Source organism: Phoca vitulina, unplaced genomic scaffold (genome assembly GCF_004348235.1).
Source record: "Phoca vitulina isolate PV1807 unplaced genomic scaffold, GSC_HSeal_1.0 scaffold16, whole genome shotgun sequence".
NCBI lineage: Eukaryota > Metazoa > Chordata > Mammalia > Carnivora > Phocidae > Phoca > Phoca vitulina.
In genome coordinates this window covers 4,540,434-4,612,522 of record NW_022589719.1, presented here as the reverse complement: position 1 = coordinate 4,612,522, position 72,089 = coordinate 4,540,434, and the positions used below count along the sequence as shown (strand labels likewise).

The window sequence follows — 72,089 nt, the reverse complement described above, 5'->3', positions numbered from 1 at the left end:
GCCCATCATGCAGTTACCCCATCCCTGTACCCATCTCCCCTCCAGCAACTCTCAGTTTGTTTCCTATAGTTGAGAGTCTCTTATGGTTTGTCTCCCTCTTTGTTTTCGTCTTACTTTTCCTTTCCTTCCCCTATATTCATCTATTTTGTTTCTTAAATTCCACAGATGAGTGAAATTATATGATATTTGTCTTTCTCTGACTTACTTTGCTTAGCATAATACCCTCTAGTTCTATCCACGTCGTTGCAAATGGCAAGATTTCATTCTTTTTGATGGCTTAGTAATATTCTGTTGTATACATATATATATATATATACCACCTCTTCTTTATCCATTCATCTGTTGGTGGACATCTGGGCTCTTCCCATAGTTTGGTTATTGTGGACCTTGCTGCTATAAACATTGGAATGTACATGCCGCTTCGAATTACTGTTTATATCCTTTGGGGTAAATACCTAGTAGGGCAATTGCTGGGTCATAGGGTAGCTCTATTTTTAACTTTCTGAGGAATCTCCATACTGTTTTCCAGAGTGGCTGCACCAGCTTTCATTCCCACCAACAGTGTAAGAGGGTTCTCCTTTCTCCGCATCCCCACCAACATCTGTTGTTTTTGAAACTATTTCTAAAATGAAGGATGGCCTGTAGGGCAAAACCTAGAGTCTAGAAGATAAGGCTAAGAGCTATGGAAAACAATTCATTGGGAGCTGGAGTAAGCTCTAATAAGGGAATTGGCAATATATGTACATTTGGAATATAGAAATGGTATGGATCAGTTTCTCCTATGCTTTCTTATTTTTCTCTTCTTTGGAGATATCTGTTGAGATTTTCTAATGTCTGCCCCACTGCCATGTGCTTTGAGAGATCGTTAGTATATTTTGCATGTGGAATGAGTATAATTTGTTAAGGCCAGAGAATGGGCTGTGACAGCTTACATATTCCAACAATATCATCTGCCCCACATACTTTTCTAGAACTTTGCTACTAAATTGAGAAATGAGATCTATGCCCTTACCCTTGCATATGGTTGACTTTAAGGCTTGTTTGTAATCAGTTGAATGCAATAGATGTGACCTTGTGTGACTTCTGAGTCTACGTCAGAAAAAGAGAGTCAGATTTGTATACTGGTGCCCAGTCTAAGCATATGATTAGATTAAGGTTATATTCCCAAGAATATCTGCTTCCAGAATCGAAAGTAAATCATCTCTAAAGAAAGAGAGCATCATTCAAAGTTACATTTTATCCTTTTTTTTAACGTATAAATGATATGTTACCCAATATAAATAACAAGATAATACACAGAGGTAAGGTAAGACAACAACCAAAAAAAAAAAAGAAAGAAAGAAAACAGACAATAAAACCAGACACACAAAAGATCTAGGCAATGCAATTTATCAGACATCAAAATATATTTGATAGATGACTCATATCTAGACTATATAGGGAACTCTTAGACAAAAATAAAAAAGGCAAATAACCAGTTAAAAATGTGGACAGAGGACATGAATAAACACTTTACAAAAAGTGCATAAGAATTTACTTAAGTTAATCAATAAAATGTAAATTAAAATCACAATAAAATAACATTTCACATGCTCTAGAATAGCTAAATTTTAAAAGATTGGGAATATCAAATGTCAGCATACATCAGAAACAACTGGACTCTCTCAGTGTGTTGCTCAATATGTAAAATGGCATAAATACATCGAAAATGTCTTGGGAGTCTCTTATAAAGTTAAATATACACCTATCTCCTGTCCATGCCTAGGTATTTACTGAAATTAAAAGTAAATATATCTGTAAAATACTTGTATAAGGATGCTCATAGCATCTTAATTCATAATAGCCAAAAGGTGAAAACCATCCGAATGTCCAGCAACAGAAGAATGGATAAACGTATTATATAGTAGATAGAGTGGAATGCTCTTCTGCAATAAAATGTTCCAACAGCTGATGCATGCAACAGCATGGATCAAACTCATATATAGCGTGTTGTGCAAAAGAAGCTAGACATAAAAGAGTCCATGCAGGAAGATTCCACATGTAGGAATCTCAAAAAACAGTGATAGACATCAAAATGCTGGTTATCTCACTGGTGGGAAATTTACTAGATAAATGCATAAAAGAATCATCAAGAAGGTGAAAGTGTTTCCTATATTAATATGGTGGTGGGCAAAACGTGCTAAACTGATTGAATTCTGTACTTAATATCTTAGCATTTCACTTCATGCAATTTAAAATTCAGGAGATTTAGGGGCACCTGGCTCGCTCAGTTGTTAGAGCATGTGATCCTTGATCTTGGGGTTGTGAGTTCAAGCCCCATGTTAGGCATACAGATTACTTAAAAATAAAATCTTTATAAAAAATTTAAAAAAATAAACTAATGATGTACTATATGTTAGCTAACTGAACATAATAAAAATAAATAAGTAAATAAGTAAGTAAATAAGTAAATAAATAAATCTCAAGTGATATTTAAAAGATTAACCAAACAATTTTGAAGAAGAAAATAAAATTTAGAGTATTTAATCTATAGGCTATCAATACTTACTTTAAAGCCAAAGCAATTTACTACTGTGGTGAAGTTGCAAGGATAGACAAATAGAATAAAGGACCCAAACTATAAAGCTCTAGATATTTTATGTGCCTTTCTGATCCCTTTGAGTGGGGAAATAGAATTTACATGATATGCACAAAATTGGAGTTTTTCAAGATCCCAAGATTACTTGAAAACTTTTTTGGGGTTTTATACCAGGTTGTGTGCTCTCCGTGCAATATCATATAACAAATTCATATAACAAAAAATATACCCTTTTTACAGTAAAAAGGCTTTTGATATATTCACTTAAATAAGGGTGACATTAGTAAAAATATGTTGTGCTGTTTTATTAAATAAAATGGTTAGCGAGAAGCGTACCAGGTTTTTTACTTATATTATCTCATTTAATGCTCACAACAAGCCTGGAATAGGTATTAGGTGGAAAAACTGAAACTCATAGAAGCTAGGTAATATTACCTAGTACATATGGATAGAACCAGGATTTAAATCCAAACAAATCTATCTGCAAATCTCTGCTACTTACTATCTTTGAGAAGTATTTTTGGGAAAGATTTCTTTGAGAAACTTTTCTTTAAAAGAAGTTTTTTTGGGAAAAGTACATATAAACAACAAATTATCTATCTCTAGATTAGAAGCACATTTCAAGAAACTAGAAGCACATTTTAAAAAATTAGTTTAAAAATTTTTGAAATAAAAAAATAACTAGCAATAAACCAGTAATCTTTCTCACAGAAGAACCGACACATTTCTAGTTGTTTCTGTTTTTTGTTTGTTTTAGTGAAAGAATGCTGGGTTTGTAGTTTATCATTGTTACAACTGTGCTTTTTCCAACCATCAGTAACATGAGGAGAATCACCCTTGGGCAACATGTAACTCTGGAAATAACTTCAAGAAGGAGCCTTAGGTAGGAAACAGACATTTCTCTAGGGCCATCTTTACAGCTAGGATGTTACCTTTTCAGATCTTGGATTCCCTCATCACTTCAGTTTTCTTATGTTTTATCAATATTGACATTCTAGTCATATATTTCTGCTAACATTATTAAAGCTCGATTTTGAAAAGAAAAAAACAGGGCACATCAGTTAAGCTGATTGGTTAAATGTCTAGATCTCCAAAATTAGAGAATGAACTAACCATTGATATGGATTTAGGTTATAATATTTTCCATAAAATAATAAAAAGGATCTCTGCAAGATATTGCCTTTCAGAAAGCATTGAAAGATAACAAATTTACATCAAAATATGATGTAAAATTATGTTACCTTCAACTGACACATTTTAATACATGCTGAGGTTTAGATTACTAAAGTAAGGAAACTAGCTTAATTGTTCAAATCCCATTATTAGGGATGAGTTACTAAGTATTTTATAATAAATGCTGTGATAAATATTTGAATGTTGTGAAAGAAGATATCCCTGTCCTCAAGGGTCTCAGATACCCTATGAGGAAATGAGGTTGGATTATGTGAATAATATTGAATGCAAAAGGGCCAAAAAGTATCTGTGAGAGAACTAAGAACTCAAACATGGACATTAGGAATGTAGGCTAGAGAGCTCTTAGGCTTCTCTAGAGAAGCAAATCTTGATTTTCTTTTTAAAAGATCACTAGAGTTGTAATGAAATACTTATTGACATAATTTCATGACCTGATCCAGGCTTCACGTTGAGATAATATTTTCTCTTACTATGGATCTTACTTTCCCGCCAATCTAACTTTCTTCAGTGTTACTCATCCAATCTGGGCATTCCTGCCTATGTGCCTTAATGCATGTTTTTTTCCTTTCCATGGAATGTCTTTCCCTCCATTTCCTTATGTCCTTCATCAAAAACTCACCAAAGTTTAGTTCAAACATCACTGAATCCTTCTATGATCCCAACACTTAGTGGAAGAGACCGTCCCTTTGTGATATTTTCATACCATTTTAATATTTTGATTTATATTTCCATTTCTACACTTTTTTTCTGGTCAGCTGTGAACTCTTTGGGGTTAGGCTGTGAGGTTATTCATTTCTAGCACCTAAATAACATAGTTCTTGGCACCTAGTCATGTTGAATAAATAGACAAAATATTCAGAGAGTTGAAATAATTAATTTAGAAATTATTCTTAGGAGTATCAAAAGCATGTGCACTACCTATTTTCTCTGATGTATTCTCAACCTTTGTAATATGCCAGGAAGTCCTGTCTTTAACACTACTCCCAGCTGTTCAACTAGGCTGTGTTAAAATACCAAGAAACATCACATGGAAAGATCATTATATGTTTTTCCATTCTGTGTTAAAAAATTCGGTTGGTTGACGTCAAAATGAAAAAAGGAAAAGTGCCAAGTGACATTTAAAAAATAAAATAAATAAAATAAAATAAAAAATTGCAACCTTAGTCTTAACCAGCTGAGGCTGAAAAAGGACAATGTATAAAGAAAGCCAAATGAGGCCTGGTTGTGCCAGAATGTTCAACAATCTTCTAACCTCCAGGTAAAATTAAGCCTTACAGCCCAGCCAATATCAGCTTCAAAATGATAGAAAATTGTGTCTAAGCCCCTGTATTTCCCCCAGCAATTATGCTATACTGTGTGAGCAAGTTTTCTCATTAAGTTATGAATTAAAAGTAACACATGGTTGTAAACTCACAAACTGGGCCATCATATTCAGCCATATAGAGAACTTTATTACTGCTATTCTGTGCTCATGGGATTTTCCATAGACTTTTAAGGAAATTTATAATCTCCCTGAGAAATAGAAATTCCCATTCCTTGATGCTTCAAAGGATTAGCAATAGAATATGTGAATCAAAAAAATGAGATTCTACTGAGTACCTGTAGAAATTTTTCTTAGTGCATTTTATATTATATTATAGATACTATATTATATTATATTACATTATATTATATATTTTAGTTTGTTTATTATTCTCCTTAGGTGTCTCTATTTCTTAACCCTGATGTTTTTCTTAATTTTATCTCCATTTCTTTCAGTTCCTGTGAGAATGTTTTATAACAAGTTTTTAGAGAATGAACATATCTTTCTGACAAAACCAAATATGTAAAAAAAAGAAAAACCTGTAAATATAGGAAAGTTGGAGTTTGTTTCAAACTATGTTTTATTTCCATCATCATGTTTATTTCATTGAAATATATTTTGATTGTGTAATTATGCAGAAATTTTAAGAAATACTCTTCGTATTACTCCCCAACCCCATTGTTTAAAGACAAATCAGGACTGTTCAGTCTCCCATTCAAGATTTTGTATAACCCAAGCACAGTATACATTTTATTCTCTGCATCTATTATTTTTTCTTTTGTTTCTTGAGGTTCCAATCAAGCATATCTACAATTTACTACCAGGATATACATTTGACTTGTTTTAAGTCACAGAATGGAATTCCAGAAACTCACTGTTGGAGTGAGTTAATCTAGTACCAAATTTTCTACTGCAATCCCCTGTGCTTTCCATTTTTAAAAAATTTTGGCCACTAGAAAATCTTTTTTATTAACTGTATGGCAATTATTTTTTTGCTTTGTTTTTAAGATTTTACTTCCTAATCATTTTATTACCTCAGAAAGCTAAACTCCTGTACCCCTGAAACAAATAATACATTATGTTAATTAAAAAAAAAAAGAAAGAAAGCTAAACATAAGGAGGCTGAGTCATTTTCCAAAGTTTGCATATTTTTATCTTTGGTTTCCTGAATTTTGTCTTCACTCCTGCAAAATGATTTTGATTCCTTCTATCCTATTGGTCTCTCTTTTATGAAATCTTCCTTTTTTCTATGTTTCTTTAAAATCTGAATTCAGAACTTCACATTCTAAGGATGGTTTGATCGGTAGAGAACTGAAGTTAATGATAGACCAGGGATTATCAAATAAGGGAGAAAAGTCCTCCTCTGGCAGCCTGTCAAAATGACTGTTAGTATTTTATTTTTTAAAATTGTACAGTATCCATCTTAGCACCTTATCTCTGTCTTAAGACTTCTAAACAGAATTGAAAAATAATCACTTGGACTATTTTTATTAATAGAAGTGCATTTACACTTATAAACAGAAGTTTAGAATCATTAACTTACTTAATAATATCCTTCTATCAAGCCCCACCCACACAACAAAACAGAATTAAAATTTGTGCAAATCTGTGTTAGTTAAAACAAGTTTTCTTATGAGTTTTATCATTGATTATGTGACCTGAAAACAGAATCTTGAGTTAATTACTTTTAAAAATTAAAATAGAATCTTTGGGAAGAGTGGCAGTATAAGAATGAGCTTACAAACTCTTCTCAGAAAGATACAGAAATAACCAAAACAGCACATTTTAAATCAGGGCATTGTCTTAGTTTCCTAGGAATACCAGGACAACTTATCACAAACTTGTTGACTGAAAACAACAGACATTTATTCTCTCCTAGCTCTAGAGGCCGGAAGTCCAAAAAATCAGGGTATCAATAGAGTCACACTCCCTCAGAAGGCTCAAGAAGAGAATCCTTCCTTGCCTTTTTAAGCTTCTGATATTTGGTGTTTCTTGCCTTGGGCTCCAATCCTTGCCTCAGTCTTCATAGAGATTTTCACATGGCCTTCTCCCCTATTTGTGTGTCCTTTACCGTCTCTCATCAGGACATTCTCATTGAATTTAAAGTCCATCCTAATTCAGTATGATCCCATATGGATTTTTACCTTAATTATATCAACAAAGACCCTATTTCCAAAGAAGGTCACATTCTGAGGTTCCAGGTAGACATTATTTTGGGGGAGGGAGGGGACACTATTTAGCCTACTGCAGGCATGGTAACAATCATATCTCATAAGCTTCATGAGATACCTGATAGAGACAGTTGGGGAATACCAGAAGTTTACTTACATATTCTTTTTTATTTAGAATAGTAGTTAGCAAGTGAGGAAACATTTTGAAAACCCTACTATTTCTATTTTTGGGAAACAAAAGCTAGAGACATTGGCACTTTGTGTGGTTGATGTGGACCACTATATGTAGAACACTTTTCTGCTACAAATAAATACCATTAAAAGCCTGAATTTACTGGGTAAGAAAGAAAATTACATTATCATTCAATATCATTTTTAAATCCCATTTTATAATTGCTGTTATACCATTCTAATATAGAACTACTCCTCCTAATTGGGACTTTTGTGTTAAGTATTGAAAGGTAGGGAAACTAGTACATGAGTCGAGAGCTCACCTCTTGATCTTATTACAAAACATCATGAAAAACTTGAAAGAAATTGCACTTGGTTTGACAAATATTAAAAAAAAAAACCCTTTATGTGGGCTGTGGGTCCTTAATTTCTTTCCACTAGGTCTGTCTTATTAGTAATCTGATGAGCAGTTAGTTTAACATGGGTAAACCCCAATTAACTCAATTCACTCCTTAAATTCAACAGAGCTAGATGGACCTCAGGTTACTGTTATAAGACAATTAAAGAGGACAAGACAGACATGAAGCGAACATACTAGAGACCAAGTTTTCTGACTATATAAATTCTGAGAACCCCAACAGTCTTCCTGATATCTCATAAGACTGCTACTGTTGAAAAAATTGAAAAAAGAAAAGGATGGATATCCATTTATCAATCATTATCTCAATTTAAATTCTGACAGGAGAATTTTGCATGCATAAATAAGAAGTGGTAAAATACTCATGTAATTTTTTCAAACCCACAAAAGGTTTGGGTAGGTATACCACCTATAAGAATGTGAAAACATGAAGACAAAATATTTTTTTAAAAATTCTGTAACAAAACAAAAATGTAAATAGTAAACACAAAGCTTTGTATGTGAAATTTTATATATATATCCTCCCCAAGGGAACATCAATTGTTTTGATATTCTCAAATTATTTTAGTGTTTGACCAGGTGCATTATGAAACAAAAGATGATTGATAAAATTACAATCTGAGAGCAAAGGAAATTGGAAGAAATACAGAAATATGATAGAGAGAAAAAAATTCTGTCATTGCAGAATTTAAAATGCCATTAGAAGCCAAAAAGTGTAGGAAGAAAACTAGAGAAAATGAAGCTGATGATGTCAACAGCAGATTTGAGAAATCAACCCAAATTCAAAATGAGACCAAACAAAAATGTTTTTAGAGGAGGATGAGATATATATAAATGATTGGAAGTAGAGAACCAAAACATAGGCATAAAAGAGACAGAAACAGTAGTCCTAGATATACAAGAAAATTGTACTGGTATATGCATTAGTCTACTTTTTGACAGAGCTAATCCAATAAGTGAAACACAGATATACCTTGTGAAATTATCAAATCTAAAATTTAAAAAATACAGTAAGACAGAAGTGGGCAAGCCACTATTTCTCCTTCAAAGGAGAAAATACATACATATGTCACTTATATATATATAATGTCAAGGGGGAAAAAAGAGTTTGTGACACTAGAATTCTAAATATAACTCCCAAGATGTTTTCTACATTTAAAAGCCACAAAAATATTTTTTAAATTGTGGTATAATTCATATAACACAAATTTTATAACCTTAACCATTTTGAAGTATACAGTTCTGTGGTGTTAAATATATTCATATTGTAATGCAACAAATACAAAAATGTTTTTTAAATATCTGAGGGCTCATGAATTTCAGTATCCAACTAATCTTCCTAAAAAATCTTATTTAAATAAAACATAAATGAGAATAAAGTATTAAGTGCCGGGAAACTCATTAATGAAAAGAAAATCTGGCCAACTCTATTTAAATAATCAAGCAATCTAAATAAAAATTTATATATAAGTAAAAGATAAAAATTTAATCTTAACTCACTAGGATTAAAAATTTTATTGCATATCAATTAAAACTGGAGTGGAGGTGGGTAATGAGGTGGAGAAAGGGAAAAATAGTATTTATTTTTCATCTTGATTAAGAAAAGATATATTATTTCTGAATGTTCTGAATTAAAGTCAGAGGTTATACTTATTTAAATATATACCATTGGAAGCACTTAAAATCGTTATAGGGTGTCAATCATATAGCTCGAAGAACTAAAGAAAATTATACATGTATAATAGCACATACATACATAGAAACATACATAGGAAATAAAGTAGTAAAAACTGTAACATGTAAAATAAAATAACATCAACCAATCTGTTATGACATGAGCTAAAATGAGATAAATCTACCTATAAGAGTTAACTCAAAAATATGCACTTTATGAGAGATATGCCAAATATAACATCACTGAAATAAAAAGATTGAGGTTTCTACTTCAGGGTCAAGGGCCTACCCTCATTCATAAGAACACTGGAAATGACAATAAAGGGAACTACAAAAGGGAATAGATTAATGAATGATTGAGAAAGTGTTCTACAGCTTCTTTCTTTCTTTCTTTCTTTCTTTCTTTCTTTCTTTCTTCCTTTCTTTCACAGAGAGAGACAGCGAGAGAGGGAACACAAGCAGGGGGAGTGGGAGAGGGAGAAGCAGGCTTCCTGATGAGCAGGGAGCCCCAAGCAGGGCTCGATCCCAGGACCCCGGGATAATGACCTGAGCCGAAGGCAGACGCTTAATGACTGAGCCACTCAGGCACCCCTGTTCTACAGTTTCTTAAAGATACAACCAATTGTGTTCATACTCGTGGATAAATCCAGGCCGAGTGATCTAGAGCTTAGGATACCCCAAAGAGTAGAAGGCAGAAGACATAGGAGCAATTTTGTCACAACTGGATACCAATGAGATGGAAGATACAATATACAAGAGTGATAAGCTGTTATAATCTATTTTACTGAAAATAATTTTAAGACTGGAAAAAGGTGCAGGATAAATGTAAATTAAAAAAGAAAGCAGATACAAATATTAATGCCTGACAAATTAGATTTCAAAATAAAAATAACTAAATGAAAGAATTGTGTGACTTTTATTGATTAAGCTGTCTATTTTGCCCTTACAGTATAAGCCCCAAATCATTACGTAATAAATAGAAATCATTTTGTAGATGTATATGTGTGTATAAGTAAAGGTAGATTTTAAGTAGATATAGATAGAAAGATAGGGGTAGATAGATAGAAAATAGAAATAGTTGAAAGGAGATAGTAATGATTTTTCCCTTACGAGTGTTTGCAACATACCTAATATATATTTATATAACCATTTATTTATCTATCTTGCATAGGGTTTTTAAAAAGTGTCCTCTAGATGCTATATTTATAAGAAAAATACAGAAAGAATCCATATTCCTCTGTGCATAGTTACGGTATGGCATGAATGCAGTTGAAGTTATGCACAGCAGTGAGTTCCAGTGTAAATATCAGTCCACTTTAAACTCAAACTTTTCTTGCTTAATAAGTGGCTCATTAATGGTAAGTGGCTCATTTAAAAAATTGTCCTGGAAAAAAAAAAAATCATCTTCCATTTCATTAGTGCTAGATGTTTCCTTTTGCCTATTTCCCTGAGCTGATGGTGCCTGGTGTTAATCACTCTGTCAAGTTCAGATTGTACCTGCAGTACTAGTTAGAAAGCCAGTCCAGTATTCACTCTTGTTCCACATCACCCCCTTGACAATCTCACTCTCTCCTTGATAGTCAATTAATTTGAGAAATGTTTCTGCTCTGAGTTTTTCTTTCCACTAGGATTAATCTAAACATAGACTTGTTTTCCCTTTTATCTGCTCAGCCAAATCATGGAAACTGGAGCATCTCTCTTTGGTGTGTTGTAAGACTTCTGATCACATTTAAACACATTACTTAGGGTTGGAAAACATGACATTTGGAAACTCAAAGACAAAATTACATTTGCCTTTCCCCTATCTTTGTGTGTACACTCAGTAAATTTTCGTATAAATTATATCTGGAAGTTAGAAGTAAGAACTATCAGGGTTTTTTATTTTTAAATACATGTACAGAGGTTAAAGAAATCTTCCAAGCCCCTTTACAATATGTGGCTTTCCATTTCAACAGCAGCTCTATGAGATAGGTAGTAACATTCTGACTTTTCAAATGAAAAAATACAGGATCTATGATATGAAATAACTTGTACAAGGTCCCAAAATTAGTGACCAACAAACTTGAGTTTTAAACCCAGGCTTTAGCCTTTAAAACCTATTTTTTTTTCTAATTGCACCCTATTATTGTTTCATCTTAAATACACATTGCAACAAGAATGAAAAATTAAAGACCAACTCCTCTTCCAAACTCTGTTGTTCATGGCAGATTGTGCTGAGAAAAGCTTTCATAAATGCTAATCTTGACCATCAGGAGAGGTGTATACTACCTGCCAGGCAAATGTAAGTGAGTCAGCTGTGGTATATGTTTTGTTTTTTAATTTCATTATTATGGACTACAAAGCTTTGAAGTTGGAACACATAACCCCTACCATCATGATTCTATGGATTTGATGAAGTAATACTACTTGCTTCTCTCTCCATGCTGGAAACAGTGACTTAACCCTGACTGGTGAATTTTCAAAACTAAAATCTTCCTCTTTTCTCTTCTTCCTGCTGACCTATACCTGACTGCAGGTAAAATGCATTTTAGTTGGCTCTCTGCTGTGTGGTAAGAGGTCTGCACCAGCTATGGACTGGTGAGTACTAATTTAGCACTAAAGTGAGTTATCAAGCCCATTTTGCTACAAGGCTTATTCCCAATCTACCATTTAGTAGTACAAAAGCTGATACGTTTTCGCCCATCTGTATAACTCCTGTGTCTACCGTTTTTTTTTTTTTTTTCCTAATTGGCTAGAGAAATTACTGACTGAATCCTTTCATGATCTGATCCATACTACTTCCTAGGCCTAATATTTAACCCATCTAGCCTCAGCCACTGATTCTGCTGTACTTGTTTCCTGTTCTTCCTAGAAGACAGTCTCTTCTTCCTCAGAATTTTTTACTTGATACACTCAGGTCTCCTTCCTTTATATGGTTATCTAACTAAATTCAGATCCCTCCTGAATGTCACTGACACATGAATACCATGTCTGATTTTTTAACATAAAAATAGAAAACCTGGGGCACCTGGGTGGCTCAGGAGTTAAGCGTCTGCCTTTGGTTCAGGTCATGATCCCAGGGTCCTGGGATTGAGCCCCACATCGGGCTCCCTGCTCGGCGGGAAGCCTGCTTCTCCCTCTCCCACTCCCCCTGCTTATGTTCCTGCTCTCGCTAACTCTGTCTCTGTCAAATAAATAAATAAAATCTTTAAAAAGAATAGAAAACCTGCTGTAATTATTACTATATTTTTTTACCTTTTATGCTTGACCAATTGAAATTGCATTATATATTTATTTGTTTGCTTGTTTATCTCTGCCACTAGTATATAAACTTAATGAGGGCAAAAACTTAAGAAAACTTAGGCTTTTTTTCTTTCTTGCTAGATCTCCCAATGCTTATATGTGTGTGTGTGTGTGTGTGTGTGTGTATACAAACACAGTATATCTGAAACATCTCTCTCCCTCTTGTTTCAGCCGATTCAAACCTAATTCATTCAATTTTGGATATCCTTTTTGCTATTTATTTTGCCAGCAATAAACTTTATTTTATATCCATTGGCAACATCCATAAATTCCTGACACAGAAGAGAATGCTAGTGCCCATATAAAATAGATACCTTGTTACTTTATATGACTATATTATGATTTACTTAAATATTTCTCCAATACCATTTGGGAGTATATATGTATGTATTTTTTAGTTATAAATATGCTGCAATAAGTATTTGTATGAATTTATGTTTGCCCATATTTCTGATTATTTGTTTGGAAGAATTGCTGAGTAAACAACATCTGACAGTTCTTTAACTGTCAACTTGATTTCTTTGGGGTTATAGCAATTTGCATATCTACTGACAAGAATATGCCTCTGTGTGCACATCTTATAATTTTACCTTGCCATTCATTTAGTCTGTTAGCTCCATAGATGAAAAATATTTCAATATAATTTAATTACTGAAGAGGTGGAAGTGTGCTCGCATATTTATTGGTCACTTCCCTTTGTTCCCTGGAAAATTGCCTGCCCATGTCCATTTAAAAGTAATCAGTATACCAGAGAGGTAAATAACTAATGTGTGTGTGATTGTGGATAAGAGCTCTTCCAGTTACTAAAATATTTACTTTAACTCTTGTGCCTCAGGTACTATGACTGCTTTTTTAAAACAACTATACATCTAGATTTTTATAAATATAGTTCAGACTCATGCCTCCATAGACAAAAATTCTTCCTGCCAATCATTCTCATCCTGACATTTCATTCATTTGTATTCTTTAGAATATGAGATAAAAGTCTACACATTTCTTTGTTCTGTTACAGCATACTCTTGACTGCATTTTCATAGTTTGTGGAAGTCCTTAGAGAATAATATGTCCTCCTTATAATCTCTCTATATGAGGCTCATAAATTTATATGCCTAAAAATAAAAACAAAAACAATTAAAAACAAAACTGTACCTTATTATAAATGGTTTTAAGACTAGTTCTGTTCATTGAAAGAATCTAAGGTGATTAAGGTGATTAATTTTCTTGGAAATTTTGGATTTCTTCCCAACATGTGATTCTATGTCTTTGTTTTTATTTTATTTTTACTCTCAACTCCTTTTTTTTTTTTTTTTAAGAAACTATTTTCCACCAACCTTATTTCCATTTTGTTTGCCTTTGTGGAAGCTTAAGGCCACTCAGTGGTTGTTCCTACCCATTCAGTGGCCTGGGCATTGGAAGCTGTGGACCATAGTGGTCCAGGCTTCAGTAGGGAACTGCTGAATAGGCACATAAGGCCCCTGTATGCCTTCAGACCAATCTGTAACTTCAGGTTGATGAGCAGTGAACTCAGGAGCTGGAGCAGTCCACTCACCCTGAAATTCCTTCTTGGTCACAGCCTTCTCATCAGTGGCCTGCTTTTCCTTTTCAGTCTTTTCAGGATCTCTGTAGAAGTAGAGATCAGGCATGACTTCCCATGGGTGTTCATGGGAAATGGTGCCAGGCAAGCTGAGAACTTCTGGGCCGGCATCTACCACTTCAGACCCACCGAATGAGCTCCCTTGTTGTTGCAAGGGATGGCAATGTTCACATATCACAGAGGAGAGTCTGTGTTACATAGAGCCAAGGTAGGCAGGTTAATATAAGATACCTCTGTAAAAGCCTCTGTGAGAGGCTGAGAGCCCTGCAGAGGCTGGTGGTCAGCCCTGGGATCAGTAACCACCAGGGGTCTTGGCTCCTGGAAGACTGTTTGGATCTGATTCTGAAGCAGCCAGCAATAGGAGTGGCTCCAGTAGCATCAGCAAACTTCAGCACAGCTTGTTGGCCAGTATTCCTGGGTGATATGACATTGACATCATCTGACTTTAATGTGGTAACAACAGCACGAGCTGCCAGAAGCTTCTCCCAGGTTTTCTTCTGATTTATGATGTAGATACCATCACTTTACCTTTTGGAAAGGATGTACTGTTCCATTTGGAAGTCAAGGTTGGTACCACCTAAATGGGTTCCTGCTGCAAGGAGTTTGAAGACATGCTCCTCCTGATCATTTGCAGGCTATCAGGATCTTTGAACATTGTGAAAGTTTCCCTTTAAGTTATGATGGGAACACAGAACAATGCCGTATGGATTTTCCCCGGGTTGTGTAGAAAGGCTTTACTCTGAACTTTTTAAGTCAGGCTTGTGGCTACTCCAGTCTTGACCTTCTCACCCCAGTTCTCAGAACCAGGTTCCCTTTTTTATCACCCTGTGTCAGGGATACGTCTTATCAAACATGGTCTTGTACTTGATTTTCTAGAACTAGTAATGTTTTCTAGTCCTGTCAACACCATGTCCCTTGTATTTTCCCCTGGGATTTTATTTCTGTCCCTTATTTCCAGATCACTATGTACTGACTGCTGACAATTATCTGTGACTCCACTCTTTGTGTTCCTCTTTCAGAATTAAGCTGGCTTGGGTCTGCCTGGTGTCTAGTCTTTTTTCAGCCATGCTATCAAGAGTTCCTTTCAATACTCCAAGTGGGTGTGTTCTTGCTAGGGCCCGCTCCACCTTAATGTGGGGTTCCAGTACAAATTATGGCCTTGCAATTCAGCCTGACTCTACTGTAGTTATGCAACATTTTTGAGGAGTAAAGAAGCATGCTGAATCTGCCAGGGCCAAGTTAAGTTTTTATTAGAGATATACTTATTTCTCTTTTAAGTGACTTTTGTTATATGCGTTATATTTCTTAAGTCACCCCTCTCTTGTCATTGACAAATCCAAGATTATCAAAAATTGTTCATCCTTTACTAATTGATAAATACATTTTGATGCCAGAATTTCATGGTCATCAAAATGAAATGCATGGCAGCCCTGCAGAGCCAGCAGCCTGATAAGTAGTGATAATTATTTGTCCCTAGGACTTAGATTGAGCCAAAATCATATGGAATACCTATTTCTTCGAGGTGTTTTGTGGTTTCTAAGCTTTTCTTATAATGTCAGTAATGAATAACCTAGAAACTTAGACACATTTAGCTGCTATTAATATAAGGAAATTATGCTTGGTTTAGAAGGAAATTAGTTATGCACATGGCTTGAAGGATCTCCTCTTGTTTTGTTAAGGCACAGAGTGCCAATTAATTATATCTATAGCAACCATGTAAGTTTCCAGAAAATTATTAGGTTAAAGAGGACTTTTGACAACTGAGTTTAATTTATTTTTATGTCCTATATAAATGTTGTATATTTCTTGTACCTATTAGATTGTTTTAAAAATGCATAGAGCTAATACAAATTCTATTTCTGACTCTTAAGAGTTCTATTGCACAGAGATGTTGACTGGGTTTGATATGAATTGAGGAGAATTTTAAGTGGCTTATGACATTTCAATTTGAAGACTAATATGCATCAATAACATCAGAGATGTGTTGAAATGTGTGAGTACTGAGATTGGGGGAAAGGAAAAAGAAGGTTAATGAAAAGGGTCAGAACTCCTCATTGTGGAGCAAATTTTGAAGTGATTTCTTTCTCATGAATAATGGAGCTGGGCTTCAAAATAAATTTCAGTATATATATAGTAAAATCCACCATGCTCAAAATTCAAAGTGTTTTTCTTTGAGAGTAAATAAATTTTGGTTTAGTTTTATGTCTTTTAAATGTCTTTTTCCTATTTGAGTCAAAGAAATTACATAGTCATTTTTCACAGGCCCCGAGAAGTCTCTTTAATCAAATGAATTGTAAGTTTATTTCCATTACCCTAAAATGTAACAATTTTATAGATGAATACTTATAAATATTTGACATCATCTGTGAATAAAAGGGTAAAACCTTGCTCTATTGATTTAAAATCGAATTTCATTTTGTGTTGTTTAGCAGCACCCATTTTTTTCCATAGGTTGTTCTGAATAATTGCAAAGAATTATACATGCATCCTCTTTTATTTGCAGAGAATTAGTTAACAGGATAGCTAATAAAGGAAATTTTAGAAGTTTTTTTTAGGAAGTGAATAAAACAGATGAAAAGGAATGGGGAAGAAAGAGAAAAGATAAATATGTAGAATAAGGTAAAAAAATACATGCTGACTATATTTATAATGTCTTGTGTGGTTGAAAGTAGAAATAGAATTAAAATACATGATAATTAACTTGAAAGCAGCACGATAATTTGTTGTGGACCAATCCATTCATTGAGAACAAATAACCAAGCTGGAAAAAAATAAGACAAAAATTATATTTGAGAGCATACCACAATAAAAACTTATTAAGTTATAATTTTGATAGAGAAAGGAAGCTAAGCAAAATGAGCCAGACATTTGGAAACACTTTTCCTATTGAAGTTATTTTCCAATTTGATATGGGGGGTTGGTGGGGGGGGCATGGTTATTGAGCTGAGAAGCTAAGCAGAAATCTGAGGCTGAACATCTGAGTGTCCAAAATGTATCTTCATTATTTCAGGAGACTCGTAGAATAAAAATTAGAGTTGAGCTCCTGTCCTAATAGAGAGGTTCTATAAACACCCAGAATTTTCTACTAGAATTCAAAAGACTATATCCAAGGAGTAAACCTAGACTGGAGATAAACCAGTTGTCACTGAAAATAAATTTGAAGCACCTAATTTCTGAGAAGATTAAGGTAATCTACTCTAACCAAGCTGTCTGCCAGAAGAAACATAAACCCTATCTAGAAGATACATACACAGATACCAATGAGCTACATGGTTTTTACCTACAATTCAGTCAAACAACTCCACAGAAACATTTCCAGGTAAGATGAAGCAGTTTGCAACAGACTAATGCTCCTGTTACACCTAATAAAGCCAAATAAATTACAAAATCATATTTTTTAATTTTTTTTTAAGATTTTATTTATTTGCGAGAGAGACAATGAGAGACAGAGAGCATGAGAGGGAGGAAGGTCAGAGGGAGAAGCAGACTCCCTGCTGAGCAGGGAGCCCGATGTGGGACTCGATCCCAGGACTCCAGGATCATGACCTGAGCTGAAGGCAGTCGCTTAACCAACTGAGCCACCCAGGCGCCCACAAAATCATATTTTTAAAGGCATCAGAGGACTTTGGGGGCAACAAGGCCTGGAAGAGCTAAAATTCACAGAAAAAAACCCTGTTGTGATGAGTTAAGGATGACCAGCTATTTTTGCTTTCCTTGTAACTTTGGCTGGTTTCAGCATGTGGGCTGATGGTCAACCTTGTTCCAGACAAGATACTTTCCACAGGTAGAAAGATACTCCAGTAGTATATTTTGTAGAAACTTGGGGCTAGTGTGACATGTTAACCTTTCAGTGGTCTCAAATTTGAAGCTAGTTCTGAGCTCTGGGTTGCATACAAGGTTGGAAAACTAAGCCAAAAACATATATAAGGGAGTTCACTATCTTGCATGATTAGGGGGAAAATAGATACTCATGGGGAGAGGTCCTGCTTCATGATAAATGTAGTCTCTCTTAGAGATATTTATAAAATTTGAAATTGCATGGGCTGGGAAGCTGAAGAGCTAACTTGGGAAGTTAAGAATAGCTGAGACATATTATTACAGGACTGAGAGACAAGAACACTTAGCCCTGAAAGAATCATGCAGGGAAAATAGGGATAAACTTGCTGTAGACTGAATCTTTTTAAAAATTAAGAGCTACAGCATGAGATAATAAAATATGACTAGTAATAAGAGAAAAAAAAGGCAATAAAGACAGACCTACCAATGAACTGGATACTGGAATTCAGACGTAAACACTCAACTTGGAACAGAAAAAGAAAACCGAAAAAATATAAAAGTGTAAGAGACATATGGGACACAGTCAAGTGTGTAAACATACGTGCAAATCAAGTTCCATGGAAAAAAGAGAGAGAAAATGTAGAAAAAGCAGTACTTGAAAATACAATGGCTGAGCAGTTTTCTAAAACAAGTGGAAGGCATGAATACACAGACTCAAAAAGGGCAGCAAACTCAGAGCAGTGTAAACACACATACAGACAGACACAGATGCACACACGTTAACACCTCACTTAACGCACACACGTTAACACCTACACATCATAGTAAAACTGCTGAAAACTAACACAAAGTAGAAATCTTGAAAGTATAAAAGAAAAAATACATTACTATCAGAGAAAGAAATATTTTTTGATGCTGACCTCTTAATAGAAACAGTAGAAACCAGTGGCAATGTATGGCATATTTAATGTATTAAGAGCAAATAACAGTCAACCTAATAATTTCTACTCAGAAAAAAAAAGTCCTCAAAAATAAAGGTAAGATAGAAGAAGGAAATTGGAAGCAAATAGGCTTACATGTAAAGAAAGGAATTTTTCAGATTATAGTCAAGAGATAGCAATGAAAACATAGATATGTAGGAGAAAATGAAGAAAACTAAAAAGAGTAAATAAATGGGCAAATATAAGTAAGTGTTGATTAAAAATGAACAACAGTAACTTAATAAAATGAACAATATTGCTACTTTGATGAGTTTAGCCCTATGTAGAACTAAAATTCATGGCAACAAAGATGCATATGGTGGATATAATTTAATAGATGTAGGGCTCTAGCAGTATTGGGAAAGATGTAAATATTGTTTTTATTAAACTGTAATAAGATAATGGTTGATGTTACAACCCTCTGAGTAATAATTTAAAAAAGAAACAATGTGTAAACAATTTAAATAATGTGTAAATAATTTGAAGAAGAATTAAACAATGTGTAAACAATGTGTAAGCAATGTTTAATAGGGTTAAAAAACAGATAAATGCATGATTAATTCAAAAGAGAAGGGGGGGAAAAAAGAACATAAACCAAATCACACAAATGGGAATAAATAATAGGAAGATAAAAGAAAACATAAATACATCATTGATTATAATAAATGTATATATATATATATATATATATATTATACTCCAAGTAATTGAGTCAATTTGGGGACTGTATAAAAGTACAAATTCCTCTTACATACTGATTACATGAAATGCACTTTAAATACAAGGATGAAATGTTTTTTAAATGCTATATAGAAAATATAGAAAATCAAAAGCAATTTGGGACAACTACATTAATATCACATAAAGTAGATTTTAATGCAAAAAAAACATTATTAGGAATAAAAGAGGAATTTCATAATTTTTGAGGAATTTAAGAAGAAGATGTCATAACTCTAAGTCTATACTCTAAACACATACAAAGCAAGAATTAAGTGAAGAAAAAGGAGAATAGACAGGCTCATAATCATATTGACATATTTTTTAGCAAACATATCTAAAAACTAGTAGAAAAAGCAAACAAAATTTCTGTAAGGTTAGAAAGCTTAAACAATCTAAGTAATTGAGTTAACCTAATTGTCATATTAAACTAGTGTAAATAGTAAATGATAAATATCATAGAATTTATTTTTTATTTTATTTTTAAAAAAATTTTTAAGTAGGCTCCATACCCAGATTGGAGCCCAATATGGTGCTCGAACTCATGACCTTGAGATCAACACCTGAGCTGAAATCAAGAGTTGGCTGCTTAACCTACTAAGCCACCCAGGTGCCCCACAAATATCATAGTATTAAGTTTATATTGAATATTCACCAAATTGACCAGATTCTTACCATAAAGAAAGGTTCAATAAATTTTAACAGTTGAGAATATTCATGGTAAGTTCTTTAACCACAGTGGATCTAAGCTAAATAAAAATCAATAAAAATAATAAATATAAAAATATCAACTAAGTGGAAATTAAACTAAATAATGTGAGGCAAAGAAGATAGTAGCAAATATCTTAAATGAATCTTATAATTAAGATACAAGTAAAAATGTATGAATCAGCTAATATATAGACTTAAAAGCATACAATAAAAAGGAAGAAAAAGTATATGTAAGTGATGAATCACTAAATTCTACACTTGAGTGGCGCCTGGGTGGCTCAGTCGTTAAGCGTCTGCCTTCGGCTCAGGTCATGATCCCAGGGTCCTGGGATCGAGCCCCGCATCGGGCTCCCTGCTCTGCGGGAAGCCTGCTTCTCCCTCTCCCACTCCCCCTGCTTGTGTTCTCTCTCGCTGTGTATCTCTCTCTGTCAAATAAATAAACAAAATCTTTAAAAAAAAAAAAAAAATTCTACACTTGAAATTAATGTTATACTGTATGTTAACTAACTGGAATTTAAATAGAAACTTGAAAAAAGAAAAAAATGATTTAAACTTTTATATCAAAGACTAGAAAAATCAGCAAGTGAAAATGAAATAAATTAGAAGGAACAACATAGGAAATCAATAAAATGTTAAAGAAATAACAGAAAATCATCAAAACAAATACAATTTTTAGTGATTCTATAATTTTTCATTTTTGTTACTGATATTTAAATGACTTACAATGGCTTGGCTTAAAATATTTCAACTTTATGATAGAGTAAAAGCAATACACATTTAGTGGAAATCATATTCTGAATCTTGAATTTTGATCTTTATGGTAGAGTAAAAGCAATGCGCATTTAATGGAAATGATATTTTGAATTTTGAATTTTGATCTTTTCCCAGGCTGCAGATAAGATAAGATCTTCTGCATTGATTCCGGGCAGATGAAGTGAGCCACAGCTCCCAGTCAGTCCCGTGATCATGAGGATAAACAGCTGATACAACTGTTCTATACCCATACAACCATTCTGTTTTTCATTTTCAGTACAGTATTCAATAAATTACATAAGATATTCAACACTGTATTACAAAATAGTTTTCGAGTTTTGCCCCGCTGTAAGCTATTTTAAATGTTCTGAGCATGTTAAAGTTAGGCCAGGCTAAGCTTATGATATTCAGTAGGTTAGGTGCATTAAATGCATTTCCAACTTAATGATATTTTCAACTTACAATGGGTTTATTGGATGTAACTCCATCATAAGTTGAAGAAAATATATTTAGAAGTAAATTTAACAAATAGATATTATGAACATTTTTATTTCATTATATTTGACAATTTGGAAAAAGTGAACAGATTTATTGATAAATACAACTTTACAAAGATGACAGCAGAAAAAAATAGAAAATCTGAATTATCTGATGTCAGCTGAGGAAATTAAATCATCATTGAAAACTTTTCCATAAAGACAGATCAGATGGTTTTACCAGTTATTTCTTCCAAATATTTTAACAGAGGAATATAACTCTTTAACAAACCGTTCTAGAAAATTCAAAAGAGAGAGAAATTTCCAACTCTTTTTCATAAGGCCAACACAAACTTACTTCTAAAACTTGGAAAAGATACAGCAAGTAAGGAAAATTTGGGACAAATTTTTCTCTTGACTATAGATGAAAAATTCCTTAATAAATATTAGCTAATCAAATAGAGTGATAAAAATGAACATTATTAACAAATAGGGTTTATAATGATGTACTGTATGGTGACTAAATAACATAATTAAAAAAAACAAAAAACCCAAATAGGGTTTATTTTAGGTAAGCAAAGACAATTTATCATTAAAAAATCAAACAGTATAATTCACCACAATTGAAGAAAAAATCATATGATTGTTTTGATAAATATAGATAAAGCATATGAAAAAATTTCTTATAAAATTCAGCAAAAAAAAAAACTATAACTGTCACTTTTGCTTCCAGTCTTTTTTTAACCATTTAGTTTTTCTTCTAAACAATAAAAACACACAACTAATAAAAATAAAATATAATAAAATTCAGCAAAATTGAAATTAAGGGAACATCTTTCTTTTACATACATGCACACAACTTCACACATAGTACTAATTAAAAACTCAGTGAATTCAATGGAGAAATATTCAATGTTAACTCTAAGGCTGAAAGCAAAACATGAATGCCCTTTAGTACCAGCTCTGTTCAGCCAGTGTTCTAAAACAGGGAGAAAAAATAGAAAGAATATGAACTGGAATAGGAATAATAAAAGAAATTCCCAGATAATAAAGTTATAAATGTTGAAGATTTTTCAGAAAATAAATATTTAAATTAATAAGTTAACTTGGCAAGATCCTTCAATATAAGTTCTCTTTATAATAACCAGTTTTATTTTTATATGAACAAAAATAATAGGCTGAAAAAAATGTGAAAGTTATCATACAGTAGCAAAAACTTCAGCAATTACCTGAAAACAAATTTAACAAAAAATGAACAAGACATTAATATTAAAAAGCCAAAAAATGAGAAAAATTAAAGGTTTAATAAATGAAGCAATACACCACTATGAATTTAAAGAGTAATTTTTATAATTATGGCAGTACCCTTTAAAATGATCCTGAGATTGCAAACAATCTCAATTAAAATACTAACAGACTTGTTTGTTAGTTTTTGTAGCAATTAACAAATTGACTTCAGGAATTTACACATAAATGCAAAGGGCAGTGTTCAGACAACATTCTGAAGCTAAATGAAATTTGTTAGCTCTACAGTAGCAGATATAAAACCCATTATAAACATACAGTAATAAAGGCAGTATAATATTGGCACAAGGACAGACAAACCTGCCAATGGAAGCATTTAGAATCACTGAAAATGATTCCATTCGCATATGGTCATCTGTTTTATGACTAGGTGATAGTGCAGTGAGGAAAGGATGATCTTTGCCTGAATGGATGGATTGGACATTCATAGAGGAAAAAAGATATGTACACTACTATTTTACACAGTTCATAAAAACTAATCCCAGAATTGTTTATCAAAAAGTAATATAGTTGGGCGCCTGGGTGGCTCAGTCGTTAAGCGTCTGCCTTCGGCTCAGGTCATGATCCCAGGGTCCTGTGGGGCTCCCTGCTCAGCGGGAAGCCTGCTTCTCCCTCTCCCACTCCCCCCTGCTTGTGTTCCCTCTCTCGCTGTGTCTCTCTCTGTCAAATAAATAAATAAAATCTTTAAAAAAAAAAAAGTAATATAGCAACTCTAGAAAATTACCTCATAGAACCTTCTTGGAGTGGACATTTTTTTTCTGAAAGAAGGTTCTAATAGGACTAACCCTAAAGGAAAAAAATAACTTGTACTGTTTTAAGATAAAAAATTTCAGAGGATCAAATGGCGTTATTGAATGTGTGATAATCAAGCTGAAGAAGTGAACAAGATATTTGCAATGCGTATACTGAACAAAGGATTTATATTCAAATCCATAAAAAAAAACTACTAGATTAATTAAAAAGACAATGACAGACAATTAAAAGAAAAATATGCAAAAACATGAATTGGCACTTCACAAAATAGGGGTATGAAAGTGTAATAAAAATAGAAAAATTTTCTTAATCGTATTAGCCTTTGGAATATGCAATTTAAAGCTACAACTGAATATCACTACACACTTACTAAAATGGTTAAATTGAAAAATTAAAAAATGCTACCAAATGTCAATGAGGATATGGAACAATTGAAGCTCTCCTAAATTAAATGTAGAAGTATAAATTGGTACATGTATTTTGGAAAATTGTTTCCTAGTGTCTACTAATGCTGAATATATGATCCATTCCTACATATATACACAAAAGGTATGTCTACATATGGTCTTAAATGAATGTACATGCGCACACACACACACACACACACACAGATGCTTTTAGAAGAATTATTTGTAATAGTCAAAACTGGAAATACTCTAATGCCTATCTAGAACAGAATAAATGAAAAATTGTGGCATATTCATACAATGATATATTACACATCACAAGAATAAATGAACTTCAACTACACAGAACAAAATGGAGGACTTACAAGTATAATATCGAGCAAAAGTAGCCAGACAAATAGGTCATGCTGTATGATTCATTTGTAAAAAAATTTACATCAGGCAAAACTAATATAAGTACTTAATAGTTATGATAGTATTGCCCTTGGGGTGAGCAGCTGTTACTAAGAGAAGCACAGAGACTTCTGATGTCCTGTTATATAATGTTTCTTTATATTGGTGTTGTCTACATGAATGGGTTCCCTGTGATCAAAATATTTCAGCCCTACCATAATGATTTCTGCATTTTTTGGTATATAGGCTTAAGTTAAATTTACTAAACAAAGCAAACAAACAAAAACCTTATAGAATGCAGCTGACACCATTCTTGGACTGAAATTAATATAGCTATACATGCGTATTTTAGAAAAGAAGACTAAAAGTCAATGATCTAAGGAGCCATCTAAAAAGTGAGAAAAGGAACAGCAAATTAAACATACTAAACATTGAAGGAAATAATGAAAGTAAGAATGGAAAATAATTAAATAAACAGAACAGAGAAGATGTATAATATAATTTGTTTCAGAATTTTGTTTTAAGGGGTGCCTGGGTGGCTCAGTCATTAAGTGTCTGCCTTCGGCTCAGGTCATGATCCAAGGATCCTGGGATTGAGCCCTGCATCGGGCTCCCTGCTCCACGGGAACCCTGCTTCTCCCTCTCCCACTCCCCCTGCTTGTGTTCCCTCTCTCACTGTGTCTCTCTCTGTCAAATAAATAAATAAAATCTTTAAAAATAATGTGCCTTTTATAAAAGATAATATGTGCTTATTTTGGAATAATTTTCAGATCCACCCTAATCAAATTAATTTAATAAAGACCTCTTCTACCTGAATTCTCTCAGCTGTACTCAGAGAAGTGACTGTTAAACATTCTTTGTGTTTTCCTGTAGGTAAGTGTATATACAGGTGAATATATAATATGATATATGACATAATCATTTTCAAGAATGGGATTATTTTATACTTATTACACAATTTATTTTCTTATTTATTGTAGATAATATACACCCCTTGTCTGCATAAACGATCTATTTGTATGTCTATATCTATATAAAAATGTACTGATACATAAAATGATATATCACCTTTAAAAATTCCTATTTAACTATACCATGGGTACACAAAAATCCACCCATCATAGATGTACAAATCAGTGCTATCACAAAACAACCAAACCTCTGGAATTAGCTGCAGTTCAAAAAACTTAAAACAGAAGCCATGACAAGGATATATAAAATTTGTTTTGTGTGTTTGTTTTTGTTTTTTATCTTGTAAAGAGAAGAAGCCAATATCCCTGATGAACATGGATGCAAAAATTCTCACCAAAATACTAGCCAATAGGATCTACATGAATGGGTTCCCTGTGATCCATTTTTAAGTACATTAAAAGGATTATTCACCACGACCAAGTGGGATTTATCCCTGGGCTGCAAGTTTGGTTCAACATCCACCAATCAATCAATGTGATACAAAACATTAATAAAAGAAAGAAGAAGAACCATATGATCCTCTCAGTAGATGCAGAAAAAGTATTTGACATAGTACAGCATCCTTTCTTGATTAAAACTCTTCATAGTGTAGGGATAGCGGGTACTTACCTCAATATCATAAAAGCCATCTATGAAAAACTCACAGAAAATGTTATTCTCAATTGGGAAAAACTGAGAGCTTTCCCCCTAAGGTCGGGAACACGGCAGGGATGTCCACTATCACCATGGCTATTCAACATAGTACTAGAAGTCCTAGCCTCAGCAATCAGACAACAAAAAGAAATAAAAGACATCCATATTGGCAAAGAAGAAGTCAAACTCTCACTCTTTGCAGATGATATGATACTTTATGTGGAAAACCCAAAAGACCACCCCAAAACTGCTAGAACTCATACAGGAATTCAGTAAAGTGGCAGGATATAAAATCAATGCATAGAAATCAGTGGCATTTCTATACACTAACAACAAGACAGAAGAAAGAGAAATTAAGGAGTCGATCCCATTTACAATTGCATGCAAAACCATAAGATACCTAGGAATAAATCTAACCAAAGAGGCAAAGAATCTGTACTCAGAAAACTATAAAATACTCATGAAAGAAATTGAGGAAGACACAAAGAAATGGAAAAACATTCCATGCTCATGGATTGGAAGAAAAAATATTATGAAGATGTCAATGCTACCTAGAGCAATCTACACATTCAATGCAATCCCTATCAAAATACCATCCACTTTTTTCAAAGAAATGGAACAAATAATCCTAAAATTTATATGGAACCAGAAAAGACCCCGAATAGCCAGAGGAATGTTGAAAAAGAAAAGCAAAGCTGGCGGCATCACAATTCCGGACTTCCAGCTCTATTACAAAGCTGTCATCATCAAGACATTATGGTACTGGCACAAAAACAGACACATAGATCAATGGAACAGAATAGAGAGCCCAGAAATGGACCCTCAACTCTATGGTCAACTAATCTTTGACAAAGCAGGAAAGAATGTCCAATGGAAAAAAGACAGTCTCTTCAACAAATGGTGTTGGGAAAATTGGACAGCCACATGCAGAAGAATGAAACTGGACCATTTCCTTACACCACACACAAAAATAGACTCCAAATGGTTGAAAGACCACAATGTGAGACAGGAGTCCATCAAAATCCTAAAGGAGAACACAGGCAGGAACCTCTTCGACCTCAGCAGCAGCAGGTTCTTCCTAGAAACATTGCCAAAGGCAAGGGAAGCAAGGGCAAAAATGAACTCTTGGGACTTCATCAAGATAAAAAGCTTTTGCACAGCAAAAGAAGCAGTCAACAAAACCAAAAGACAACTGACAGAATGGGAGAAGATATTTGCAAATGACATATCAGATAAAGGGCTAGTATCCAAAATCTATAAAGAACTTCTTAAACTCAACACCCAAAGAACAAATGATCTAATCAAGAAATGGGCAGAAGACATGAACAGACATTTTTCCAAAGAAGACATCCAAATGGCCAACAGACACATGAAAAAGTGCTCAACATCACTCAGCATCAGGGAAATCTAAATCAAAGCCTCAATGAGATACCACCTCACACCAGTCAGAATGGCTAAAATTAACAAGTCAGGAAACGACAAATGTTGGCGGGGATGCGGAGAAAGGGGAACCCTCCTACACTGTGGTGGGAATGCAAGCTGGTGCAGCCACTCTGGAAAACAGTATGGAGGTTCCTCAAAAAGTTGAAAATAGAACTACCCTACAACCCAGCAATTGCACTACTGGGTATTTACCCCAAAGATACAAATGTAGGGATCCGAAGGGGTACATGCACCCTGATGTTTATAGCAGCAATGTCCACAATAGCCAAACTGTGGAAAGAGCCAAGATGTCCATCGACAGATGAATGGATAAAGAAGATGTGGTATATATATACAATGGAATATTATGCAGCCATCAAAAGGAATGAAATCTTGCCATTTGCAATGACCTGGATGGAACTGGAGGGTATTATGCTGAGTGAAATAAGTCAATCAGAGAAAGACATGTATCATATGACCTCACTGATATGAGGAATTCTTAATCTCAGGAAACAAACTGAGGGTTGCTGGAGTGGTGGGGGGTGGGAGGGATGGGGTGGCTGGGTGATAGACACTGGGGAGGGTATGTGCTATGGTGAGCACTGTGAATTGTGCTAGACTGTTGAATCACAGACCTGTACCTCTGAAACAAATAATACATTATATGTTAAAAAAAGAAGAAGAAGATAGCAGGAAGGGAAGAATGATGGGGGCAAAATTGGAAGGGAAGACAAACCATGAGAGACTATGGACTCTGAGAAACAAACTGAGGGTTCTAGAGGGGAGGGGGGTGGGGGTTGGGTTAGTCTGGTGATGGGTATTAAAGATGGCACATACTGCATGGAGTACTGGGTGTTATACGCAAACAATGAATCATGGAACACTACATCAAAAACTAATGATGTATGGTGATTAACATAACATAATAAAAAAAAGGAAAAAAATAAAGAGAAGAAGAACAAGTTTTCAGGAAAACATAATATAATTGCCCAATCTGTTTTATTTACTCTTATCTTTAAGTTTCCTTCAGTATTTTCTCAGGGATCCAATATTGTCTTTCTCCTCTTCACAATAGTCTAGACATTCTGGCAGAGAATTCCATCTCAGCTCTACATTAGAAAAGCTGAACTGTTACTGAACTTGGAAGTATTAGAATTCAAATTCCTATGAAATATAAGGTTCAAATCTTGTCACCTTGGAGACTTGAATTGCTCATTAATTCAAGAGGAATTGAAAGCACCTTGCAGCAATTGGGGAGAAGGTCATTGATTTCAGGGTAACCTTTGAATGATTAAAAATCTGTCTCGTGTTCCAGAGCAAGGGGAGCAGTCTAGGAAGGAACCACATGATTCATGGATTAAGTCAGCATAGATTGAGTCAGCTAGGGTTGAATGTTGGACTCATCTTTTTGGGCAGCGTCAGGATAGTCTTCTGATCACAAAGAACCTTAGGTTAGTACTTGGCCTTGGGGACTTTATCAGTTCATCTTTGTTGGGAGATCCAGCCCTCTCATCCCTCCATTGGAATTTCTCAGTCCCTTTTTAGTTTCCCTGGTCTCTGTTGCCACGGTAACAATTCAGAGCCCCTGCTGTTTAGTTTATCACCAAAAAGGCAACATTTCAACATTTTCTAACACAAATTGGCAAGATACGTAGCTGCTGGCAGTACTATCTCAGTGGGACTCCTGGTAATTTAGTAGGAAATGTGTGGTAAGGCAATTAGAAAACACCAGTAGATAACTGAACATTCCAAGTATACGAAAATGTCTTTGGGAGATTCGCTACAGTACTTCTAGTGTTTGGAATGCACTGCAGTTTAGTAGCAATCTTCAATTCATGGAGCACTTTTTGTGTGCATACAGACATCACCCTGACTGCAAATTGCATACAGACAAATTGACGGGATCTCTCACCTCAAGGAACTTGCACTCTACTGGTAAAAATAACATATATCCAGCCACAGTTAAACCAAGTCTTAGTGTGTGAGCAGAGAGATGGGAAAATCTGTTCTGAGTGAACAATTCTAGGAAGGCTTCAAATAGGCAATAAAGTTCTATGTGGCCTCTCTTGCACCTCTCACAGTAAGGTTATGGGGAGGACACTGGGGAGACAGAAAGCTACAAGAGTAAAATGAAAACATGGACATCCTTGGGCCAGATTTGCTAAAGAAAGGCAGAAAGTCCCCTATGAGTTCAGAGTACGTGTAAATAGAGTGGCAGAAGATAAAACTGGAAAGGTAGATAAATACTCACTTCCATATATTTTACACCAATGTTTCAAATGACTCTATGACAAAAAGCTAATTTTTTTTCCTAATAAATAACCACAGGACTGACAAAAAAGAAATAGATTTTCTTTTATTCAAGTTGAAAAAAAAATCCAAATATTATTAATACTACTACTAATGATAATAATAATATTAATACAGCATCAGCTTGATGCTGTAATAAAATATAACATTAGGTCGAATCATATAAAATGATCAGTTTGGGAAGCATAAAAGCTTGATGTCAAATGTTTACATAAATTTAATACATAACATAATACATAAGCATTCCATATGCTTAGGCGTTGATTAATTCACTAATTTATACTTTTGCAGAGATTTTTAACATTCAAAGACATTTACAAAATTGCTTTTTCCTCGAAATAAGTGGGTCCTGGAACTGCATACATGTACATTTACATACACATTTTATCCCTGACAGCTGTACTAGTTGTATGTGAGGAAGTTGTTCTTGAACAGCACTGGGATATTTAATGTGTATAGTTCATGAACAGGAAGGGATATATCTTTGGAGAATAAGAATATCAGTTCACACTCATCCAGGCTGCACAACATGTTCGAATGATGGAAACAATGGACTAGAAGACCTTGTGACTCTGATGGTTTTAACTCAGTAAAATTAAAAGTTCTATAAAGCGTGGTTTTTCTATACTTTTCTAAGGGCATCTTTCCTGCCATATTACTAGGGCTTTAATTTAAGCTGAATCACGCTGTTGGTTTGGTTTTGTTTGGCTTAGAGTTTGTTTTCTGAAAATATGTGCAACTGATCGCTTTCTACTTTGAAGCCGAAAATAACTCATATTACTGATTGTGCCTGGGATGAAAGTAGAAAATATGGGGCTCATGGGTGGCTCAGTCGTTAAGTGTCTGCCTTCGGCTCAGGTCATGATCCCAGGGTCCTGGGATCGAGCCCCGCATCAGGCTCCCTGCTGCGCAGGAAGCCTGTTTCTCCCACTCCCCCTGCTTGTATTCCCTCTCTCGCTGTGTCTCTCTCTGTCAAATAAATAAATAAAATCTTTAAAAAAAAAGAAAGTAGAAAATAACATTTCACTCACGAAAAGGGATTTTTTTTGCCCTTATTTAGAAGAAAGATTATTTCCCTTAGACTAATTTCCTGGTAGAATTTTAGAAATTTTGAATTATTTAAAATACCAGAGTTTTGTCTTGTTTGGGGTTAAGTATGTGTGCCCTTCAAATTGCAAACTGTTTTACAATAAAAATGAAATTTTACAGAGAAGAGGTGAATGTAGGTTCAAGGGACACATTAATATACAGTAATTACAGTTACTTTCTTCATTCCACTTGTTTTTGTAGATGAATAGAACTACAACAAATGACAAACTTAGTAAAGGTCTATTTGAAAGCTATGTAACTTTAGCTATATAAATAAGAGACTCCCCCAAATTGTTTTCATTACTAATGTATAAAAGCATTCCCAGAGGCAAACTGCAGATGAGATTTTCACCTACAGACCAGAGATTCAGCAGAGCCTGGAAACATGGTTCTAGAAGGGGATGGTAGTAGGTGTAATATACTACATTCCCAATAGAGGGTCATTTACAGAATGTCACCCTCAGAAGTGCCTCTTAATTTTTTGATCCTTGTGCCACCAAGGAAAACATCCAGAGATTTCTAAACCTCAGCATAGCAATGATTACCTATGGAGTTGATGGCTGTGTAGTAGCATATCTCTTAGGTGCTCGTAGTATGATTTGTTAGTAGAAAATAATAGTGTGATAGAAAAGATAGTGTATGTCTTTAACCCAAGAAGGATTCGAGTGGTGTTCTAGGGAGAATTCTAAGCTGATCCTCAATAACCCATGGCCTTCTGTAATCCCCTTAAGTAACTGTGAACATGATGAGATATTACTCCTTTGATTAGGTTACATTATATGGCAAATGTGAAGTGATATGGCCGTACTGATATTTTATTTCCTCATTAATAATAGAGATGTAAAGAAATACTATGTGAAATGTTCCTTGCACTGTGTCTGTGACAAAATAGTACTGAATTATAGTTACCATCATTAGTATTAACATTAAAAAAATTATATCATTTCATGACTTTAACTCTGCACGTAAAATTAACATAAAAAAATTCTATCATTTTCATGGTTTAACTCTGCACGTAAATATTACCAAGCTACCCTCTGTAAGAAGGCTTCCTTGATCTCTAAGACTTACATAATTTTGAGAGCTTTTTTATATGCATTCAATGCAGTATTTGTCATATTCTAGTTTATATTCTGGTACTAATTCTGGTTTCTCCCTTTGTTGTACTCCATTGTCTACCAAATTTAGTAATTAATCAAGTACTACTGATTCTACCCCTGAAATATATATATATATATATATATTTTTTTTTTTTTTTCCTCTCTCATGTCTTGTCTGGATTACTATAATGGTGTAAGGACTAGTAAGGACTAATCTTTCTGTTACTAGTTGCATTTATAAAGTGAAGCATAGAAAATTGATAGTAAAACAGAAAACAAAGAAACAGGGCTTCTCCACTTGAAGTGCAGTTGGAGGCTCATATCACTTAATGCCCAGCTCCTCCTTGTTCTCTGCCATGACGTTTGAGAAGTCTCTAAGTTATATCTAAGCATCTGTGGAGCTTAGTTTGAAAACCCCAAGTTTGTGGTGTAAAGCCTAAATAAACCCTCTGACATCACAGAAAATTTTGAAGTTACCTGGGACTACTGAGGTTGAGACATAAAAAATTTCAAGCATTACAATCTCATCGTTAGCCAAATGTGAAGATGGACAGTAACATAGTAAGTACTGTACCATCAGAGATCTGAGTTCCCTTTGAACATTTCATAAGAAAAATATCTTGGTATTTTGTACTTACAATTTGCCCAGATATTTGAAGCAAATTTTCAGTAGATCACAAATAAAATTGATACATAAGATCCTTAAAACTCTGGAAAATACAGTTTTCATGTGGAAGTATGTTTTTTCCTTCCTAGAAATTCTCTTACGCTCAAAGCCAAGAAAGATTGAGATTTAGGAACCCCAGAGCATATATTATTTCTCAAAATCATCAAAACCTAATGTTGAACTTCAGATTCTAAAAGCCAAGTGGCAGTTTTGCTTTTTCTTTTGGTAAAAATGTGGACTGAACAGAGTAAAAATGAAAATGGAGATGTAATCTATCCATAAATAGTAATAATTTAAGTAATTTAAGTAAGACTTTTCTATCATGTGCCAAGCATTATGCCTGGTGGCAGAGATTCAGTGGAGACTGGCATAGATGTGGCTTGAAAAGCCAAAATACTGTTGTGTGTGTACCTGCTTCAAACTATCAGTTGGTTCTTATTGTTGATGTTTGTTGTTTTTACGGTTCCTGTTTGATTTGATGTATACTGTGTTCACTGAGCTCCAGGTATAAACTGCATTGCTTTAGAGCCCAATATCAATACTGTTTTTTATTCCAGAGTGTTTATTCCCAAATATTGAGTTTTCATTGAGCTGCAGAGATACGTGATAGAATTATCTGCACAGGATTAAAATATATTTATAGTATGGTTTTTAAAATAAGCTAGGATATTGTATGAGTTTAGAGTCAAATAATATTTAATATATTTTAATTTACATTTTATTTAATTTTGAAAATACTTATTTTATCTCACCTTCCTTGTTTTTAATTTGTATTTCTTACTACCAGTATCATATGCAAATTTATTATAGAGAAGATCCTGAAATCAATCTATCTTCTCAAATATAGTACTTTTTCATGTGATTTAACCTTGTAACTATAGTAGCTGTATTCTGACCTCACCTCCATATTGTGATAATTAGGTTGTTACTTAATTTATGGTATCAGGTTCCATGCTGTACACTGTTTTCAAGAGCAGACTTATTCTTGTTTTCATGCTTCTGTCCAGATAGCCTCCAAGTAGCAAGATTTTTGAAAATAAGTTTTATTATAAAGCAAGCTCCATGAGGACAGAGATTTTGTTTCATTTATTATAATAGACAATGCCAGCAAGTGTTTCTCAAATGTGTGTGCACACTGAAATATATTTGGTCAATGGAGGTTGAATGAATCCCTTCTAGGGTAGGGCCTACCATTCTTTAGTCTTCCCAGTTTTGGAATTTTTGTAGCAACCTATTGACAGACCTTCCTGATGTCATCTATTCTGAAAGGGCAGGACTATGAACTCAATCGATTTTATAAATATTTACTAAATTAAAGAAATTATTCTCCTCTTGACATGAACTTCCCTGAGAAAAATCCTTCCATAGACAAGAATACCATCTTGTCAACCTATTAATTTAAGTCTGTATTTTCACAAATCACCTGTCCTCATGCTTTCCTGTTTACACATCTTTCCATTCATGACAACTATATGGCCTTTGAGAATTTATTTCAGTAGAACAGGTAATTTTATTTTCCATGTTCCAGTCTCTCTTACTAATGCTAATAAAGGCCTTTGCTTCCTGTGCCTCTGTTTTCAGCTTCCTAAATGATGTGGGTATAGCTGTCTACCTTGCTTATCAATACCTTTTGGTTAATGTGGCCTGGAGCATCAGGTTAGATGCCCTGCTAGATTCATGGACCTGTTAGACCCATGTAGACCCATGAGGGAGAAGCTTCTTACGTTTCTATCTTTGAAACACGGATCAGAAATCAGGGCTTTGGGACATTTCTTCTAATTTCAATTCCATCAAGCAGAGTTTGTCTTTTCTTGCCATATTTTGATGTATACTTTAAATATCTTACAGTTTTATAAATTATACCTTGATAAAGCTAAGAAATATTATACCTTTAGACTGTTGGGTCTCAAACAATGGTGAAATACATATCCACTGAATTTGGTTAGTTTACAGTTTGGGCTAATATAAATTCTACTGCTATTATCAGTTGTGTATATGTCATATGGTGTACGTATGCAGACACATAGAAGTGGAAGTACTGGGTGCTAAGGCAGACATAACTCTGACTAGTAGCTATTACAACTGGCTGTATCAGTAGTAATGAGTGTTCCTTTTGCTGAAAATTCTTGCCAACACTTGGTGTTATTGGTTTTCTTTTTGTTGGTTCAATTAATTTCAGCCATTCTTCAGGAATTGGGGTAGTAGCTCATTGTAACTTTAAATAGTATGTCCTTGATGACTAAATATACTGAACATCTTTTCATATAAGATGTTTTCTTACTCAGATGTTTTCATCCATTAGGAGAGCTTTTATGCTTTCATTTTTCTCAATATTTTATTATGAATTTTTCAAGCATAGATTAATGTTGACAGATTTTCATGGTGAAAATAAATATAGCCATTCCCTAGATATGACCATTAATATTTTACTATATTTGCTTTATCACATTATAGCTATTCATTTAACCTCTATCCAGTCATTAATGCATTCTATTTATTTTGACGTATTTCAAAGTAAATTAAAGTAAATTTCAAAGTAAATTAAAGAGATCAGTATCATTTCTACTTTTGAAGGTTGTTTTTGAAGATTATATGATTTTATATTAGACGTTTATTCTTTTACCATTTGAAAAATGTTTTCTGTTTTCCATCATTTCTTTTGATCAGTCACTTATCAATCTTATGTTGCTCTTTGAAGGTAATGTGTCTTTTTTTTTAACTGCATTGAAAAATTTATCTTTGGGGTTTTATCTTTAGCAGATTTATTATAGTGGATCTGAGTACTGATTTATTTTAATTTACATTGCTTGAGTTTGTTGTAGCTTTATAAATACCTAGCTTAAGGTATTACATATGCTTTGGAAAATTATTGTTCTATATCTCTTCAACTATTGCTTCTTCTTCATTTTTCCCTCCCTCTATGGCACTGTAATGACACTTGGTCAGGCCTTTTGCCCACAAGATCATAGGCCTTTTATGAATTTTTCCCATTTCCCATTTTGTATATTAACCTGGCTATGTTCTTCTGATCCTCTCCTCTGCTGTGTCTAGTTTATGTGTAAACTGACCCATTTTAGGTCTTTTATTTCAACTATTACATTCAGGTTTTTTTTTTAAACTTAATTTAAAAAATAACTGCTCTTCTTTGGAAATATCCTAAACTGTCATCTGTTCTCTTGGAACATGTAACCATAGTTGTTTTAATGTTTATTTTTGAAAACTGCAATAACTAGCTCATCTGGATGTGTATTGTTTTTGTTTTTCTCTCTCCTGGTTCAACTTGTTGCGATGTGTGGAAAATGTTTATAAAAATTGTGGAGGTCTGTATGGTAATATATTCTTTCCCCGTGGGTCTATCCTATTCTCTGGTAGGTTGCATAAGTGAAATCAAGTCACTTTACTCCAATTAAAAAACAAAAACAAAAATAATCTATAGTTGGCCACAGTTATTATAAGGTCAGTGATCATCTCCCCTTGCCCTCTCCAAATGAGAACTCATTTTACTTACTAGGGACTCTCATTCTTGGTGAACCATCCATCTCTCCTCCCTCTGCAATATTAAAATCCACTCTGGTTTTGAGCAGCCTTTTGCTGAATGTCTTGGCCTCTTGGCCTGGTGCAGCTTAAGACTTCAGCAAATGCTTCAAATGGAAGAAAATACAGTGTTCAGCTTATTTACTTGCACTTCTCTCTTGGGAATCTTGGCCCTTCAGATCTGCTCTCTTGATAGCTTCACACTCTAATTTTTCTTTCGCCAGCCTATGAGATAGCCCAAAGCTATGCTAACTTCTCTGCTTCTTAGCTGAAAGTCTTCCACTGAAATCTTATCATCTTTCCTCTTCCTAAGTTTGGGCCAAATCCTGAGCTTTCAGAGTCATTTTCATCCCCCCAGGTGCCTTTTCTCTGTGATCTTCTATCCTCAAGTTCTCATTGTCTCAAAAGCCCCTGTTGCCTTAAAATATGATATTTTTGTTTTGTTTTCTTTTGTATTCAGCTTTTTCTCTTCTCAGAAATAGTGTTTTTCTGAAAGGATATCTATCGTAATTAGAAATGGAAGACCCAAGGATTTAATTTATGTAAAAAATATTGGTTCAAGAATGAGTGGAGTTTTTCTTGATTTCAGGGGCTGAATTTTGACCTATATTAGAATGGGCTGAACAACATGGTATCTGTGTTAGATAGATCCTTTTCTCTCTGGCTCCCAGCACTCTTATACCTAGCCACGTACAGATGTAGATGGAGGCAAAAAGTTGAATGAGGTATTGTCACTCAGTTTTCAACAACTGGAAATGTTCAGGAGTTAGGCAAGAGGAGAAGTTTTGTAGTATCTTCAAGGAAAAAACTATAGGGCCCTGGAACTAAGAGGTCTCAATAGAAGACAACTTCACTTTTACTACTTGATTTTTGTTTGTTTGTTTTAGCTTAGGTAGTACTGGGAACCAACATCCTTAACAATGACATCAGGGTTGTCCTGCAGGATACCAGCAGCCATGGTAGCAACATAACTCAGAATTCAAGTGGCTTTTTGGACAGAAAACATCCAAAAGGATGCTGAGAACAAATGTATGATAAGAATGTTGATTAGTACCTGAGAGACACAATCAGGGATGCCAGCAGGCTAGTGGGAAATGAAGTAGCATGGGAGGTAGAAAGGTTTAGTGAAAGTTGGTGAAATAAAGAGGTATTCTGTTTATGCAATTTTAGCTTTAATTTTTGAAATTCTGACTCAAAGTCTATCTCATTTATATAGTATAGTACAAAAGACCTTGATGATCTCTGACCACACACATTCTTTTCTTTTTCCCTTTACCTACATTAAAATTAATTTTATACATTCTTTTAGTTTGTAATTTCTATCTGTATGATTAAAGAGAAACATATGTGGTAATACACTATGCATTATTTTTTAAAAGGATTTATTTATTTATTTTAAAGAGGGAGAGAGGAAGAGAGTGGGGGGAGGGGCAGAGGGAGAAAGAGAATCTCAAGCAGACTCCCCATTGAGTGCAGAGCCCGATGGGGGGCTCGATCCCAGGACCCGAACCGAAATCAAGAGTTAGACACTTAACTGACTGAGCCACCCAGGGGCCCTTACAGTGTACATTATTATCCTATTGTTGCTGTAGCAAATTGCCACAAACTTAGTGGCTTGAAACAATGAAAATTTATTATCTTGCAGTGTTATAGGTCAAAGTATCACTGGACTAAAGTGAAAGTGTCAGTAGGGCTGTATTCCTTCTGGATACTCTAAATGGAAATATCTTTCCTTGTCTTTTCCACTTTCGAGAAGCCAACTTCATTCTTTGGCTCACGACCCTGTATATCACTCTGCCCTCTGCTTTCATTGTCATAAGTCTTTCTCTGATTCTGACTTTTATGACTTCCCCCTTGTAAGGACCCTTATGATTACACTGAGTTCACTCAGACAATTAAGAATGATCTTCTTATTTCAAGATCCTTAATTACATCTGCAGAATTCCTTTTTCTATTTTCAGCAATACATTCACACATTCAGGAGATTAGGGCCTGGACATACTTGAAGGCCATTGATCTACCTACCACACTGAGTATAGAATTTCTTTTATATTCCTCCTAAATCAATTAACAAACTATTCTAAAAAGAATAAGGTACTCCTAATATATCCATTGGTTCATTGGAATCATCTTTAACATCTAGTGGGTACTTGGAAACTACTTGGACAATATTCACTGGAGTAGACTGATGGTTGGCAAATCTTAAGCGCCAAAATCCCGGAATAAAATGAGTAGACATCAATGGTCTATTTAATATAGGAATATTTTGATCATATTTGACATACAGAGAAATGGTATCTCTAGAAGGGTCTGTAAAAATGAGCATATAAATTTTGTTAAAAAAATGAAGATTTCTGATTGTGCATAATAAGATTTTATTGCTTGTCCATGTAGATCTATACTCTGGGCTAAATTGTTCTGAGCTCTAGGCTTGGGAAACAGGCAGATCTATATAGTTTGGATGATCTTTATTATAATTCCTTCCAGTGAATTGTTCACTTAGAAATATTGTGGAAGTTCATTACTGTGCAATCATATGTACATTGGGGCCACACACATTGGATCCAATCCTGTGTTTAAATACCTTTTATACTTTTAAAATTCAATTACTTTCCCCACTCATCAGCTGGCTTCTTGAAAGAGGTTGTTCACAGCAAAAAGCTAGTACTATTCTTGAAAAAGAGAACATATTTTACTCATCTAGTTACCTCATAAGACTGGGACCATTAATTTAACACCACATTTTCATAGATTGTTTTTTGCTTAATGAATTAGACTATTAACTTTGGAACTATGAACATTGCAAACAGCAGATGGCCATTTAGAAACTTCTCATTTTCCTTGACATTTATACAGTTTGATATTCTATGTTTCCCAGTGCTAAAAATATAATTATAAGGAAAATAGTGATTATGTATTAAAACATAAAGTTACTTATTAGAATGAAAATACTTATTTAAATGCGAAAAGTATGTTTATAACATCAGATTTTAATGTTATTGAAGCAGGTCAAAAATTTTTTCAGAGCAAAACCTCAACTGTGTCAGTGATTAACTAGCAAGAAGATAATAGCTGTGTTGCTTTTAATGCCAAAACACTTGGTTGAATGTTTTTTATTTTGTTTTAAAGTATCTATAGAGTCACATTTCAGAGTGATAGGTTGATTTATGGGGCAAATAAAATTGTACTGTGGAGTAAAAACAATGACAGTAATAAAATAGCAACTACTATGTTGAGTGACAATTAATCCTCCAGGCAGTGAATTACATGTTTTACCTACATTATTTCCTTAAACCTTCACAATTAATCCAACATATCAGGTAATAAAATCTCCATTTCAGAGCTGAGAATGCTGATGTAAGTAAGATTAAGTAATGTGCCCAAGATGATCCTGCTGTTGTTGTTTCAATAATCTGACTTACAAGTTAAAGGTTGACAAAGAAGGCCTTGCCATTCCCCTCAGCTTGATTAAACTTTGGGCAGACTTCTTCTTGACTCTAGGCCTCTAATTTCCCTTTTCTTAAAACATTTACTTTAGAGAAATCTTTCATGGTAAATTCTTCCTTTGCCTCTTTGATATATAAATCTTTGTTTTAAAGTCTTTTGTCATTTTACAACCCAGGTCTGTTTTCCTCTAGGCCCTGGAAGTTATCCCACTGAAATGTAATCATCCAGGAAGACAGTGCCCTTGGCCCCCGGTCTGTATAGAGGGTAGGAGCCTCACTTGGGTGGGTGCCTTGCTCCAAGTTGTAAAACTACCACCTGTCATGAAGTTACAAGAAAGTTTAATTTTCCTTTGGTTAAGGCCAATTAGCAAACACAAATGGCCTGCAATGCCTCCTATGCTCACTCTTAGAAATCCTTCTGCTCTTTGTTTCAGTGAACATGAGTTCAGAATGTGTCTGGTCTCGCTCCCCTACTGCAGCCCCCTTGAGTGGAGACTTCCTTCCCCATTCACATTTGTCTAGTGCAATTATTGTCTCAGTTTCTGAATCATTCAGCCCCTGCTTTCTTTCCAGTATGATGATATTATAGGAACAATAATCTCGCTTCCTGGAAAAGAAAGTATTTGTATTTATATCTCGTTGTTTTAAAGGTAAACGTCAAAAATGTTTTAGACTGAGTTATGGAGTTATATTTTCCTGTTTTTTTCCCCCCGAATCCATACATCTGCACACACAATATTGTGCATGTGTATAGGTGTGTGTATGTTTTCTGATCCCCAAACACACTGTAAAGTTCTGTTGATTTGCATATTAACACCTTGCTTTTTGTGTGTCTGTGCACACACAGACACAAGTGGAATAACTACAAGGAGGTAGGTTTGGCATCCATACTAAAAATAAGACAGCAGGGATAAAACAAAAAATATATATATTCACATGATATGACAAGCAATTTTTAAGCACTTTTTAGATGTTTATTCATTTACTTTTCCAAACAAAACTATGCCTAACCCACAATGTGAACATTAACCACATTGTGCATTGTGGATGAGAAAACTGAAACACAGTGAGGTTTCTAAACCATTTCAGAGGTAAAGATACAAGGCACAGTGAGTTTAGTAAATTCCTCAAGGTCAGAAAGTTAATAACCGACACAACTGGGATTTGAAATCCCGGTCAGTTTACCTATAGAATCTGAGGACTTCATCTTTCTGTCACACTGCCTCTCTTTGCTCCATATACCAAGCACCATGCAGAGACCACAAAACGTACCAAGAAGTCATCTGATTCTTGAATTCGTATGATCATGCAACTCTAATTGTCCATGATTATCTTAGAAGCCCAAATAACTCAAGATAAACTGTAGACGCCTCTGAAAAATAGACTCTGAACTAAATTTCATATGCTAGTCATAAGGCAAGAACATGGTGATCACAGTGACCAAGAACAAGGATCTAAAAGATTTAACCACTGTTAGAGTTCCATTATGGAACAGAGGCTGAGCACGGAGCTGCTGCTAGACTAAGCGATTTCAGGGAATTATTCCAAAATTGGTCATTGTAGTATTCTAGCCCAGCAGTCACAAGGAATACAACTCAAATAGCATAAAAACACTCCTGAATTAGGATTGTCTCAGTGGTTTACATTTGTATGGTCTCTTAAGACCATATGTAATCAACACAACGGAATTGACACTATGGATAATTTTCAGAAGGATAGTCAGAAATATAATTTCTCTCATCACATTATGGTTAAGTAAACTGAATGGGGAAAGACAAGGTTCCTCACTTGATCTAAGTGCTATGTAACTATAGGATGAAGAAGACAGGGTTCACGTGATTCACTTCAGGAAATGAGAACACTTAGGGGCTTCAGCTGGCAATAAATGTGATATCTGTCAATGGTATGATGTGCCAATCTTGCCCAGTCACCTAAATAATGGTGCCAGCATAGGTGGTGGGAGTGTTACATAAAAATAGGTACCATTCAGGGGCGTGGGGTGGGGGGTGGTGGTGCCTGACTGGCTCAGTCATTAGAGCATGTAACTTTTGATCTCAGGGTTGTGAGTTCAAGCCCCATGTTGGGTGTAGAGCTTAAGAAAAAAAAATTTTTTAAATCGGTACCACTCCACTTTGTATCTGTTATCAGAATATCCTTGAGATAACACAATTATTAGAGAGAACTGTTCTTTATAAGAACCATGTAAATGAAATAAAATGTATTCAAAAGCAACCAGCTAGGCTAGAGATGTGTCAGAACTATTTAAGGAACAAATTAAAAACCAGGGCAAAGTTCAGCCTGGGGAAGTACATTTGCAGAAAAACATTTAACATTCTGTATAACTTATGTCATGACCTGGTAACAGGTGTTGGAAGCTCTAGAGATCTACAATTTTGCAAACAGATCTTTTGATGCAACAGGCTACACCAGTGTCTCATTAATAGGCTCCTCAAGGTTCAGGCCTCACTTTACAATTTGAAGAAATTATACAAGATTAAATATTCAGGTGGAAAGTTAAATTAGATAGCTGTATTGTGCCCTTCTAACTTTTGATTCTATGATTCTGTTAAGTGAATTGGTTGAATGATATGGCAATTTGCAACATGTAAGATGTAAGTGCTCAGGTGATGAGGGGAATGTGATAAATTATACTTTGGAAACATGGTTAGTAGCTGAATTTCAGCCCATTTGTAATATCACATGCATGTCTTGGATTCTAGAAGGGTGATATGATGGCAATCACTGTATGTAGATAGTTACTAATTTTTGTGCCTTGAAAAAAAAAAGAGGCAAATATATGGGATGCAGTCACATACATTTTTTAGGCTAAAAATCAAAGGAACAATGATGTCAGTAAAGGAGACCAGCAGTGGTAAGTTAAAGGAGGTGTTTCTACCAACAAAACATCAGCTCAAGGAGTCCTCACAATGGACTTTAACTTGAGGAATTTACCGAGGCTCAGGTGACCTTTATTCTTGTGCTGGAATAAGATGACTTTCTCTCTTCTCCACCCACACACTCACATACATGGACTTTCATTTTATGGGAGCCCTTGGGAAGGCAGAATAGCAAGGAGATGCAGTTGTGGTAGTAAAGGATTCAAGAAAATGCAGGGATGGGGGATAGTCTAAACTTAATTTACTAAGTTGGTCATTTCCTTCTTCTAAGACTATGTTTCTTTCAATTTAATAATCTGGATAGTAGTTCCAGTGGGTTTAGTGAACTTTCTGTCTCATCCCATTGTCTGCAGTTTTGATTAGTTTAAATCTCAGCGGTCAACTCTATTTTTTTTTTTTTATGTGCAAGATCTTGGGGAACATCTCACTATTCCTTATGTACTGTTCACAAAGAAAACATAAAATATGGAGCCAAATACCAGAAATCCATTGGAAGGACTGTAGTAAGCCAAATGATTACTTCCATCACTTTTCTCCTGAAGGAAATACCTCAATCTCTCCAATAAACATTTATTATATAACGAATGAAGAAAATGAAACATTTTTATCACTCTCAGCTCTGTAATATATTTTTAATCAAGCTACAGTAAGAATCTCAAGTGGATCGTAGACCCTCAGGCACCTCTGCTAAGATAAGTTAACCAAGGTGACTGAATTGCAGTCCTGCCCTAATATTTTTAAAGAAATGAAAAACCTTTCCATTTTTGATCAGAAATTGCTTCAGTGGATAAACCCACGTCCTCATCTCCCTGCTAAATCCCTGCATTTCTACGTTGTGAAGGATAGGACAAAATCTCTTCCTTAGTGCTTCATCCAGGACTTATTTTTCTTAATTTGTTTCAAAATTCATATTATATTTTGTGTTAGGTGATTTGATCAACTACAGAAAATAATGCAGCGTAAGTTTATAAGATCAAATTATCTTTTACTATTTCCCTTTTCATTTAACATTCTCTGATAACTTACAGAAGGCCTACAATATGCTGGATACAGAGATTTAGCAGAGGGGCAGAGCATGCTAAAATATAACACTTGTATGGCCATTACATTCGTATTCTCAAGACACACAGAGGAGGACATAACCCTATCAAGGTGAGCAGGGGCATGACAAGGAAGGCTCCGAGAAAGAAGAAACATTTTTTTTGAGCTGAGGCTTGAACCAAAGGGAGAGAATCAGAGGTAAAGGGCTTTAGGCAGATGGACCAGCAAATGTGAAGGCCCAGTGAAAATGAATAGCATACTTAGAAAATAATTGGGATTGAAAACTTTCTTAAACATGAGATTTTATATTTTAAAATTAAAAATCCAGTCTAATGCCATAGATTGTTCACTTAGTACTAGGCTATCTAATACACATTTTTGATCTAACAGGGAAAAATGAACAAGAGAACATAGGGCAAAAAATGATTTGGAGGTAATTTCATGCTCTTTTTCGCAACCCATTGGTTGAGACTAAGGTCAGAGGTCAAGGGCAGAGCAAGCACTTCTAGCCCAGGGTTTTAGTCTGTTCTTTTTCCTCCTCCTGCAGTGTAATTGAGTCAGAAATCCGTTCCCCAGGAGCAAACCTCAGGCATTTTTTTTCTCTTTTTTATTGTTATGTTAATCACCATACATTACATCATTAGTTTTTGATGTAGTGTTCCATGATTCATTGTTTGTGCATAACACCCAGTGCTCCATACAGAATGTGCCCTCTTTAATACCCATCACCAGGCTAACCCATTCTCCCACCCCCCTCCCCTCTAGAACCCTCAGTTTATTTTTCAGAGTCCATCGTCTCTCATGGTTCATCTCGCCCTCTGATTCCCCCCCTTCATTCTTCCCCTCCTACTATCTTCTTTTTTTTTTCTTAACATATATTGCATTATTTGTTTCAAAGGTACAGATCTGTGATTTAACAGTCTTGCACAATTCACAGCGCTCACCATAGCACATACCCTCCCCAATGGCTATCACCCAGCCACCCCCACCCCCCCCCCCCCCCCCACTCTAGCAACCCTCAGTTTGTTTCCTGAGATTAAGAATTCCTCATATCAGTGAGGTCATATGATACATGTCTTTCTCTGATTGACTTATTTCGCTCAGCATAACACCCTCCAGCTCCATCCATGTCGTTGCAAATGGCAAGATCTCATTCCTTTTGATGGCTGCATAATATTCCATTGTATATATATACCACATCTTCTTTATCCATTCATCTCTTGATGGACATCTTGGCTCTTTCCACAGTTTGGCTATTGTGGACATTGCTGCTATAAACATCAGGGTGCACGTACCCCTTCGGGTCCCTACATTTGTATCTTTGGGGTAAATACCCAGTAGTGCAATTGCTGGGTCGTATGGTAGCTCTATTTTCAACTTTTTGAGGAACCTCCATACTGTTTTCCAGAGTGGCTGCACCAGCTTGCATTCCCACCAACAGTGTAGGAGGGTTCCCCTTTCTCCGCATCCCTGCCAACATTTGTTGTTTCCTGACTTGTTAATTTTAGCCATTCTGACTAAACCTCATGCATTTTAAATAATTTGTCTGCTTTGGCAACAAAATCTTTATGCTAAGTTGGCTTAATTATGTTATGGTATAGATTAAAAATTAGGTTTTTACATTTTGTTGATATTAGCTATTCTCTGTGAGGTCTCAGAATTGCCAAGTGGCTTAGCCTTCCTAAACTTTAGCTTTCCCATCAATAAAATAGGAATATAATATTTTATCTATTCTGAAACACTTTTGATTGTAAGGTACTCCATTTTTTTATATACCTCTAAGGAAAAATTTGGCCAATTCAACTTTATTTTTATTTTATACTGATTGGGATAATTCTTATAGTCTTTATTAGGTAGAGGTTTTATAATATAATACCAGTATAGGGGCGCCTGGGTGGCTCAGTCATTAAGCATCTGCCTTCAGCTCAGGTCATGATCCCGGGGTCTTGGGATCAAGCCCCGCATTGGGCTCCCTGCTCTGCGGGAAGCCTGCTTCTCCCTCTCCCACTCCCCCTGCTTGTGTTCCCTCTCTCGCTGTGTCTCTCTCTGTCAAATAAATAAATAAAATCTTTAAAATATATATAACACTAGTGTATATATAAAAGAAAAATATAAACAAGATATTGATTAGGACTCAATTTTCAACTCAAATTGATTGATCTCCTTGTTTGTACATACAATGCCATCTTTTGTGCCATAAATAACATTGGTGATACAACATCTCAAGATAATTCATAAAATACTTAAAAACAAAATGGTACTGAGCTCTTAAATTGACTTTGAAATGAACTAAATCTAGCCTATTTTTTACTTCAATTTTAGCAATGTTTATAAACATATTTGCTTCACTACCTCCCCTTTCCACAACTGTTTGGTCCCTCAAGGTTAAAATAATGATTAAGTATTGCCTCTTGGATTTTCTTCCAAGCTTTTGACACCCAGTCTACAAATTTTGATATTGCTACTCTTCATGGTTATTAATGCTTAGGCATCAACAACCATATCATAGCTGGCCCCTGGCCAACATCGGCTATAAAATATCATTGCTTGTAAGATATCATTACTTGTAAGATAAACGTTGATTTCAGAGATCTTAAAATAAGATATGATCTTTGATGTCTATGAAACAGCATTAGTGGCACCTATCTCCTATATGAATGATAATTGAAATAATTTAATAAACAAGAATTTATTGAGCACTTAGCAAACTTTTAGTGCAGAATAAGAACTTGTTATTGACCAGTTTGAAAGCTGGTCAGCACTTTTTTTAGGATTACTTTTCTTCAGAAATCAAGATACCATGTTACTTCAAAGAATAGAGAACAATAAAATCATTATTTTCCCATTTAATATTGAGTCTAAGTCAGCATGTAAGTATCAGATTTGGCAGCATTGTTGTTACTTTCCATAATAAAAGAGTGTTTCTGATCAAATATAGTTTAATGTTTATCTTTTTTCCCCTAGCAGTACATTCTAGAATTCCTGCAAGACACAAGGGCTAATATCGGTAACATTTCAGTTATGAAGCTATCACCTCTTTTCCTTGCTTTTGCACACATTTTATTCCTCCAATGTGTGTTACACATATAATAGTGTGGGACACATGTGGAAAACTAACAGAGAAAGAAACTAGTGCATTTTAGACACATCGTTTTATAACAACACATGGAGAGAAAATGAAACCACACATAATTGTGCTTTTACATCATAACTGGATATACTTTATTATAAAACTTTTGCCATACTTAAATTTCTTTCTTTAAGATTTTATTTATTTATTTCCATAGCTGTGATCCTTTAGAACAGGAGGTAATTTAAAAGAAGATATGGCTCATTGAACCTTGTAGAATATATTAATTTATGTCACCAGTCTAAACACTATGGGAGTATGGCAATGGACACACTTTAATTCAGATAAAATTTCTCAAAGATTCTTAATAAAAATAATAAAAATCACCTAAAAACTGTAAACCATTTTTCCTTTTTGATTTCCACCTCTTACCAACATTCTCATACCCAGGAAGTGTTCAGGAGGAGTCACATTTCCATCTTGATCTGTGTATCAGCATTTTTGCTTTTTAAGGTCCTCACTTATTTTTCTTGTGATATCTCAGTGACTGTGACATTCAACCCAATATTTTATTATTTTTATTTATTTTTTATTTTTTTAAAGATTTATTTATTTATTCCAGAGAGAGCCAGAGTGTGTGTGTGTGAGTGGGGGGGAGGGGGGAGGGAGAAGGGAGAGAGAATCTTCAAGCAGAAGCCTGCTGAGCACAGAGCTCAGCGTGGGACTGGATCCCAGGACCCTGAGATCATGACCTGAGCTGAAATCAAGAGTCTGCCGCTTAACCCACTGAGCTATCCAGGCACCCCTCAATCCAGTGTTTTAGAGTTTGAGTTCTTTACCCATACCCCAAATTGATAGGTGATAAATACCTAGAATTATAAAAAATTAGCATGCCATCTAGGGGAAAGAAAGACATACAGCTGTTGTTTAACAAATAAGGAAATGTAACACTTCAGATTTTGAGCAGCTTTGGTTCCATTCCCACACCATTCAACAGGGAGCCCATAATTTTAGGAACTGTCTCACTGTCTCTCAAACGTAACTGTGATTATTGACATACACTTCTAAAACACAAATTCTCATACCCCCCTACACGCATGCAACCAACAAAACAAATAAAACATTTAAATGAAAACTTTAAAAATAAATAAAACGAACGAAAACAAATCAAAAATACAAAAATGTAAAGAATAAGCCAAGACACAGTAAAATCTCAGGCTAATAAATTCCATAAACTCAATTATATAATAAATTTAAGCTAATATTATTTTATACATATTTCCGTAACTTGATGAAAGTTATTTCTCGTAATTAGAATTTAAATATATGGAACTAAATGGATTTTAATTATTAATTCTAAGATGAGATTAGAAACTAGAGCTTCAGTGCAATAGACACTGGAGTGAAAAGTTATCATCTTTATAGTTTGATATGTAATGTTTTATGTTTCTTTTTTCTGCAACCCAAGATTGCATCATATCAGAATTGCTAAATGTCAGAATTAAAATGGATGTTTGGCATGTCATGTGCAAAAGAAACACACACATTCAGACTTCTTACATGAGTCTCACTAGCTTCAGCCAGTGCATTTTAAAACAATAAGCATAAAGACTGAATTCTAAGACATCAATATTTTGTGAAAGGACTTTGGGAGAAATATTCATCTTGTTGGAATCTTTATCACATTCTAATTGTTTAATTTTGCAATGATTGCATCTCTAGTTTTGAAGCATAGTGGAAATTTTATTTTTAAGTGGAGATGGACTGAAACAAATTTTATACAAACATACTTGAATTTCTCCCTAAATGACATAAAATAATGGCAGCAAAGGGAAGTAGCTAAAAATGGTAAGCATTAAATGAGGACTTGTCCAGAGAAAGGATGATAATATAAAATCCTGCAATGAACCCAGAGGACAGAGAAAAACATGGCTGCGTAGAGGCTATAACAGATAGGGAGAAGAGGATGGTGGCTTCAACAGCTGAATTCAAGAAAATTCATGTGACAGAGTTTTACCCAGCAGAATGGTGGTGAAAGACAAACAAATAATAACAAACACAAGATAGAACTCATTGACTTCTGAATCGCTTATCTGTCTTTGAGACACCCAAATCTGTTCAAATCTGCATGTATACACTTGGGGGAGAATCTGGATGATTCATCAATGATGAATGAATCATTGGAGAGGACATAATCCTCCCCTTCCATTTTCTTTCTCTTTCTCTTCTCACCATTAGTATAAATGTAGGTGGGAAGATGAAAATAAAAAAAAAATGTCTTTTAGAGATGACAAATACTTCTGTTTTTTTGTTCTCTTATGTAAAACACCATAAAGCAAGTTAGTCTCTAAGGGAGAATAAGGTAAAAGAATGTAATTCATAAATTCAAACAGAACTCACCATATATCAAGGCATTTGAGACAGAATGGATTAATTATATGTATTGTGATAATGGACATTGTGGTTGTGTATCTTTATTAACATCATTAGGAGGTAAAATCAATGACATTTGTAAGAGGGGATCAAGTTTCATACAAAAATATGGAATGTGAAATTCAAATTCAAGTAAAGGATTTAAACAAACATAACAACTAACTTGGAGTTTAAAACACAGGCATTATAAAATATTTTATGGAGGGAAAAGGTAAAGCTGAATTAGAATCTTAGAAAATTTATGTTAAAGTTAGAGATTGTTCTGGAGATTTGTTATTTCAAGGGAAGAAATAACATCTAACAACTGTTGATCACCCATTCTGGGCCAAGCTTTATTCTTAGTACTACAGTGCTGCACTTAAACTTTACAACAGTTTTCTGAGGTCAGGACTACAGTTACCACTCTTTTAAAGATTAGCAAACTGATACACAAAGTAGTTAAGTATCTTGCCTAAGGTTCTATATCTGATAAGTTATTAACCAAGATCCTACTCTAAGTAGTATGATTCCAGACAGTTCTGGAAGTTGAGGCTGCTTAGTGACTTGTTCAAACTCACAAAATGACTCCCGTAGCATATGGGACACATTGTATACCTGAACAAACAGGAAAATAAAGCATCTTACAATTTTTGAATGTTTAAATAAATAATAAAAACACCTCCTTTAGTTCTAAATCCTGTTGTTCTAATAATAGCTGTGTGTGCCAAGAATGTACAAAACTTACTGTCAAAAGAAATAAAGCAATTCCAGTCATTTCTATTTGAGTCATTTCGAAGTCTTACTTTGTTTTGATGTAACTAGTTTCCATTTCGGATTACAGCCCTCAGGAAAGTGCAGCACACTACAGCACTGATCTCTGGGGGGAGCAGAGAGAAAATCATGCACAATTTAACCAATTTCACATTAGGCTTTACTCTAATTTGTTTTGCGAAATGTCAAAAACACTGGTAACCAGCATTTTAAAACCAAAAACTGTCTTCTTATTTTCCACTCCCTCCTCCCCCTTTTTGCCTAGGATTTTTATCATGATTTAATGCTATTATGATGTCTCCTGAATTATCAAATAAAGTTTGAGGGCAGCAATTAACTTTTATTCTACTGTTGCCATGTGCCTGGCACTTTGCATACAACATCTCCTTTACCCCTCTCCACATCCAAATCAGGATCAATATCCCTATTTATAGACAAACTGCTAAAGAGTAATGGAAGCAGAATTTGAACCAATGTCTTTCTGGTTCCAAAGCCCAGGCCCCTCCAGATGTGCCAAGTGACCCAACGTGGAGTTAATCTCTTGATTATGGTAACATAGTATTTTTAAAATTATCTTCCACAAATGGTTAAGGCTAACTATTTTATAACTTTAAAAATTTGATCCACATTGATGTGATAAATATCATAATTCTTTAATTAAAATATTTATTTTCTGGGGGCGCCTGGGTGGCTCAGTCGATTAAGTGCCTGACTCTTGATTTCAGCTTGGGTCATGATCTTGGGGTCGTGGGACTGAGCCCCGTGTTGGGCTCTGCACGGGGTGTGGAACCTGTTTGGGATTCTCTCTCTCCCTCTCTCTCTGCTCCTCCCTTCACTTGCATGATCTCTCTCTCTCTTTCCCTCCCTCTCTCTTGCTCAAAAAAATTTTTTTTTTTTTTTACTTTCTGTATCACTTAAGAGTTTACTATATAAGTAAAGTGTGTGTGTGTGTGTGTGTGTGTGTAATGGAATATTACTCAGCCATAAGAAAGAATGAAATCTTTCCATTGGCAATGACGTGGATGGGGCTAGAGAGTATTATGCTAGCAAAGTAATTCAGTCAGAGAAAGACAGATACTATATGATTTCACTCATATCATAGAATTTAAGAAATAAAACAGATGAACATAGGGGAAAAAAGAAAAAAAGAGGGACAAACCAGAAAATAGACTCTCAACTCTAGAGAACAAAGTGAGGGTTACTGGATGGGGGTAGGCAGTGGGACGGACTAAATGGGTGATGGGTATTAAGGAGGGCACTTGTGATGAGTACTGGGTGTTTTATGTAAGTGGTGAATCACTAAATTCCACACCTGAAATTATTATTATAATTAGTGTGTTCAAATGTGAAAAAATAAAAGAAATAAAAATATACAGATTATTCCATTTATAAATCATATTGAAGAGGCTATAATAAACCTGGGTATGTCACCATCTTTGGACTAGAGGAAGCCTAAATACATCTGGATTTTGAGTCAGAACATAAGACAAAAAATAAAAATAGTTCTTGAAAAGAAACAAAGCTCAAAGTTTTAAAAATCATGTCAGAAATAAAAAGAGTATTTTTTACTACTAAGCAAAAAATAGTATTTTTACTATTAAACAAAAAGGCACTAATGTGAAAAATATCTGTATGAGTATGATACAAGGAACCCATCAATGAGACTATCAGAAGTAAGGATGTTAATGGTGACTGCATTCTGGATCTGAGTAGAAGGAAGGAAAAATAATATTCCAAATAACAAGGAAATAAAATAACAGATTCAGAGGCAATGAATGATATGAGAATAACATGTACATCTTTGTGCAAGTACATACAAATATCTTAGATAACACTTTTCTGGGAAAAAAAATCACCAAATGAAGAAATAAAATGCTTTGTGGGAAAAGCAATATGGGATTGTTTGAAACTTTATCCAAGGATTATCTCCAATAATGACCAATTATAAACCCAGGAGATTTTAATTCTGGTTTCCGTGAAACTTTTAAAGAGAGTATAATTCCCATGCTACATATAAACTATTCAAAAGCTATGCAAAAATCACAGCAATATGCTGTAGTGGTAAAATTGTATCCCTGAGATATCTTATTTTATTTTTAAAATATGCTATCGGGGTGCCTGGGTGGCTCAGTCGGTTAAGAGTCGGCCTTTGGCTCAGGTCATGATCCTGGAGTCCCAGGATCCAGCCCCTCATTGGGCTCCCTGCTCAGCAGGGAGTCTGCTTCTGCCTCCCCTCCCCCACTCCTCCTCTCTAGCTCCCTCTCTCCCTCTCTCTCAAGTAAATAAATAAAATCTTTAAAAAAATGAAATATGCTATTAAATACAACTTTCAATGAGAAAATAGAAAGCCCTGAGCTTGAAAATTCAGATTTTTTTCTAGAGGAACAATATTTTTCCAACACGAATTTTAGTAATAAGTTGGATTTTTGTAATAGTTTTCTGTACATAGCAAGAAAGTTAAAGCATCATTTAGTAAATCTACATTTTATTTCTTCACATTTTACTGAAGAATATAAGACTGTCCTTTTCTACCGCAACATATACTATGTTAGTATAGTTCTTTTTATTTTTTTTATTTATTTATTTTTTTTTAAAGATTTTATTTTTATTTATTTGACAGACAGAGACACAGCGAGAGAGGGAACACAAGCAGGGGGAGAGGGAGAGGGAGAAGCAGGCTTCCCACTGAGCAGGGAGCCTGATGCGGGGCTCGATCCCAGGATCCCGGGATCATGACCTGAGCCGAAGGCAGACGCTTAACGACTGAGCCACCCAGGCGCCCCAGTATAGTTCTTTTTAAACAATGTTCACATTTTTGTCAACTCCATACCTGTACTGCTAATTGCTATGGTAAACAAAATTTAAAAGCGTAGAAATGGAATTAGTACAACAAAATTTAAAGACGTAGAAATGGAATTAGTACAACACTAGTTCCCTTATTTCTGTTCTTTGAATTCTCAAAGGCTGTACCTTCCTATTCCATGATGGTAAGGTATAATTGTCTATGTAAGGGATAAAGAAAATTGTGTTTCCTAAAATTTCAGTTAAGTTTTAGCCTAGGCAATTATGAAAATTGATGTAAATTTATTGAGAGGCATGAATACTGGCATAAAATCTGACAAAGAAACCACAAAGTAAGAATCCTACCATTAAGAATTTGGAAGCACAAATCCTAAGTAAAATACTAACAATGCAAGCAGTTCAAGATCATTTACCTGCCAAAGCCTTAAAAGTATCATTTTACTGTCATCCTTTAAGATACTTAGTAAAATAAACATGAAAATTTTACTAGGATATGTTTATCTCTGAAATAAATTTTGATGTGAAAATTATTAAAATGTTGCAGCAGGTAATTAAAATACCTATGAATTGCATTAACACTTTAAGTGCAACATTTATAAAGACAACTGAAATCTAAAAACAAAATTAGAACCATTGAATGTAAAAAAATTATAAATTGTGCAACTGAGTTAATGGGAAAGGATTTTTTAAGTGTTAAGTCCATCACTCACACACACACACACACAAACACACACCCCCCACAAGGAAATCCTTTGTCCACATAAATGCTAAGAAACTCTGCATGTCAAAAAGTCATAAATGGAGTTAAAAGACAAACAGAACTGGTAGCAAACACATAGGTTTATATAAAAGAAGTTTACGCAAATGATAAAAAATATAGAAAGATCAAAATGCATAAACGTACATAGTATATAACCATAGAATCATAAAAAATAAGGTACAATTTCCATTTCACCCCTATGTTTAAAGATGAAATTCAAATAAAAACATCAATGGAGTATTTTCCTACCAAGTACCTAATATTCCTGTTAACAAAAATGCAGTGATGTAATTCAACTTGGTTTTTGTTTTATTAAATATGAGTCTGGCTGCTGAGAGGAGAATGAACAGGAGAGCATGATTAGATGAGAGAGACCCATTGGTTGCAGTTGTCCTGGTGGGTGTGAGAGCAGAGAAGGGAACTAATTGACCATTTCCAGACATACTTTAAAGATCTATGCTCTAGAACTTGTAATGGATAATGGTGATGAGGAAGGAGGAGAAAACAAGAATGACTTCTAGGTTTTTGGTTTCTGACTGGTGTTACCATCTTCTAACATAGAAAGCATTGAGAAGGAACCAAATTACATCAACTGAATCTTACTTCCCATTTTTTACAGTGAGCAGAAATGATTCTTAATCATAAAGAAAAAAAATAATTATCTAAAGAGCTAGGCTGCCTACATTACCTGTTTATAATGAACATAATTTTCAGAAATATTAGTCACTCATTTTTGTTATGCACACTTCAAAAATAAGCTACAAATAAAGTATTTCAAGTATGAGAAAGAGCATGACCTTTGAGGTCAGATAGACCATGATCATTACCTTATGCAGGTAAGCTAAGTTATTAAAGTCTCAATACCCTCACCTATAATAACACCTACCTCAACAGAATTGATATGAAATTTAAATAAAATTTTAGACATGAATTACCTTGTAGCTTGTCATTCATATATAATGGATGCTCAAAAACCTTAGTTCCTTTTCCCCTTCCGAAAACCTGGCACAGAATTGAAATTCTACCAGTATATATTTATTTTGATTAAACATTGTCTTCTTAAAAAATTCAAGCACACAATATGGGTAATTCAGGAAGTTGCTAAAACTCTTGTAAGTCAATAAAGAAAAATATATTAAATACATTTGGTTTATTGCTATATGGTATAGGATGAATTAAAGGACAGTATTAGAGCCCAGGCTAGGTGGGGAACTAGAAAGGATAATAAAATGCTCCATGAAATTTAGGATAGACAGGACAGAGATACTGAAAATAAACCTCCCTAGCTTCATGATCTAATTTCTTTCTCTTTTTTCTGTTAGTTTTATACTCACTAAAATAATCACCTATTTACTTTCTAATATGTTGCACGTCAGTGGCTTCATTTTCAGAGTTTTATTTTGTTTAAATTATTGTTTTAAGATATCCATTAAGTCACCCATTACACATTGAGCTATAACTTGCAGAATTCAAATTTTGGAGCTAATCATGAAAACTAATTGAGTCGATTCTCCAAAATTGTGTAACAAATAAAAGGCATATTACAATTGATATTCTATTTCATGGATGTCACAATTTTATGAACCATATATAATTATAGATATGATTATAAAAATCATATGTGAAACCTTTCTTGCAATGACATTAATAATTACAATGAAACATGATTATTTGTTAACAGAGAGAAGGTTTAAAATACAAATATACATTAATACTGATTTTTATTTTATTTGGGCCTACATCTATTCCATGCCTCTCTGATCATCCAGTGTTGAATTTTTTTTAGATTCATATTTCTTGCTGTTGAATTCATATTTCATATTTTAAGATAATATGAGTTTTAAGACTTGGTATCACAAGAAGACTGAAAAATTCCAAGGACTCTGTACTAGAGACAAGTGTTCTAGTCTTTTTTGATTGTTGTTACTAATTAGATATGAAACTTTATGTTAAGTTCCTTCTTTCTGTCCCTTCGTTTCCACATTTGAATTATAAGGGTCCATGTATCTCTGCCATTCCCTGTTTAGTGCCTTTAATACAGTGTTACAAAGGATTGTTGTAACTATAGAAGATGCATGTTATTATTTGTTTCTTTTTTTTTCCCAATTCAAGACCAGTTCTATGTAGAGATATGAAGATCTAGATAACTGTATGACAGTTTCTAGTCCATAAATACCTTTCTTGGACTGATGGAACTTGAAATCCATTTTCAGAGGTATACGCCTTTAGCTTCAGGCTTTAGATCTGCTTACATGCACACAAAACTAAATCAGCCATTGACATGTAGGTAAAAAAAAAAATCCCAAGATCAACTTATGTTATAGAGAGGTTATAGAAAAGGGAAAGGTTATCAAAAGCAGGAAAACCATGGGACATTTATATAAGAAAAGAACCCCTCTGGGGCGCCTGGGTGGCTCAGTTGTTAAGCATCTGCCTTCGGCTCAGGTCATGATCCCAGGGTCCTGGGATCGAGCCCCGCATCGGGCTCCCTGCTCTGTGGGAAGCCTGCTTCTCCCTCTCCCACTCCCCCTGCTTGTGTTCCCTCTCTCGCTGTGTTTGTCTCTGTCAAATAAATAAATTAAATCTTAAAAAAAAAAAGAAAAGAACCCCTCGTTTGCTCTATGTATATGATTTATGTTGGGGTATTATGTTAGTTCTGATATGGTAATCACATCAACTAAACCCTACAGGGATAATGAAAATTTCTGAAGGGATAGACAAGTCCGATTTCAATGCAGGGGGAAAAATCTTGCTAAAATCAGAATTAGAAGTAAAATCAGTAAGTAGGTAGGAAAGAAGCCTCAATTAGTTTTCCTTTTAGACTAAACTTGTAGTCTTCAAAGTCAAGTTTAGGATCACAATATCTAGCCATCTATTTATGTTCATTTTTATCTAAAAATATTTAAAAGGCAGATTTACACTAAAGATGTCACTTCTCCCATATGTCAGATTCCCATGTCACTTACATAACCAAAGTATTCAAAGGAAGCTAGTCACTCCCACAGATGTCGTTTAAGGACCACTGTGTGCAGGCCTTGTCCTAGAAGCTAAGGATGCCTCAGTGAATGAACAGAGGAAGCCCCTCCTCCCAGGAGACTAATATTCCAGGTCACCTTTGCCCCTATAATGTTCAGACTGAAGTTAAATCTGGAAATATAGAACATGAAACTCTGAGCAAAGCTTGGCCTAGTGAGCATATGGGCTTCAATATCATAAAGATGTTCACCAAGACAACATATTTGGTGACATTGATAATAACCACCAATGGAAGCTTACTATTTTACTGTGGAGGTGATCATCGTGGCATCTAATCAGTGCTGGCTATGCACCTGTGCTGATTGTCATCTTTCTCATACTGCTTGCACGTTTATGAGCTGAGTAAGAAAGCTAATCATTGTTTTAGTAAATATATAGGAAGATGGCCTCAAATTCTTGCAATCTAGTGAAGCTCCATTGTTTATATGGTTCTTATAAAGTTCATATGTGGTGGAGCCATTCACATATTCTGTCCTTAGGTTATTCTGCTGTATGTAATATAAAGCAGATTTTGCTGTGAGTAAAATTAAGACAGTTAGACTAAAAGATTACTAAGGCTGTCAAGATCACAATATGTGTCCAGGAAGCTCAAAAAGCTAAATTGATATTCTATGCAATAGCTTCTTTACAGCACCAGCTACCGAAGTCACAATCAGTGGCAGGAGAATGATTTCTAGAATCGATGTCTCAATTGACCCTCTCTAGTCTTCTTTTTTGTCAACTGCTTGATTGCATCCACAGGTGTTTTTTTGCTCATTATACCTACAAGGGATTTGTAGATTCAGATCGTCTGCCTGCATGATTTTTTCTCCTCTTCAAATATTAATAATCAATGCCTTCATTTTTCAGCTCAAATATTCCATTCCTTCCATTACCCCTCCTCTATCTGAAGGAATCAAATTTCCCTACTACAATATGAACTATGCATCCTACCTTTTTCAAACACAATTCTAATTTCACAATTTAAGTGTGGCTATTATTTTAAAGTTTAGTTCTCTTTTTGGATTATAACGTCCTTGTGTAGAGAATGTCTGTTTTGCTTTAACTACCATGGTGCATGACTAAAATATAGCTACCCAAATGTGGTTTTTTTCTTTTTAAATACATGAATGAATCATCCAGAGAGGTTGCATAATAGCAGATTTGAGTGTTCCAAATGTAGCAAATTTACAAAATTGACGAGGTAATCTCTGTTTTTATTCTCAGGATAAGATTTATTACTATTTCTTTATGTACATATTTTATCCCATATAGTTTTCATTGACTAATCATAGTTTTTCCATAAGAAGAAAGAGAATTCTGGGGCGTCTGGGTGGCTCAGTCGTTAAGCGTCTGCCTTCGGCTTGGGTCATGATCCCAGGGTCCTGGGATCGAGTCCCGCATCAGGCTCCCTGCTTAGTGGGGAGTCTGCTTCTCCTTCTGCTTTTGCCCGCCGCTCCCCCTGCTTGTGCTCGCTCTCTCTGTGTCAAATAAATAAATTTTTTAAAAATCTTAAAAAAAAAAAAAAGAAGATCTCTAAATAAACAGACTGGAAGACCACTTATAAGTTCATTATCATTCTTTCCCTTGTATTATTTGGATCTTATTCACCTGAAATCTATTACACCCTCAGAATTCTGAAGAATGATGTTTACTAGAAATGGTCTAAACACTTGGGTCTTTCTAGACCCCAAGGACACTTTATATTTTCCTTTTATTGCAAAGCCCAGGTTATTAAAAAAAATAACTCAAACCTACTAAGTGATAAAATTGACTTACCTTTTTTTCCAATAATGTCTCTAAATTTTATTTCTCCTAAGGAATATTTTTGCCCAAAATAAATGTTAAAAAGACATGATCAGGAACCAAATATTGTGTGATAGGTGAGCTAGGACCCAGGGAGTAAATAGTCTGCAGGGAAGTAGGAGTATGTGGGTAATATCAGTGTTCATGATCTGCATCTTCAACCTATTGGTAAGATTAGAGCACATTAGCATTTGGCTCTCAGCTGCTCAGGCTGGGCCTCAGCTTTTCCACCCGACCAAAATCCTTAGTCTTCCTTGGTTATGCCAGGCAGATCTATGAAGTCAGAAACACACAAGCCAAAAATAAGTCAGCTCACATTTCCCCACTTTGGTCCACCCATCAGCCATGACAGTGACTGCACCCTCTGCCATAAGTGTCATATAGAAATGTTACTCTGCAGGGTAAAGCCATTCTGAATTGGTAGCATAACTTGTAGTGAGTCTCAAAAACCTTTCCATTAGTTCATATTGGTTAGCCACCAGCCATGACCTTCCTCTTCGATATGTCTTGAAACGAGTCCTTTAGGCTAAGTAGGGGAATATGTAACTCCTCATTTGCCTTCTTCATTCTTTCTTCTTCTTGTGTTGACGGAAAAGTTACCAACTTCTCCCTTCATCCTCCAAATCCCAAATCTATCATGATGTCAGTTTTTCAAGTGGAATTATTGTGGGTACAGCCATGCAACCAGAATTTGAATTAGTTTTGGATACGCAGGAAGTCTATGAGTTCAGTTACTGGGTTTCAAATAATTACCTAATTTTAGAGGCTGGGAAACAAAGAAGCAGAAGCCTCATTAAAGGTGTGACCAATTACTGCTGGTAATGTGGGTTAGGAGAGCAAGGCATCATCATTATCAAAGTCAGATTTTCTGAGATCTGGTGGCCAAGCTTGCTTATATAGGACTATCTCATTTGTGCTTTAAATATATTTTTGATTCTTTTGAGATACTGGAGACCAGTAGCCACGATGTATGTATTTAATTCAAATAAATTTAGTTGAATTTAATTAGGTATAACAACAACAACAACAACGACAACAAACTGTTGTACCAGATACTAAATGTCAGGCATTGGGTTAGGTTCCAAAGATAGAAGTAAAGGGCAGGTTATTTTTAGATTTGGACATGTTCTGTTGGTCAACTCGATAACTAGCATAGTGTAGCACATCTAGTCAGTAAATAATTAGAAATGAATACTTGAATTTGTGAATGAGTATCAGTCCATTTGTTTCACTTTGACAGATTTATATCGAAGCTTTCTTAACATTCGTCTGTGACACCTCCATCTTCCTGTATATTACTTTTGCCAGGGTACACCATTTATAGCTGATTTGAAAGGGGATATAAGTTCATGAGTAAATTAAGAGACATAAGCAATAGCATGGAGGACTACAGGGGAAGGGAGGGAAATCTGAAGGGGGAGAAATCAGAGAGGGAGATGAACCATGAGAGACTATGGACCCCAGGAAACGAACTGAGGGTCTCAGAAGGGAGAGGGGTGGGGGGAGGGGGTACCAGTGTGATGGGTATTAAGGAGGGGACATGCTGTGATGTGCACTGGGTGTTATATGTAATCACTGAGCACTACATCAAAAACTAATGATGCACTATACAGTGGCTAACGGAACATAATAAAAATAAATAAAATAAATAAATTAAGAAATATTATTTCAAGGAAAAATTTAACATTCTATCTGTGACATATAAAATATCATGATTTTGTAAGTATAAGGTGACTGTACTCAACACTTTTTTTAGTTGCTCTATTATATTCTATGGCTTGAAGCTAAGGAACGAACATGCAGAGTTAAAGGGAATTTTTTTTTTTTGCCAGATCCTGTATTTCTTATTTCCCTGAGTTCTAATAAGCTGGTAATTATAAGGTGAGATCATCATTTAAAACACAGTTTAAAAAATGTTCCTACCCTTACTTAAATATGTTCTATTAATTCATGTAATTCTTGAGGATACTGTTCTCTCCATGAGCAAAGTGACAATGATTGATCTCAAGAATTGCCATCTTGACTAAAATTCTTATCTTTGGGGTCAAAGGGAGCTGAACCTAGATTTTGAGCACTACTGTTCAAAAAGACAGGGTATTTTGGCAGGCAAAAAGTATGCGTGGGATTTACATAACATTCCTCACTTAGACCTCAAGAGCTTGCTGCTAGGTTATTTGAACTTGACTTATACTGAACAAGAGTATAAGTAAATATCTATTTTTAAGTCATCACTGTGACAGCATGGAGCAGTGTTTTCTTTTAAAACTATGTACTTATTATAAAGTAATACATTTCCCACTGTAAACAGTTGAAACAATACAAAAGTGTGCTGTTTAAATTCTGTAACTTACTTCCCTAAGGCAACCACTGTTAACATTGTAATAAATGTTCTGTCAGACAGTTTTCTAGACACACTCACACATACACATTCACCCTTCCATTTGCCATTTTTATTTTTTAAAAGCTCATATTATATGTATTGCTCTTCAAAATGTATTTTCATTTGATATGCTGAAGACAATTTTCCATGTTAGAACATGTAAATTCATTGTATTTATTTTAATTGGAGCTGGATTGTTTCAAAAAATGCATTTACGTTCTTTCTGTGACCTACTGGGTGAGAAGAAAGTGCAAAAGGGCAAGATCTGGGATCCACACTACTACTTTAACAGAAAGCTCTATTTAAAGCTAACTGGGGAGTCTGATATAATTTTATTTAAATAGAGTTTTATTTCTAAAAACTAATGTAAATCTAGGATTTCTAAAACAATATTACTGTCAGAACAATGATATGTGGAGAAATATGATGATTTAAGATTTCTTAGTATATATGTTTAAGACCTTCTCCCATATTTTTTACAAGTTTTTTCAAGCTTGAAATTCACTTCACAGAAAGTGAGAGGAAAGTTCTCTGGGGACCCAATTCATTTATTTTCCTTTGTTAAGAGTCTGATGCTAAAATTAACTTTTTGCTGTAATTTTGATATTTCTGCTGTGTTTTCTGAGAATGATGTATGAAAATGCACACACACATATATGGAATTTTTGATAAAGTTAAGCTTTCTTCATTTCACGTCCTTTATACAAAAATTTTTGATAAAGTTAAGCTTTCTTCATTTTGCTTCCTTTATACAGTATTTTTTAAACAATTTCCATTTAATTTTAATTTTACTATAAAGTCGTTTTCTGTATTTCAGCATAATAAATTATTTAATCAGTATAGTGTGATTGGCTGGATTCTTTGGGTACTGTTGAGAAATTTATCATGGACAATCTATTGAAACCTGTGGGATTTTTTTTTCTTTTGGCAAAGTTTGGATTTTGAGAACTTTGCTCAGATTTCTATAGTGACTCTTCTCTTTAGAAATTGTTTCTGATCATTGTTTCTTCAGGTGTCATCATATTCACATTTATTTTTTTTTAAGATTTTTTATTTATTTGTCAGAGAGAGTGAGCACAAGGAGGGGGAGCGGCAGGCTGAGGGAGAAGCAGCCTCCCCACTGAGCAAGGAGCCCGATGCAGGACTCAGTCCCAGGGCTCTGGGATAGTGACCTGAGCCAAAGGCAGATGCTTAACTGACTGAGCCACCCAGTTGTCCCTCAAGTTTCTTCAGTAATAGTTATTAGAATTTTTTAAGTCCCACTCAACATAGTTTCTCATGGCAGCTCACCATCATGGACAGCTGTATGAGGACTGTAAACTTGCATGTGAAATCCAGCTCTATTACTCGCTCTCTAATTTCAGCTACTCCAACTGTCCTGTACCTTATGTCCATCACTGGTAAAATAGAAAAGACAGTAGCAATTACTACAGAGGCACTATATGAATTAAATGAATTAATAAACACAAAGAACTTAGAATGATACCTGAGATCTAGAAGACACTCATTCTGAATTAGATATGATTATTATTCTGAGATTTCCCGCTTTCCCCACCACATCAGTTAACTCCTTTCCCTGCCATTATGACCATTGTTTCTTTTTTTTTTAAGATTTTTTTTTTTTTTTTAATTTATTTTGAGAGAGAGAGAGCAGGTGTGCACAACAGGAGGAGGGGCAGGGAGAAGAGGGAGAGAATCTCCAGCAGACTCCGTGCTGAACACGGAGCCAACCTGGGACTTGATCTCACCACTTTGAGATCATGACCTGAGCCGAAATCAAGAGTCATGCGCTTAACTGACTAAGCCACCCAGGCGCCCTTGGGGCCATTATTTCTAATCATGATCATGAGTTGTCATCCCTAGCATTTATCCAGTATTTGCCATGTCTCAAACATTCTGCTAATTGCTTTAATTATATTAACCCATTTAATCTGCACAGCTATATTTACAATTTATGTTATTAATATGATGGTTTTACAGCTTAATACACCAGATTTTGAGATTCGAGAGGTTAAACAATGTACGATGGATGATCCCACAGCGTGTTTGTGGAGAAATAGGAATTTGAATCCAGATCATACACGCTTTTAACCAGTTACAGGGCTTTCTATCATGAGATCTATATTTACCCCATGCTATAATCTATTTTTCTATTATTGATGTCTCTTTGCCCGGATATCGTTTTCTCTGTTAATTGGTGAAGCTGAGCATGTGCCACTTTGATTGGTGCTGAGGTCAGCTTTCAGTCTCCTGAGAGCTCCTTACTTCTTTACAGACATCGTTCCTCTTTCAGCGCTGGTTTCCAGCCTTCCCACCCTGACTTAGGTTTTGTTCATGATCCCCTCTAGCATTTCCAGGTCAATTGGCCCATTGTCCTGGTCAATGGTAGATTATTTCTGTGATCCCAAATACTGGCTAGGTTCCTTTTGGATTCAGTTCCACTGAGACAGTTTTACAAGCATTCCGGGGGCTGAAGTGAGGGGATTTATGTGCAATGAAACCCTTATTCACCTATGACGAATGTTTCTCCTAACCGTGGATGTTCCACCCAATGCCTTGCACACATGCTCTTGTTTGACTTCCTCGTCCGTCTGGATAGATTATTAGCTTTCTGTGTCTATACCACTCCATCCAGCAGTAATTTCAGGACAACATTTTTCTGCCATCTTTAAGCAGAAAAGTCAGTCCCAGGATCTCAGTTACCCAACCCTCAGCCTCTACAGCCTCCTCACTATTTTGCCAGATGGTTTAGGAAGCAGTGTAATCAGTGGGGAGAACAAGAACTGGGGCTTCAGTCTATATATGTTTTTTTCAGCTTCATAAAAGATTGTTAGGGATTTTATGAATATTATATACAATAATATTTTTAAAATGTGAAAATCTGGAAAAATGGCAAGACAAAACCAGAGTAATAATAATGCCTATACTATGATTTGTACACATAAAAGCATGTAAAAAATGTCACTCAATATGAATTCCACTTTATGTATATGCATGTGTGTGTGACGTGTGTGTTAGAAATGTATGTGATATATGAGCCTATGATTTATTTCTTAGAATGAGACAGAAGTGGATCCATTTATGTACAGGATCACAGAGAGAACATGGAAAAAGGGCTTTTTACTTAGTTGATGTGTGGAAATAATACACATCCTGAAAAGAGTATACAAATTACTAACATCTGGAAAACACGGCTTACAGGATGAGATCCAAGCTTAGTAGTACAGGTTGTGAGGCCATTCATAACCTTGTCTCATCATTTGACTACTTTATCTACTTCAGTTCCTATCATTTGTCATCTTGCTGCCTGTACGTATTACTCCTTTATTATTCCCATCCTATGTAGGTATATATGCTTTATAAACACTACCGTATTACATTGCATTTGGACTGTGTTTCTCTCCCCTGCTAGAAGAGACTGTGATTTATTGAATGACTAGGACTTTATCTTATTCATCTTTGTTCTCTCCAGGTCTCACAAATAGTAAGGGCTCAGTAACATTTTTAAATATGAGCATGCAATTATGATTTATTCAGTACTCCCTAAAATCCATCTGTAATAGTTTAGCTAGAAATGTACCCTACAATATATATCTCTTAAATTTGGCAACCTACTTTTCTAATAATTTTTAATAATACTGTAATAAGATAATAAAAAGTAAGATAAATGCTTAAGTAGGGTCATACTAACTCATGTTTAAAATGCCTAAATTGTAGTGCTCTATACATTGCTGAGGATAAGCTTGAATTTGGACTGAGATACTGATTTAATGTTGCGTGAATACACATAGAAAATAAAAAGGTATATACAGCAATGTGTTCACTGTCCTACTTTTCAAGGTGATTATGCTTAAAGACCATAATCAATTTCTCAGTGAGAAGTTGCCTGAAATGCCATGAACAAAAGCTGCACACAGGTATTACATGTTCTATCATTTTATTTCCCCTTACCTAGGGGTATTGTAATTTTATATCATTGTCATTGCCTGGGAAATATTTCAGCTAGGAGTATTGTCTTAGTTTTTTATTGTTTCTGTAACAAATTACCACAAACTTAGTGGCTTAAAATAACACAGATTTATTATCTTACAGTTCTGTAAATCAGAAGTCTGATATGATTCTCATTGGATCAAATCCATCTGCCAGCAGGGCTGAGTTCCTGTTTTGTAAGCTCAAAGGAAGAATCTATTTACTTGCCTTTACCATTTTCTAAAAGATGCCCACAGTCCATGGCTAGTGACCTTCTGTCTTCATCTGAAAATGAGCAATATTGCATCTCTCTCACCATGACCAAGTGAGGTTTATCTCAGGAATACAAGGATGTTTGATGTCTGAACATCGGTTAATATAATACACAAAATGAATAGAATAAGGGAGAGAAACCACATAAAAATTTCAATCACCCTGGGGAAAATTCTTAATATTTTCCAGACAGATTTTAAGCAAATCTCTCATACATGATATGCTCTGGTCCAGGAATTTTTATTGTGCATTAAAGTTGCTCTCACTTTTTAAATGAGCCCAAAGTATCAAAATGAGACATAGGTTTATCAAAAGGAAAGGTTAAGGGAAAAAACAAGCAAGTCATTAACCCCCACAATAGCTATCCCAAGAAAATGATGTTTCTGAACCTCAAAACACACTGTAATTTAGAATCACGTTACTGTTTTTGACGGTCATTTAGTATATATAGGCATAATGTATCTGACAGTAAAAGGTATTCAGAAAAAGTCATAAGACCAGGTCAGCCTAGCTAAGATATCAGACAATAAATCTTTGACAGCTTTTAGAATTTCAACCTTTTGGAATTTCAACTTCTAAAATTAAATGAAATTGAAAGAAAACTTTCAGCTAGAGACCAATTGTTATATGATATGTTTACAGAATTTACGTAAACATAATCCTTCCTCTTTCATAGAATAGCATTTGTGACAATCTTGTTTTTCTCATGTGCTAATGGTTACACTCACTGGTAAAGTTAATATTTATTCTTTTTTTTAAAGATTTATTTATTTTAGAGAGAGAGAGTGCAGGGGGGGCAGAGAGAAACTCAAGCAGACTCCCTGCTGAGCACGGACTGCCTACCCCCCCCATGCAGGGCTGGATCCCACAGCCCTGAGATCACACCTGAGCCTAAACCAAGAGTTGGACCCTTAACCAACTGTGCCACCCAGGTGCCCCTTTTCTTTATAGTATTTTAAAGCATAATTTAATGGACGTTAGAGATTCAAATATGAAGAAAAGCTTATGAAAATTCCTGTCCCACACCTTACTACCCCATCCCATTACTATTTCCTTTTTTTTTCCATTTCTGTTTCCTAAAACAGCCACCTTTTTGCAGTTCTTAACTATTTCATCTAGTAAATCTATGATAACAATGTTATTTCTGAAATGATTAATTTTGGATATTTAAATATTCTTTGTTGACTATCTGCCATGATATATGAGAATTCATCTCCCTTGTGCCAACATCCAACCTAACTCTGATGTGGAGAGCCAGGTGGTACATCACAATTATTATTATTATTATTATTATTATTATTATTATTATTATTTACTGAGATTTTTATTTTGCTGGAGATTTCTGTTTTTAGTGTTTTTATATCTTAATTGTAGAATGGTGTGCCTACTGAAAAATGTATATAAAACTTTTTAAAAGTGTCTAAAAAACCTTTGCCCTTCATCAAGCTTCATGAATTGAAAACCATCATACTTAAAATATCCTCTGTAAGCCTCCCTCTGACTGTATCCACCTCCGTAAGAAGTAACCACTATCTTTGATTTTGTGTTAATGATTTTCTTGCTTTTGTGATTTTTACCATGAATAAATATATGCACTGCACATATAAATTTTATTTTGATGTTTTTAAATGTTAACATATGAATTTTACCCTACATATTTGACTTAACAAAAATAGGTGAATAGGGCGCCTGGGTGGCTCAGTCGTTGAGCGGCTGCCTTCGGCTCAGGTCATGATCTCAGAGTCCTGGGATCGAGTCCCACATCGGGCTCCCTGCTCAGCAGGAAGCCTGCTTCTCCCTCTCCCACTCCCCCTGCTTGTGTTCCTGCTCTTGCTGTCTCTGTCAAATAAATAAATAAAATTAAAAAAAAAAAATAGGTGAATAATTAGTATTTTCATTCCATTTTTATTTTATTTTATTATTATTATTTTTTAAAGATTTTATTTTTATTTGAGACAGAGAGATAGAGATAGAGTACAAGCAGAGGGAGCGACAGGCAGAGGGAGAAGCAGGCTCCCTGCGGAGCAGGGAGCCCAATGCAGGACTTGATCCCAGGACCCCAGGATCATGACCTGAGCCAAAGGCAGACACTTAACAACCAAGCCACCCAGGTGTCCCTTCATTCCATTTTTAAACCAGAGAGGGATTCATGCTTTAACTCTGTTCTAATTATCTCTTGTTGAATAACAGCCATTACAAAACTTAGTGGCTTTAAAAACAATATTATCACTTAGCCAGATAGGTTTATTTGTTTTTGTTTTGTTTTGTTTTTGTGATCTCTGATCCACATACTATTCCAGGCAGGCTGGGTCTGGAATCATTTGAAGGTTCATTTAATTACATATCTGGTACCTTGGAAGGGAAAACGTAAAAGAACTTGGAGCTGAAGGAACTCTATTTCAATCTCCACGTGATGTCTCCACATGTCCTCTCTAGCATGTCAACATCAAGAGATCCAGATTTCCTTCATGATGTCTCAGGCTCCAAAAACATCTGTCCCTAAAGAGAGAATGTCAAGCCAAAACCATTTTGTGTTTTATGATGAGGTCTTGGAAATCAAGCAATGTCAATTCTACTACATTTTATTCATTGAGGCAGTCACAAAGGTCCATCCAGCTTCAAGAGTAGAAGTAGATCCTACCTATTTATAGGGAGCAGAAAGGAGACCATGTGAAACCAAATATATCACCATGGCTACTTTTGGAAAATGTAATATACCGCAGTTTGTCCTCTGGTCAAAATAATTTACATCCCTCTTACCAGCAAAATGAAATCAACCCTTCCCCAGGATATCTCATCTCTTTACAATATCAAACTCAAGGCTTGAGGTCCAGGATTTCATAATATAGATAAGTTTTATGTGTAGATGAAACTTCTCTGATGCAGTTAATTTTAAGTCAGCTAATTGATAAAAAGACCTATATAAACTAAAGATATCATTTATCTGCACACACACACCCCCCTCACAAACAACCAACATACGATAGTGGGACAGTTATATGATAGCAATTATAGGCCATTCCACTCAAAATTGTGAAAAGTACAGGGTACCAGAATAAATTGATCTATAGTAATTCCAAAATGATTCATTTATTCAGACTAAGTCCTACTATTTGGGAACTATATGCAATGGCTTTTAACTTCAACCTCTGGATTCTTGGTTCTTCCCTCTAAGTCATCCTTTCTTTTCCCTAAAAAAATAACAATATTTAAGGCTGAGTCAGTTTTGTCAATAATAGTTCTAGGATCCAAAGACCTTTTTCTGATTTTGTACAGTCTCTGTCCATTTTAGACCTAATTGGTGGTGTTTTGCCAACATAATTTTTTATATTTTTTTTATTTTATTATGTTATGTTAATCACCATACATTACATCATTAGTTTTTGATGTAGTGTTCCATGATTCATTGTTTGTGTATAACACCCAGGGCTCCATTCAGTACGTGCCCTCTTTAATACCCATCACCAGGCTAACCCATCCTCCCATCCCTTCCCCTCTAGAACCCTCAGTTTGACTAAACCCACACCCAAAAATCTCTTCAAAATATGGCTTTTCTGTCTTGGATTTCCTACAAGGTCACTAAGGGGCAATGTTCTTAAGGCTTTTAGAAATTCTGTTGCTTAACAGAAAAGATTTATAAGACATGTTAAGATCCTTAAATGGAATTCTGTTTATGCCACCTCCTTAAATCTTTCTGAGGTGTCAACAAAAGGTTGTAAGTCACATCTTGTCACATACATTTTTTTAAACTTGAGTATAGTTAACCCGCAGTGTTACATTAGTTTAAGGTATAGAATTTAGTGATTTAGCAGCTCTATAAATTATTCTATGCTCACCATAAGTGTAGCTACCATCTATCACCATGTAACGCCATTGCAATATCAATGACTCTATTCCTTATGCTGTGCCTTTTATTCCCATGACTTATTCATTCCCTAACTGGAATATGGAATTCTATTTTCTTTGACAGCACCCTGGATTTTATTTCTTCCCAGAAGCCATTTTAACATTGAGAATATGATAATCAGAATAAGAATCGGTTTTATTTTAGGTCCATGCAGATCCTGGTGCATTTCTATCTACCAGTTATCTCACTTGGTTATCTCTCTTCTCTTAATATTTTATTAGCCAGTCATAAGAAAACAATCCGCACCTTCAACTGTCTGCCTAGTTTAATAGGTACTTTTTCTGTTTGCCATGTCACTGCAGGTAATAGTATTGTTAAACTTCCTGTCACCATAGGACAAGTGCCCATTTCCTACGGGTCCTAAGATCACTGTCCTCACTCTTAGGTTCTTACTGACAGCCTCCTCGAGACTCATCAGGCTTTTGCTAAGTTCCTTTAAGGCGATTCTATTTTTTTCCTGCTACCTGGCTTGAAAGCCACTTTCACATGTTTTAGCATTACTCCCCTGTCAGGTAGCAAAGAACTTCCAATTATTATTACTGTGTGGCATGCCAGCACAAATCTTAGCGAATCAAAATAACCACATATTTGATCATTATCTGTCATGATTTGGAAGATTGGCTGGGTTAGCTGGGTAGTTCTTACTTAGATTCTCTTGGGAAGTTTCAGTCAGACTGTGGCTGGGACTGGAATCTTCTGAAATCTCTCTCTGTTACACATCAATCGCCTGTAACTGGAAACAGTTGAGGACAGGAATAATTGGGACTGCTTGAGCATTTCTGTCTGTCTTTTTGTGACCTTTCCATATGGTCTCTCCAGAGCCAGATAGAAGCCATATCAACTTTTACAACCTAGTATCAGAAGACATTAAATGTAACTTCCATGACATTCTACTTGTCAAAGCAATCACAAGTCTTGCTCAAGTTAAAAAGGAGGAGAAATAAGTACCATCTCTGGATAAGGGAGTGACAAAATTTTAGAAGAGCAAAGGAGATCATAAATATTCTGTCCTCTTTTTTTTTTTTAAATACATTATGTCACAGATCCAATCTGCTTCCAAAGTATTCTTTTCAAGATTTCACCTAAAACTGTTCTTCTCATGTCATTCTCTTCCTTCTCAATACTACCTTTAGAAATATCTTTTTTTTTTTTAAAGATTTTATTTATTTATTTGAGAGACAGAATGAGATAGAGAGCATGAGAGGGGGGAGGGTCAGAGGGAGAAGCAGACTCCCTGCCGAGCAGGGAGCCCGATGCGGGACTCGATCCCGGGACTCCAGGATCATGACCTGAGCCGAAGGCAGTCGCTTAACCAACTGAGCCACCCAGGCACCCTAGAAATATCTTTAGTAAAGAACAGCCTGTTGACAGTGGATTCTCAGATTCTCTTTGGTTGAAAATGTTTATGTAATTCTCATACTTCAGAGAAAATGTAGACGTAAAATTCCAGAATGACAGTTGTTTTTCCTCAGGGCTTTCTTCTTTCTATGATTCTACTGCATATTGGTATTCTATTATTGGTTTCTGTATTGGTTTCTATTGCTGATCTTGAATATCTCTTTCCAGTACCGTGGCTGCTAATAGTAATTCTCTACTCATACATCTTTCTCTTCATCTTTGCAGTCCTATACGTTATGTTGTGAAGTCAGTGTCTTTTCTCTTTTTTTATTCTGCTTGGAATTTATTGAGCTTCCTCAATGTTAAGAATTGGTAGATTTCATTAATTCTGGGAAATCTTTGGACATTATGTTTTCTCATATGTCCCAAACATATGTTTTCTTTCATTTGTACTTCTAATTCTCATTAGATTCATGTTCATTGTTCTCACTCTATACTTCATATTGTTCATTCTTACTGCAAATATTTTTCTTATTTTTGTGTCTGTGAAATTTACTCCGAGTTATTTCTCATGACATATGTTAGATATTTCTTTTGATAGTCTATATTTCTCTCTTTAGTTATGTCTAGCCTATTAGTCTTGTTATTAAATTCCAGTATTAATGTATATTTTAATATATTTTAAATATTTATAGCTTCCTAATTATTAATATGCTTTGCTATTTTATTTTTAATTTTTTTAATTTTTTAAGATTTTATTTATTTACTCGACAGAGAGAGACACAGTGAGAGAGGGAATACAAGCAGGGGGAGTGGGAGAGGGAGAAGCAGGCTTCCTGCCGAGCATGGAGCCCGATGCCGGGTTCAATCCCAGGATCCTGGGATCATGACCCGAGCCGAAGGCAGATGCCTAACGACTGAGCCACCCAGGTGCCCCACTTTGCTATTTTTTACTCAATCTGTTCTTTTTCCAGTTTGTCTCCTCAGTTTCAATAGCCTCATATTATTTTATAATACTTCTGCCTTTTTACTTCTTAGCTATATTAAATTTATTTAATTTTAATATATGATAGGAGAGAAAGCATCCATTTTGCTTGTCTGGTTGTAAAGATTTTTTAAAAAATTTTGCTAACTATCTTCCATGGCTTGTTTTTTTAAGGGCTTGATGATACTTTTCTGTAACCTCATTTCTCTGGAATTATTTGAACCCACTGTCTTAAAGAGAAATTATATTTGTACCTATTATGCTTCTGCAACTTTAACTCCAGTGAAAAGTTAACTAAATTTTCTGCATTTTTTTTCATCAAGACTTCTGAGGATTTAATTTTTCAAGTAACACCAGTGCAATTTTTATTGAAGGGACCATAAACGTGCATGAATTCTAGACCCAAACCCACATGAGGAATAGCCTGAGTTTAACAGTCTTCTCAGGCTCTGGGATCAGCAGAGGCCTGAAAGTCAAAATCTGGATCCAGTTATAACTCAAACCCTTGGATTAAATTTGTTTTGTAATGTTTGCCTTTCATGAAAGACCAGCTCAAGCATGCATTTAAAAAGCAATGTTTTCTATCGTATATGGCATTCTAGGGATGATATATTAGAAGTGATTTATCTGAACATATAAATTGCTACAGGATTAAAAGCACTGTTTTGACTATTTGAGCCTTATGTCTCTGGTAGTCAATTTGATTTTTTTTTTAAAGATTTTATTTATTTGACAGAGAGAGACACAGCGAAAGAGGGAACACAAACAGAGAGAGTGGGAGAGGGAGAAGCAGGCTTCCTGCTGAGCAAGGAGCCTGATGCTGGGCTCTATCC

At 34.9% G+C, this 72,089-nt stretch overlaps 1 pseudogene; it reads right to left on the bottom strand.

Annotated features, from left to right (window-relative positions):
• Positions 1–14,154: 14,154 nt before the first annotated feature.
• LOC116638597 lies at positions 14,155–50,040 on the bottom strand (annotated as a pseudogene).
• Between the last annotated feature and the right edge of the window lie 22,049 nt (positions 50,041–72,089).